This window comes from Magnolia sinica, chromosome 18, assembly GCF_029962835.1.
Source record: "Magnolia sinica isolate HGM2019 chromosome 18, MsV1, whole genome shotgun sequence".
In the NCBI taxonomy this organism is placed as follows: domain Eukaryota; kingdom Viridiplantae; phylum Streptophyta; class Magnoliopsida; order Magnoliales; family Magnoliaceae; genus Magnolia; species Magnolia sinica.
The window spans coordinates 9,850,345-9,911,292 of record NC_080590.1 but is presented as its reverse complement, the minus strand read 5'-3'; the positions used below and the strand labels follow the sequence as shown (position 1 = coordinate 9,911,292).

At 40.2% G+C, this 60,948-nt stretch overlaps 3 protein-coding genes across 7 annotated transcripts in view; 1 reads left to right on the top strand and 2 right to left on the bottom strand.

The window, feature by feature from the left end:
• Positions 1 to 2,031: 2,031 nt before the first annotated feature.
• LOC131232861 (protein Brevis radix-like 4) lies at positions 2,032 to 8,485 on the top strand. 3 transcript variants are annotated; one of them, XM_058229362.1, is made up of 7 exons: positions 2,037 to 2,225; positions 2,316 to 2,539; positions 3,247 to 3,349; positions 5,850 to 5,906; positions 6,152 to 6,429; positions 7,626 to 7,682; positions 7,857 to 8,485. In XM_058229362.1, the coding sequence occupies exons 1-7, from the start codon at positions 2,166 to 2,168 to the stop codon at positions 7,864 to 7,866; spliced, it is 789 nt and encodes a 262-aa protein (XP_058085345.1). In that variant the 5' UTR covers positions 2,037 to 2,165; the 3' UTR covers positions 7,867 to 8,485. The 3 variants fall into 3 exon arrangements, with proteins under 3 accessions (XP_058085343.1, XP_058085345.1, XP_058085344.1); XM_058229361.1 differs by lacking the exon at positions 7,857 to 8,485 and having other exon boundaries at positions 2,039 to 2,225; positions 7,626 to 7,806; XM_058229360.1 differs by lacking the exons at positions 7,626 to 7,682; positions 7,857 to 8,485 and having other exon boundaries at positions 2,032 to 2,225; positions 6,152 to 6,839.
• Positions 8,486 to 8,824: 339 nt separating this feature from the next.
• LOC131233478 (plasma membrane ATPase 1-like) lies at positions 8,825 to 26,762 on the bottom strand. Of its 3 annotated transcripts, XM_058230193.1 has the most exons (22): positions 26,430 to 26,762; positions 24,865 to 24,966; positions 24,183 to 24,302; positions 22,123 to 22,221; positions 21,325 to 21,462; positions 21,088 to 21,222; positions 18,614 to 18,793; positions 18,174 to 18,380; positions 17,909 to 18,028; positions 17,405 to 17,524; positions 16,391 to 16,513; positions 15,278 to 15,382; positions 15,028 to 15,172; positions 13,090 to 13,254; positions 12,776 to 13,014; positions 12,117 to 12,149; positions 11,849 to 11,930; positions 11,558 to 11,718; positions 10,706 to 10,909; positions 10,101 to 10,283; positions 9,766 to 9,944; positions 8,832 to 9,382 (listed from the first exon to the last, which is right to left on the bottom strand). In XM_058230193.1, the coding sequence occupies exons 2-22, from the start codon at positions 24,928 to 24,930 to the stop codon at positions 9,286 to 9,288; spliced, it is 2,901 nt and encodes a 966-aa protein (XP_058086176.1). In that variant the 5' UTR covers positions 24,931 to 24,966; positions 26,430 to 26,762; the 3' UTR covers positions 8,832 to 9,285. The 3 variants fall into 3 exon arrangements, with proteins under 3 accessions (XP_058086175.1, XP_058086177.1, XP_058086176.1); XM_058230192.1 differs by having other exon boundaries at positions 8,825 to 9,382; positions 12,776 to 13,254; XM_058230194.1 differs by lacking the exon at positions 10,706 to 10,909 and having other exon boundaries at positions 8,828 to 9,382.
• Positions 26,763 to 60,805: 34,043 nt separating this feature from the next.
• LOC131233101 (ethylene-responsive transcription factor 5-like) overlaps positions 60,806 to 60,948 on the bottom strand; it is a 1,200-nt gene continuing 1,057 nt past the window's right edge. Inside the window, exon 1 of the mRNA XM_058229702.1 lies at positions 60,806 to 60,948. This exon is cut by the window's right edge and continues 1,057 nt beyond it. The gene's annotated coding sequence lies outside the window, so the exon portion shown is untranslated.

The window sequence follows — 60,948 nt, the reverse complement described above, 5'->3', positions numbered from 1 at the left end:
CACTTGATAGTTATATTTGTCTTAATATTCGTCTAAGCCTTGGGATCAGCCTGCCAAATGAATATACAGTTTGGATATAACAAATGACTCGTGATCAGACCTACGGAACTTGCTATCGTCAATACACGGGCTAGTTGGCGTGAGGTACACCAGCCAATCCGTTTCCGTACGCTACAGCGCTATTCGGGCCGTATTTACAGGGAACGGATTGGCTACTCCCCCTGATACCAGCCCACACTCCCCCTGACACCAGCCCTGGGGCTGGTGGTCGGTGCTCTGTGGGCCCCACTATAATGTATGTGTTTCATCCATTATGTTCATTCATTTTTAAAGATCATTTTAGGGATTTATCCCAAAAATGAGAGGTATATAAAACTCAAGTGGACCACACCACATGAAAACAATAGTGATTGGATATCCACCATTAAAATCCTCCTAAGGCCCACTGTACTATTTATTTGACATCCAATCTGTTTATTAGGTCATACATACCCAGATTAAGGGAAAAAAAAATCAGCTTCATCCAAAACTTTTATGGGCCCCAAAATATTTTTAATGGTCAAAACTCATTCAATACTCTTTCCTGTAATGTGGTCCAATTGAGATTGGGATATGCCTCATTTGTGGTCTCATACAGTAAAATGATCTGTAAAAATATATGGACGGAATGGATGAAACACATACATCATGGTGGGCCCCACAGAGCACCGACCACCAGCCATTGGCTGGTGTCAGGGGGAGTAGCCAATCCGTTTCCGTATTTACAGGTGTCTAATCAGTGTAGCCTGGCAATCCATTTTCCGTTAAGGTTCGAGAACAACGTCAATACTCTGCCAGAGTATGATGGATGATACACAGGCACTTAGAAATATATCAGCGGAACAAGTTTAATTCAATTTAAACCGCCCATACAGTGCCTGCCCTTTTAGATGATTTAAAAAACATCATTGTTACTGAAATGATACCTCAACCGATAGATTATTTGATATCTGTTGGATAGTTGGCTTGAAAATAATCAAAGGTTGAAATTCGACAAACAAATTTTCCTACGTCAGAGATTCCAGTTATGAGATTAATAATATTTTAGGCTTATAATCTATCATTATTGGTTTCCATGATTTTGCACTGTTTTATTTGATTTGTATAAACGCCACGCCTACAGATGCGAGTGCCTGCGTATCATCCAGTGTCCTCTACCAGAGTATCAAAGGAGGTTTGTTGCCCCAGAGGTATCTCTATACGTGCGGACATACGTGTAAACCGAACTCATGTTGGGTTCATCCGAGCCGTTCAAACGTTGGGAAAACCATCAAGATGATCTGGGAAAAAAAACTGAGGCCTTAAAATATGCAGATAGGCCACCTATTTACTGAAAATGACGGTATAGATAATTTGCAGGTATTTATATTGTCCAAAAATTTCAAACAAGACTGTCCTACCTGATGGATGAACATCCTAATCTTTTAGAAGAGCGGCACACACATCCGATCCACATCATACACGGCTGGGATGTCATACGCCCATGCGCGGTTGGCAAGTGTCTCTGCGTGTAGAGACATCTTAATCATTTCGCTTCACCTGCGTCGTGCATGTAAACAACAATGTTTGTCGCTCTATGGTGGGCCTCTCATAAAGAGATTTTCCAGTGATCTGAATCGTCCATCATCTGGGCGCTATTCGAATGACATACTAATGTCGAACCTAAGCACTTATTTTTGCAGTAAATCTGAACCATTGAAAATTTCATTTCAACTACCTACATTTCATCCGTATGTAAATTTCATTTCAACTACCTACATTTCATCCGTATGTAACTAATATTTGTACCATCTGATAGTTTAATAGTTTTTTTATTACAGCTTTTGAAGAAAGGAACTATATAAAGAACAGTTTAGATCATCGGATCGCATCTAAATTTGGGCCAAATGAGGCAACACATGAATGTTATCCTCAGTCGCGATGTGGCCAAAACGAACTCTTTTTAGTCCGTAGCGTTGACGAATCACGAACGCAAGTTAGGGAAGCGTTTCTGTTTTTTTCTTTCAAAATTTCAAAAAGCAATCTTTCAACTGTTTCTCTTCCCTCATTCGTATAAATCTCATCCTTCCTCGAGAGAATACACACCAGTAGAAGAGAATCACGTGATATCTTCCACTAAAGAAAAGATGGTCACGTGCATGGCTCGTTCAAGCTCCAAACGAGCCATCAAAGAGCTCTCTACTCATGTATCCCCATCTCACAAAAACATCTTTCTTTATTTTTTTTTTACTAAGAATTTATTTTTTTAATCTTTGATTCTTTTGTTTGAGGAGTAGATCAAGTACCTGATCGATCGGTGTTTCAATCCGTTTTCGATCTGGACCGTCCACAAGAAGGTTGCCATAATCGATCAGCCAACGGTGACAATGAACGGTCGCGATGGAGAGGTTACAGTGGATGAAGTTCCAATGCAATGGGAAGTAGAGGTGGAAGATGGTGTTATTGCAACATTCGTTTCTCAGCCAGGTGGAAGCAATCTCTTGAAGAAAATACGTTTTAGGTTATCTTCATTTCTCTATCTTCTAATTTCTTCTATGTTCTCATCTTCACCGTTCATCGAGGTCTGTTAGTCCACATGATTAACTAGCTAAACGGCCCCACGAAGATTTTAATTGTGGGCTCCACATCCCCACTCTTCCCTTTGGTGTTGTCCACTTGAGTTTTGGATCGGCCTGAATTTTGGGCTCACATCCTAAAATGATATCCACTTAAGTGGGCCACTTTTGTGGGCCCTATTTGAGTGGATGTCACACACATCACAGTGGGCCCAATGTGTAGATGCAATCCCGGAGGGCTTGCCTAATGGTAGGATTGGATCTTGCACGTGGGAAATATTGGCACATGTGGAAACAAAGGACACGGTGGGGAATTGTGAAATCGGAGCCTCTCATCAGGCAACCCAATGTGTAGATGCAATCCCCAAAAGACCAGTTTCGATGGGTCTGATTACCAAGTGGGCCACACATGTAGATCTTTTTTGGACTGTTGGTGAATTTCTCTTTACTATTTATTTGTTTTCTACACGTGTGTCTCACTTGATGACAAGATGATCCTGATTTTTTTAGTGTATCTACACAATGGGGATTGCTTGATGAGTGGCCTCACTATTGCACACGTGTGCCCAATCCCAAGTGTGACGTGAGTTCCCTTATAAAGTGCACTCGACGTATTCAGTTTTTATGTTGAATTTGAACTGTACCATTTCAGCGAAGAGCTGTTTAACCCACGAGAAGCCAAGACGTGGTGGACACAAAACTCGGACAAGCTAATGGAACTCTACACCGTACAAAGATCTTGTCTCCCAAATCAGGTAATCTTGAATTTATTATGAAATCTTAACCAAACATCAAGCTATGGACGACATTCAAAATCTCACACCGATGGGATAATCATAGCAATTGGATTATCCTTTAGGAAACAAATGGACAGTCGAGATAACTTTGTGTTTTTTTTTGTTCCTTCTTTAATAATGATCTATATTTTCGCTCAGCAAGTCCTCGATTAGAGATATTTAGGGCCTATTTGGAATGCGAGTTAACTGGTATTGAATTGCATGAGCTAGAATTAACCCCATTATTATATAATAATTATGTGTTTGGAAATACCATGGTTTTCTAATGGTAAAATTTCATATTTGGGATCGAATCCTTAATTCCTTTGAGAAAAACATTATTTTAAATGAAATGCATGTTTGGCGGATCATGAAATCTTAATCAATGGACCTCATTTTATAATTAATGACAGTACCTATATGCATATGCCACTTGATTGTCACATATAAAAGTTGCATATGGATGGACATTGCCGATAAAACACATGCATCACATGTACCCCATAGATGTACTTAGATTTTGAAATCCACTAAAAATCCCCATCACATGCCATCTAGCCTCCTTGCGATAACACTCATAAAAATAAAAATAAAACTAAATAAACATATAAGCTTGACCTAAAACTTGTTAGCTCAGAAAGTTCTCTATATCGAGCGTTCAATCTCCAACACAGCGGTTTGGAAATTTTAGAACGTATTCTTAATAAATATAGTACGACTCATTGCCAGGCATAAATAAAGCAATCCAGACCGTTGGTCTGATTTGTCCCACCATGTAAGGACCGTCTTTAATACTCATTTTAGATTGTGAGACCCAGTTTTTATTTTTTTTATTTTATATTTTTTTTTAACCCTTTTACCCATGGCTTAGTTGTACAGTAATCTAAACCGTCCAAATCTGTAATCAAGATCTTTGGCTAGAAATTGCACTGAGAGGACAATATAGCCATCTGATTTTCCTTTTATATTTGGCGCACTCACGATTTTACTTTTAACCTTCCAGCTGATAGTCATAAGTCGGTTGTTGGGATTAATTGCCAAGAAAGAGTATGGGACCCACAATTTGGATAGTGTGGATAGCTGTACGTTGGTCCCGCGTGATAGTCATAAATGAATTGTTGGATTTAATTTACCAAACTAAGTACAAACATATGGTCCACCTACAATTTGGATGGTCTGAATAGCCGTACTGTGGTGCCACGTGTGAGAGGATGACTTTCCACCAATTTTCTAATGGTCCAAAACTAACATATAAAAAGTCTGTGACATGGTGTCACGGAAATCCTGTGTAACCCCAAGTTCTATAGGGCCCACTGTAACGTGTGTGTTATATCCATTCTGTCTATCTATTTCTCCAGTTCATTTTAGGACATGAGACCACACCTGAGGCAGATCCAAAATTCAAGAGGGCCACACCACACCACAGGAAAACAGTGGCGAATGAACACCCACCATTAAATATTTCCTAAAGCCCAATGTATTATTTATTTCCCAAGAATGAACACCCACCATTAAATATTTCCTAAAGCCCACTGTATTATTTATTTCCCATCTAGCTTGTTGATAGGCTACACAGACCTGGATGAAGGGAAAACACAAATATCAGCTTGATCAAAAACTTAAGTACCCGGATAAGTTTTTAATGGTGGGTGTTCAATTGTCATTATTTTACCCACCTGAGATTTGGAATTATCTCATTTTTTACTTAGTGTTATAAAATAAGCTGGAAAAATGGATGGACAGAACGGGTAAGACACATTAATTATTTTGGGGCCCACAGCACCGACCTCTGTATTGGAGAGGTCACACCGAATCCGAGTCCGTACCGGTATTGAGTTGTTGCAATCTAGCCTTACCTAACGAGATAATGAATATGACATGTGTGGCCCACTTGAATCTATTTGGTCTCTCTATTAGTTTCATATTACTATTGCAGGATTCTGTGCCTTTGAATCAGGTCACCACATGCCAATATGGATATGTGGAGCAGATGGATGAGATAGAACCGGCCACATTCCAATTTCCAATGATGAATGTATTATGTACAGCTATAGATGCATATCCCATAATCTAACCGTCCAATCAAAGCGAGATGTGGTTACGGGTCAATCCATGGCTGGGCCCATACGATGCTCGGTTGGGATGGTCATAAACTTGCCCACATGGGTAGTGAACGATTGAGGAGGCTTGAAATGAGTGGCCCACTCTCACTATTTGGATACGATTGAAAGATCACATTGACGATCCTGATCTTGTGAGAATAGGTATTTTTTTTTTATTACCATCTATTAAAAGACTATGGATTGGACGGTTGGTATCATCAGGCAGTGTTTCCTTAGAATCTTAAACAGAAGTGTGTGTGTGGCCATTGTTTCCCATATGAAGTCGATTTTCTTGGACTTATGTTTCTTTGTTCTGATTTCGGCACTCGTTGTTTCTACAAGCTATTGATTGAATGGTTAAGATTGTTTGATTGTAGGATGGTGTAGTACGAGGACCTTGCCGCGCTGGGGATTCTCTGTGGGGCCCACCTTATGTATGTGTTTTATCTATTCTGTCCATCTGTTTTTCTAGCTTATTTTAGAGCATGAGCCTAAAATTGAATCATATCCAAAGCACAAGTGGACCACACCATTAATCAATTGGGTCCGTTGATGTACCATGGCTGTTTTTGTGGCCCGTTTGTACAAACTGATAATATGCATCCATTGATTTAATTAAACTGTTAAAAGTAAGAGAGATCATGCAATTACCTGTAAATTTTTTTTTTTCTTGATCTAGAGCGACGTCGTTTTAGCTAATGAAAGCCCGGTTACATCCTCGAGCATGCCTGAACATGAGGTGGACCAAGATCATGACTCGGACGACTCCATGCACACGTCGAGGATGAAACTTTCTAGCACGACCGACGACACGTCATCAACTACAGAAGCTTCTAAGTCGAGCACTGAGAGCGACGATGGCATCGATGAATGGGAAGAACAAGATGAACCTGGCGTCTCTGTGACTATAAGGTCGTATCCGGATGGCACTAGGGAGATCAGACACGTCAACCTCAGGTGGGCCCCACATTCAGAAATAACGTCATCCGTCGAAGTTACGTTAGTCCCATGTGGATTGATGCCGGGCCGGGCCGGGCCATCATATCCAAGGCAGGGGGATCTTTCAGATTGGACGGCCTGCATGTGCATTAAATCTGAGCAGTTCAAACAGTGGGGCCAGCTGAGGATGAATTATGATCCAAAGGTTGCAAAGAAAGTATGATCATAACTGGCAGATTGGATGGTCAAGATGAGAAGCAGTAGACTGTTCCAGTTCAACAAATAATGTCTATTAATCAATTTGATTATGGGCAATGATCACATATGTTCAAAGTGTGTGGAGCCCACATGTGATGTGTATGTCCAATCCAAACCGTACATCTGATGCGCCTTCTCATCATGTCCACTGCACATTCCAAGAATCATCTCAATCCGTACACACCACAGGGATCAATGTACGATCACTCCTAAAACCTATATATATATATATATATATATATATATATATATATATATATATATATTATATATATATATATATATATATATATATATATATTCACTTGTTGTGGCCCACTTGAGTATTCGAATGGCCTGGATTTCGATGTGTCCCTTTGTCCTTGTGGTTATCTGAAAGTTTCTATGGCAGACTTCCCCCTTCCAATGTCCCCCAATTGTTCCTTTTTGGTTTTTGGTCCACCTGAGTCATTGATCACCCTACATTTTGGTATCTAGGCCTGACATGGGAGGAAGCATCTAATGCCTTGTTGGATGGCACTCACACACCAATGTGGACAACACATAGCTGGAACATATGGTAATCACCATAAGTTTGAACGTATATGATCATTCCCCATATGACCAAGAGGTACCTGACCAACCTACTGTGGGGATCCACTATTTGGTTGGCTTGAGATTGAGCTGAGCTGCACGCAACAAGTACAAGTACATGAGGTGAACAATATCACACAAGGTTTGTATGTTCCTAGCTGCTGATTAGAAATCATGACGGTTGATTGAGCTTTTCTCTGAATGGGCCAATCAGATCTTTAGATCATTCAACCACTGATTTTCTATGGCAGCACCCCACTTTTTATATATAAAAAAAGAAAAACAATTTTTGGGTCGTCCAATTAACTGTTTTACCTTCCAGATTTGCACATGCAATTATCATTACAAATAGCTTAGAGCTAACCGGTTCAACAACGTTGCAGCCGGGAAAGGTTCGATGAGGCCACAGCGAGGGCATGGTGGGCAGATAACAAAGCCAGGTTGCACGATCGATATGTAGTCTTCTTTGTATTTTGATTTCTATATTTTTCTCTCTTTCAAATTTTCTGTATTTTCTTGTCTTTTGTTGTTTTGAAGGCAATGTTACATGCATTTTTGTGTTTTCCCCTTCTTTTTATTATTATTATTATTATAGTGTATATTGCATGATGTAGGATGAGATGAGCACGAAAGGATGGATCATCGGGTCCCTGAATGCCACAATGCGTGTATACCATAAGACTGCATAAGGGTCACACACCATGAGCAATGCCAGGTTTGCTTTCTCTAATGTGCGGGAAACAACTTAACGTGCATGAAACCCAGACCGTCCATCAGGTATACCATCCTTTGTTTGGCGTAGATGTCAAGAATCAGGCTGATTCAGCACTCAGGTGGGCCACGCCAATCATACCTAAAACTTCTACATTCATGAGGTACAGCACACCTGTGTTTGTTAACTGTGATTTTTGGGTAGTTCTTTCGTCCTAATGAGGCAAATCAGATGAACGAATTCCATGGGCCCAATACAAAACTGATGGTGGGCATCCCATCCCAACTGTTTCCTATGGTGGCTCACACCTTTGTGGGATCATCATGATTTGGGTTCCATGGTGAAAACGTACCTGATGGATAGGTGGGTCTTATGAAAATTCCACCCACGTGGCTCTTGGTCAGTGAAAGACATCTAGCAAGTAATCTGTACACTGGTGCCGATCTTCACATATAATGTAAGCAAAGAGAAAAACTTCATTACTCTGGCAGAATGCCATGGATGGTGAGTAGCCACTGAGAAATAGTACACATGGCATAAAAATAACTCAAGTTGAACTGTCCAAATTGTGGGCTCCAATTAGATCAATAATAAAAGGTAATTTGCATTGATTTGGTGGACAGCAGCAGTAGAAAAGATCCAATGGTCCTAATTCAGCTAACTTCCATGCGTCCAACAGCAGGATTGCTCTACAAATTTGATTTTGGGATGGTGATCTATCTATAGTTCTGCAATTTAGATTTATGTATGCACATGAAACATCACGCTGCCAGAGTATCAAATAACTCTCCATAAACATCAAATATATTCTTGCTTCCATGCATGGTACAAGATGCTAAACAGATTTTGAGCGAGGAGATTGCATTGAATCACAACACAAGATCCAATATGGCACGTGTGAGATCCAGCCATCGAATCAGGTGGGACTCTCCATGAACATGCCTAGTCCCAAATTCAGGCTGATCTACTCATCAGGTGAGCCAAACATGTGCACTGATATGATAGACCATTGGTTGTTTGTAACCCTGCTGTTTATCAAAGTTTAGCCCATCTGATGAGTGGAATGCCATATTTATGGCATACACAAGCTTTCAGGTTACTGGCAAATCATGGAATCTGCAACTGAGCTTCTTCTTTTTCTTTTTCTTTTTTTCCCATTTCCAACTATAAATAAATGCCACATAGAACAGTAATTATACATATGAAGCTTATTGGTCTACAGAGCAATTGTCAGGTCTATAATCATGTCCACAAGATTAGAATTAAATATTAGGAAAATAATGATATGATTGGAAGGAAGGGCATGAGAAAGGAAGAGCTCTGGTACACTTCTAGACAGTGTAGTGCTGGTTGATGGCATCGATGTCCAATCCTTTAAGCTTTGCAAACGATTCCACGCGGCCTTTGAGAGTGTGAAGCTCCCTCAGCCTAAGAAACAACAATATCAATGATGATGATGGTGACAAATGGTTCATCCACTATTGAAATGAAAAAGAACGGTAATTTTCATTTTTTTTTCCAGCCATTAGAAAGGGCCTGTTTGGATTGTGAGAATAGAAAAAAACAGAAAGGTGTAATGATTATCTAGTGATGGATTCTCATGGATTTCAGGAGCACTATTGAAATAGGAATTCCCATTTAGGGTCTTGTTTGGATAAGAAATCTCATATTCCTCTCACAATGGTCACCTCGCATCTTGTTCATGAGAATTTGACTATGGAAAAGGCTAATGATTGCTATTTTATGGTTTTCAGATGCATGCTTATCCTGCGGGTGTATGCATTAAGAGAAACAAAGTTTTCATGGCTAACCTTGCAATTTCTGCACGCCTTTTAGCATCCTCAGCCATCAGGTTAACGTCTCTGAACGTGATGCGTTCAGTAAACATCTTTGTCTCAATTGACTGGAGGCCATGCAGCGTCCGCTGCTCACGCGCCCATGCAGCCTCCCGAGCTTCCCTACCAAAGTCTTTTTGGTTTGTGAAAGCCGTCTGTTGAACATAGAAAGGCAACAAAGAGAGATGAAGAATGCCCACAGAAAAACAGAAACAGAAGGATGAAAATGGCAAAACGAAAACAAGAAGTATTTAGTAGGGAAAACCATTGACTAAGGCAAATTGAATGCAGTGAAGTTTAAATTTACTAACCCTCTGGCTCAAAACCAGTCCCCAAGCTTTTCCACTCAGTGAATATCGGACACAGAATTTGATTGGATCAAGCAGCATGTAAGTTACAATATTGAAGAGCCAGATAACTCCTGTCCAACCCCAACCAATCTCTCTTATACCGGCAAAACCCCAGGTTGCCTTGGCAGATATCACAGTAGCAATCTTCAACAGAGAACAGCTATTCTTTAAATCTACTATCAAAAGAACTTATGGAGCACTATTGGTAACATTACACGCACAGCTACATGTATGCAAATCCAGATATGAATCGGTAGAATATGCAAATTACCTTGCCTCTGATCATATTATCAACTGCAGAGGGCAACGTATCATTTACAACAGGAAAATATGCATGCATATCCTCTTGAACCCAAAATGAACATGCATGTATTTTCACATGTATATGCTACGTAAAAAGGAAAATGATGACTACTCCAATTTCAAAGGAAAATTGGGTGTAGCTGGTCTTACTCGCTAACCAACTGGGAAACATTCCTCTGAAATGTTTGTTAATTACTACCGTTATATTTTTATCTTGAACAATCTGGAGAAAGCAGAATCACAGCAAGTCTCAAAGTCAATACCAATTGGGCAATGATGAAGGCGATAACAAGCAGAAGTCCAGGTCTTTCCATGAAAGACCAGCCTCTAGAGCGCGTCACGAATATTAATGCCTGGCTAATGGTGCTTACTTGAAGATACACAGCAGATGCCAACATTTTACTGTTCATTTCCTTATCTTCATCAGCGATCTTATGTTTGTTGAAAGTTTTTACTTTGAAATGGTCCTGAAAAAAAAGTAGAGATAAAAATGAATGTTTCTATTTGTGCAAGCATGCGAACAAATGAATGGATGCATGTTTCTATTTTCATGTATGTGGTGGTACTTGTGAAGGTAATAATATGTGGTGGTGGCCTATAAGAGGTGGTTGTTTGGCCAGCAAAGTGCACCTATATTGAATAACGACAACCATGAGCATAGCTGAAATACCAGACACCCTCGTGGGGGTTACAGAAACTGGGTACAGTTGCAGGTTACTAAAATTACCAACCTAAGTAAGAGAACACCTACAAAAGACCACCAAGCCATTGAAAAAAATGAAGAAGAAAAGAAACAAACACAGTTTTTAAGACGACAAAAGCACATGGTTACTGACTCCCGGGCATCAAGTTTTTCAAAAGTAGCCAAGCCACAGTAGCGCAAGCAGAAGGGCCCGACATGGACATGCCCAATTAAAAGAAATCGAGACCTGCTCCTATCAATGCTAGGATTTTTGGAAAATACTTCCAATGTATTTTGTCAATTTCCATAAAAATCAAGTCATCTTTTGTTCTTACCCACAAGACAAAAGTACCTTCTGTTTTGTGGGAAGTATTAAAGAAGTCATGAATTGTGAAGTACTATTTACAACATTGAGGAACAAAGAAGTATTTACCGCAAAAAAATTAGTCTCGTAAGCTAAATAAAAGAATGCAACAGTCATGAGAGCAAGATACGTTCCAATGACTACTCCAGTTGCAAAAATTTCACTGAGTTTCCAGCTGTCAGGAAGCGGAGAAGGCTTGACTCTGTCCTTGGAGATTGTCATGATAGTACCTGGAAACAAGTGCACAAATTAGAAAAGGGAAATTTTCAAGGGAAAAATAAGAAAAGGATCACGACAATCCCATAACAGAACACAGATGAAAACAATTTCAACAACATTCGATCCAAGAGAGTTTCTAACCATCGTTAAGAATCGCAATGACAAGAACCATGAAAGGAGGGAAGTCGAATTTCCAGAACAGAGCCAGCAACATAAAGCCTAGCTGTTCCATAGTAACACGGTGTCAAAAGGAAGTGATTGTTCTATGATGAAACACTCGTTGCATTTCACAGGTATTTCCTCATAGATATATTCAGAAGATCCATAGACAGTAAGGATACCTGCTTCACATTATTTTGGAACAGCGAAACGGTAGAGGGAAAAAAAGATGGCATAGTTGACAACTTACCACAATACGGATAGTGATAGACACGGCATATATCTGAATGACAAAAAAAAACAAAAAAAAACAGTAAAAGTTGTCAACGTCTGGACATACACTTCTGTTTCTCACAAACACATTTTTACCTCTGTAGGGTAAATCTAGATGAAGGGCTTGAAATAACATTGAATATTATTTTATGCAGAAGAAAAACAGCATAACAGATTGTCAAAAGCAGATGTGGAAATAGGAGTATTAGTGCTTTCCTCCCATGGTCACAAGAATTGTCCGTGTTCATATAAAACTGATTATGGCATGAATCGCTAACATGTATGAGGACAAAAATTAGGTTCTTCATGTGCATATATGCATTTAGTTGATTCAGATTTTGGCCACATATATGCTACACTGACTTCTAATGCAGCTACCTTGTTCACTTGAAAACCAACCAGTACAACAAAGCTGTTGATTCATGAAATATTTTGGACCATTGACAATTTTAAGGTACATTGACATGTTTGCTTTTCCCAACACTTGTGGTCCCTTCGTATGGTGTGAACTAAGCACTTGCCCCAATCAAGCCATCCCAAACAGATCCATGTCATGGTAAATATCAAGAGTGGAGAAGGTCAGCAGCACATGCACAGTCCCTTTCTGTAATATAGCAAATGAAAGCATGAGACTACCGTATAGTTCTTCATTCTCTGAAAAATTGCACGGCTTGTTAAAACGGCACTAATGATTACACTCAGTCCAGGCTCTGTTAGAACTATGTCAGAAGCACTTCGAGCAGCATCTGTTGCATCTGCCACTGCAATTCCTATGTCTGCCTTCTTTAATGCAGGTGCATCATTGACCCCATCACCCGTCATTCCACAGATATGGTTTCTAGCTTGGAGTTTCTTCACAATCTCATACTTGTGCTCTGTGGAAGAAAACACAGTATAAGAAATGGCATAAGAAAAATTAATAGGACCAACAGAATATGTGAAAATTTTACCAGGAAAGACCCCAGCAAAACCATCAGCTTTCTCAATAAGTTCATCCACAGGTAGAGCCGAAACTGATTCATCCTTGCTGTCCCCCAGCAGAGATGAAGATGGGTACATGTTTGTACCCATTCCCAGCCGACGCCCAGTTTCCTTAGCAATTGCCAATTGATCACCTGCAATGGTTTCCATGGGGGACACATTAGTGGAAACATATTTAGTGATAGCAGCACTGACTGGCAGTGCGATAGTACCAAGAAAACCAGTTCAAACTTGAAAAGAATGATTTTGACAACAAAAGCACTAGGAACAACAAAACAAGGTAAGCATATTTTTCTTTGGAAAAATATATTGATATTGGAAATCAATGAAGATTCTAAGAGTAACCAGTTCAAATTTGAAAAGCAGGATTTGAAAAAAAAACAAAAACATTGATGAGAAATCGAGCTAAAAGCCTAAAACATAAATCGTCATTGACATTGTTGGCAGTGGCAGTGGCTGCATCATCATTATCATCATAACATTGTAATGAAGCATAGAGACAGAATTGAATGCATAGATCAGATTACATGCCATTTATTTATATGACTGATTCCAACTCTAAATGCTCCAATACATCTCCAATTGATCCAATCGCAGCAAGAAATTAAGAAATGATAGGAAATAAAGATAACGATGCGAAGCTGCCCCACAAAAGGTCCTAATGAGTCACTTCCAGAGGGTTCTAGAAGAATCACTCTTCCAGGGTTTTGAATCCCATCGAAAGGAATAAGGAATCTAATTTTATTCAACCAAAATATCATCAACCTCTCCCATAATCCATATATGGCTTTAAATAACCATAGATGAAGTACAACTTCCTACCACCAATCACAGAACTCAATATTAAAACCCTATTTGCTCAAACATAAAATATCTCAACTACTACGAATCTGGTAACAAATTTAGAAAGCTATTAAATAAGGGAACTAGACCTAAGAAGACTCCAAACACTCTTTGAACTGTTCACACAACCATGTAGCTCTCTTTAGGGCTGTACAGTTGCACAAAAGCCCCCCTTTTTTATGTATACAATCTATAAACTCCAAATTACCCAGACAGTTCAATCGATCATTGTTTTGGCCATCTGATTTATCATGTTGGTCCCACAGGTCAATCGGACCATTGGTTGGTACATCTCGTTGGACCTGTGCGTCCCATAGGCCAATTGGAACACAAATAATAGCCTCATCTTCTTCAAGCAGGACCAGATTGATGATCCAACCATCTGTCCTGCATCACTTTGTAACAGCTATTTGATGTTGGCTTGATGGACCCTGTATGGTCAATCATATTTGAAATAGGAATTCTCATGGTTACTTGAAAATTTTTCTGTGACGGGCTGCCCACCTAGCATCTCCCTTACTCCCCCCGGTCTTGGGCACGCCTAGTGCAAAGCTTCCAGGTAAAGTTACCAAGGTAAAACATAATAGTCTTTAGAATATTATTATGTTTTTCAGCTTCAGAAAATATATTGATATTTGAAAACGAGGTACTTGATAAAATGTATAGAGAAGGTCAAGAGATGAACTACAGAATAAAGGCCAGTCCAATCTGTTTTTCGACTCAACCACTAAGCGATACAGTTTTTGACCAGGCTATTTATGACATGTGCACATATTTTATATTCAACTGCTGTATAATGGTCACATGAAGAAACGCGCATGTGCACACACATACATACAATATAGCAGATGTCTTGTCCAACAAGGTAAAGTAAACACTTGACCTGCCATCATCACCTGGCAACATGATATATGATTCACTTCTACATATTTAGATGCACCGGCTGATATTTTAAGCATTGTTTAGAAATCTTCAGTTCCATCACAGCAATATGGAATTGCAAATTCCTGTTGCAGGTTAGGGAAAAAATAAGACATTATTGGCAGTGAAAGTGAGATACACACCTGTTATCATCTTGACGCTTACTCCAAGATCAAGAGCTCTGCTAATTGTTTCAGCACTGTCATGGCGAGGAGGATCAAACAGAGGGAGAAGGCCAACAAATTCCCAGGGCCCTCCAGGACTTTCCTTATTACCAGTAGGTACTTCCTAAATAAGAGCACATTCCAATCACTTAACAAATGCTACAGACTAAAAATATAAATATATGAGGACATGATAAGAAGCCTAGGTAAAAAGTCAAAGCTGAATTACCTGGCGGGCAACTGCAAGAGATCGAAGCCCTCGGTCTGCAAATTTATCAATTATTGCATGTACCCGGCGTTCAATATCTGACTTGTTTGATGCCAGATTAAGAATCTGCATAGGATGAAAGCAGAAGAATTCAACAGTTTCATACTCTTTTTTTTTGGTATATAATGGTTAATTATGTTGATGGGATAGGCTGTTTTAGGGGTCTTGTAACTTATCATTTACAACCATGAGAAATAGAAATATTAAACTTTAGATTCAGTTAAGAAAATTACTAAACATGTCCCGGCATTCAATATCTGACGTGTTCAATGCCAAATTAAGAATATACAGAGGACAAGAACAGAAGTATTCAGCAGTTTCATACAGTTTGCGGTGCAATGCTCAATTATGTTGATGTACAATAGGCTGTTAGATGCCTTTTAACTTCATAGTAAAACCCTTGTGCATTAGAATGATTAAACCTCAGTTTCAGTTAAGCAGATGCATTTATTAAAAAAAGAAAAAAAAAAAATGCTACAAAACAAAAGACACCAGGCAGAAAGGACCCCTTAATTAATAGAAAGGATATTCATATGTATGTAAGTCCACTCTATGAACCCCATGGTTTGTCATATCTGATGGAGAGGAGAATTTGCAGTCTCTATTTATGTGGGAGATTTTTTGGATGATGAAACCATACAAGAAGTCGGGTATTTTGTTGAAATGGTCTGCCAGTGAGAGATTTACGACTGATTCGACCATCCAATGCCATTAGCAAGTCCACACCTGTCTTCTTTTTTTTTTTGTACTCTCTCTCTCTCTCTCTCTTTCTCTCTCTCTCACACACACACACACACCACACACACACACACACACACACACAAAAACAGATCTTGAACTGCCTTGCATCAAGAATGAAGCTGAAAAAGAGTAAACCACTTGAGCACTTCCATTCAAAATTTTGATCTTTAATTTATTATTTGAATGCCAACCAAAAAATTTATATTATTTGTGAATATCCAATTGCTCATCTCCACAACTGTGCTGAAAAACCCACGTGGTGATTATTCTAGTCAAGTAGTTCAATCATTTCAGATATTAAATCCCAAAGCATGAGCATGAAAATTTCTATACCTGCTCTGGTGCTCCTTTGCTCACTCTATGCATTTTACCAGCACTATCTAAGTATGTGAGTGCTGTTCTTTTGTCAGTTGGGTTGAAGGGAAGGAAGTGAACCTCTCGAATGCCTGCTCGTGCCTTTCAATAATCAGCAAAACATTTTGTAAGATTTGGGAAGAAAAGCAAGTCTGAAGATGAAAAGACAGGAAAAAAAAAAAAGAAAAAAAAGAAAAAAAGCAGAATAATATCACAATACATCATTAGCAAAAAATCAGATTAACAAAAATAAGTAGATGAACTCAATCCAATGGAGAATGTTGAGATGGATTAGTGGCAAGACAAGGAAGGATAGAATAAGAAATGAATGCATTCAAGGGAATTTATGAGTAGCACAAATAGATAATAAGATGGGGGAAAGTAGACTTGGGTGGTTTGGCCATGTGCAACAAAGATTAAGAACTGCGCCGGGTATGACTTCGTAGTGAGTTGGTACAAGTTGAAGGTTCTAAAAGGGCAAGGGGAAGGCCCAAAGGACTTAGGTGGAGATGGTAAGAAAGGACTTGATGACCCATGGTCTAATTAAAGTTATGGCCTCATATAACCAAACCCCAATTAGTTGGGATAAGGCTTAGATGATGATGATAGTGGTGAGGTAAGCTGGGCTCCAACCTAAGACCTCAATGTTGAAACACGCCCAGTCAACCATTGAGCTACAGGCTTGAACCCAACCAACGGAGATAAATAAGTCCACAACCCGCAAGTCTTGAGGATCCTCTATCATAAAATAAATTAAAATAAAACTTCACCTATTGGAATTTGGAATGATTCTATAAAAAAAAATAATAATAATAAAAAATAAAATCTAATGTATATGGTACATCAAACAACATTCGCAATAGAGGAAACTTGGCACCAATATTCTATATGCTAGCCTTCAGTTAATCAAAGGATGAAAGGAAGAAGTGAGAAAAATTGCCAACTCTTCAGGCAATTTGCTTGTATCCTGAAAAATCATTCAATGTCAGTTACCTCCTTGGGGTCGGACAACATGGAAACAATGGCAGCATCAATAGCATCCTGATTTTCCAATCGTGAAGCTCTTGCAGCCATCAATACAACAGAATCCTTGTCAACATCTTTAGTGAAAACCTGCAGTGACAAGGATGGGATTGGCTCACTCACCAACTACTCAACAAACTGTTTATCATTTTCTCATTATTTACACAACTATATTCTCTCACAAGCCCATCAATCTTTCCAATCCCTGGAAGATATTGGAGAATAGAACTCTAAGCTGTTTCTCATTAATTTCACTTAACATGTAAAATGGCATTTTCCGACCCGATAAGGCTTGGATGATGATGACTTAACAATGTTGTTTGGTTTGCATTTAATGTTTGAAAATTTTCATCCATATCTTCAATTTAGAAAAAAAAAAGGACTAGGAAATTCATTTTATTTTCTAGACAGTTATTGACAGACTATGCAATGCAATGGAAATGCAGAAAAACAATATGAGAACACAATTTTAACCTCAATCATATTCTTATCCACAGTAAGCTTGTTAAGGGTTAATGTTCCTGTTTTGTCACTACACAGCACATCCATGCCTGCCATTTCCTCAATAGCTGTCATCCTTTTTGTTATTGCACCCTGCATAATGAGAGGATACAAATCATTTTCATACCTTTCATGAATAGAAAACATGTATCCATTTATGTGGAAACTGCAGGTGTGGTTGTAATTATTTATTAATCAAGCAATACCAAAGCAGTGCTACCTATATCCATTAACAAACCTGTTGAGATAAGCGGTGTGATCCAATGGCCATTGTAACAGAAAGAACAGTCGGCATTGCGATTGGGATCCCACCAATGAGCAGCACAAGAAGATTATCAATACCTATGCGATACTTCCTCTCTTGAATTCCATATATGACAATAATTTCAATGATCATTCCAATCGCAATTGAGCAAATGCAGAAGTTCCCAATTGCAGTTAAAACCTGAAAACAATCCAATAAAATTATTATCAATAGATGAATGACTAAAATTCTTCTTTGAGTTAAAGATGGCTCCACCTGTCATTGAAATTGTCACCATAATCCTGGTTGCAATACTGGTGTGTTGGAAGTGCTCAGACGTGCTTTGGAGTCTTCTCAAACTCCTTGTAATGCAATTAGTGTCTGCTTTAACTTCACAAACAATAAAAGAATTCCTGATTTCATGAAAAACTGACCTTTTGAAAATGCCCAACATGTGTAGTAGTGTCCACAAGATGAGCTGCTTTCCCAAAGAAGGTGTGAACTCCTGTGGCAATGACAACAGCTTCAATCTCACCTTGCTTACACGTAGAACCTGAGTACACTCCATCACCAGGATTCTTGGTCACTGGCAGTGATTCTCCAGTAAGAGCAGACTGAGAAAGTCACATTAAGATATGTCAAACCGGGGGGCCTTCAAATGTCCATTACACCTTACATAAGAAATTGTTTCCCAAACCATTGCCAACTCCATGCACTGTTAACAATGGGGATAGTTCCATTATCATCATGATCAAATTGGTGAATATACAGGACATTAACTGGTTGTTGGGAGTGTGCAATCAGTGGTAGTTGGTGAAATCACAGCAAAACTATGTTATTCCATTTCACGTAGATTCCAATTACCACTGATTCGCAAGTCACAGTCCTCTCTCTCACTCTCTCTCCACCAATGCATTCCAAACATAGGCTGCCAAACACATTCACATGGATACTAGTCGATTCCGATCACACACTGCCAAACACAACTAGTGATTCTAATTTACATGGATTCAGTGGTAATTGCTAATGCATATCAAATACACGCTCCCAAACGAGGCCTAATAATAGGAATCTGCATAAGCTCAAGAAAAATTTCTATATATATATATATATATATATAAACGCCCTTTTACTTCAATCCAGCACTCCCTCAACATTCTATTTTAAATCAAACAACATTCTCAGTTGTAATCGAACTGCTGTTTGGACACTATGAGCGATTAGATATTGGATCAACTTGTTGCCTATGCAAGTCAAAGGTGCCAGTTGGATGGTATGGTGTGTGTGATTTTTCGAAATGAAGTGATGAAGCATTCACAACATTTGCATTTAAATTGAATTGGAACAAAACAAATACAAGAGATGCCAGCAGAGTTCTCCTAAGCTTTACTTGTCAATTCCTATCATATCCAGTGTGGGAAGACTTGACCCCCTCATAATACATGTTCCTTGTGGGCATACATGATAATGGTGCAAATCATGCACACATGTTCAAAGTGGCTTCACCTGATGAACAGCCTGACGCTAGACGTGTGCAGCAAGGCTCTCTATCCATCTGATGTGCACACTCCATTCACACTAACAGAGTCAACTACAAGGTGGAAATTCTTTGCAGTTCCTTCCTAACCATAGACTTGGAAAACATGTTTAATGATTGGGACAATTAATATAGTAGGCTTTTGGTGCCAAAGTTGGGGTGACCTTAACCCTATAGCTCCATGTGGGCCCCACAATATGCATACGTAAGCGTACACCCCACCACAACGTGAGCCCCACCGTAGAAGACTGGGTACCACCGAGCATGCCACAAGCTTGTAACCAAAATTTAAGTGTCAACTTGTCTTTGAGAATGATTCATCCCTAAAATTATTGGTTACATGGGCCAAAAATCAGATGGGTTATCAGCCAAAAATTACAACTCCAATCCTCTAGTTTTTGCGAGTTTCACTGGTTTAATGTGGATCAAGTGGTTGGACAAAAATTTGACTATTTGCTTCTGAACTATCCTATTTTCAGGCTACTAGTTGGGTGGCTACTATAGTCATATCTCCTCAACATTTGGGATATGGCCATCCAACTATCCAAGTAGCGTAACAGCAAGATTGATAATCTATGCCACCATACAATTGTGCCACTTGTACAATAGAAATGTTTTGGTTGTGGCATCATGAAACCTAATGACACAGCATAGTAGATTCCCTCAACAGATAAAAACCGTTTGCATTTAGTTGCTTAGCATAAAAAAGTGTAACCTGAGCTTATAATGAAATTTCCCTTGTTAATGACTCAAGTTATAGGGGTAAACTGAAGGCCCAAGTCAATGGAAACAGGTTTAACCCATGCTCATTCATTCCCTGAAAATTGGGAATGACTTGGTGGGGTTTTTATATGACCCTCGACTCAGCCAAGTCACCAAAAACAGCTGATCAATTCAAGTGTGTGCATATGCCTAGTTTGTACATTGCATCGATCTTATAAGTGGTCTTTCTGGGTTGACTCTGCCAAGTCAGAAGGTCACCCTGTTGAGCTTTCCAACAGTGATCTTATGACCAAAATAATAATAATAATAATAATCAGAAGCTAATTGTCATTAGATTTCATAACTAAAGTAGGAATCAATACTGTGCCCAACATAATATACTCTTTAAGGTTTTATTTATTGCATTTCAAAATCTGATTGTTTGTTTCATAACTTGTTTACTTATCTAGTATCTGTGCTCTCCTACTTCATCGAGTTTAATCTTTTGTGCTTGTAATGTCAAACTCTCACTCTTCAGACACATGACACCAACCAACACCCAACCTTCCCATAATAACCTTCTGCATACTAGTCAATTTTACAATTTACTTTTAAATGTTAAAAAATATTTATATTACAGCAGAATACTCAATTTAACTAACCAGATACCTGATCGATTTTTAGAGGATCTCCTTCAAGAAGGCGTGCATCCGCAGGAATGATGTCTCCAAGCTTAATACTGACAATGTCACCTGGAACCAAGATGGAAGCATCTTCCTCGCTCCATCTCCCATCTCGTAGGACCTGATAAAAAACAGTTGTGGACCAACAGATACATTGAACTCAAATCAAACACAAACTGGAACTGATTTGTCTCAGGACAAATGAAGCTACAATTATGGATACCTTGGCTTTTGGAGCCAGCCGAGCCATAAGTGCGGCAGCTGCATTGCCAGCGTTATTTTCTTCTATAAAGCTAATTGTAGAGTTGATAATAAGTAACAGCAAGATGCCAGCAAAATCATGGAAATCTGAACCCTTATCCTGCAAGTAAAAAGTTTTTCCAACATAGAATCAGGTAGTAAGCTTCAGCTAATTCATCACTTGCCATAAGATAAATCAGTGTTTTTGGTAGCGCTTGTAGCATGGCATAGCTAAAATGCAATGTAGCGTAAGCTATAGGGCATGTAGCGTAGCGTAGAGTATAGTGCAGGTAGCATACACTACCTGAAATCTACTTTTTTTTAGTATTTCTTCTATGTTAGTTCGACACCTATTTTGAAATGGTGGTGACTCATCCCCATCACATGTGGCACTATATTAGATCAATCTGGACCATCCAAATTCTAGTCCATATCGTGAATAGAGCACTTAGATCAATCCGGACCATCCAAATTCTGGTCCATAATATGAATTTGTGATGTTTCAATAAATAAATAAATAAGGTCACACTTAGAGATGTTTGAAGGCAAAGGGACAGATTTTGCAAGGAAATATGTGGTTGACGATCTAGATTCGCAATCAAGAACTCATAGGAATTATGCATTTTGTAAATTTTATCATATTTTTCTATTATTTTAATTAAAAATATTAAGTATCGTGTAGCTTACGCTACATGCTATAGAAGGCCAAATGCTACGCTACACACTATTAAAAACATTATGATAAATATATTGGACAAATCAGATGGAACTCCAAGTTTACCCCTCCATGTGCAAGGGCAATGGCCATGATGGCTGCAGCTTCCATCACCCATGATAGAGGATTCCACATAAACCCTAGAAACTTCAATAATTTGCTTTCCTGCAGAAGTCATTATAGAAATAGAAATAAAAAAAGAGTTAAGATTAGTACTATCCCATAAAGAGAACAATACATGCTGCACTGTACTATCAGGTAATTCAAATGTTATAATTATAGACACCTTGCCCAATAGCAAAATAGTCAATCATACCTCATTGGAGGGATCACTTCTCACAAGTAATCCCAAAACTACAAACCCCTATCTAAGTTCTTATAAGTTCACCCCAGAACACTCCCAACCCAATTTGAATCAGCCTAGAGCCTAATCTAAGCCATCCGAACTGCAAAATAAGGCCAAATTGACCTCCAAGTGATAGCAAAAGTTCAAAATCCATTAGCACCCTTTTGTATGCAGAAGTTGCTAGCTGCCTCATAATCAATAGCCAATCAATCAAATGTTGGGATTCGAATCAAAGATAAGCATCGGGAATCCAATTTCCTCATCTTTTCTTCTCTGAAGGCTGCCAACTATCTCTGCAATCAATATCAAGGTGTTCCGTAACAGTAACGGTGGCCGTAACGGCCACCACCGTTACCTTTCCAATGCGGGGCATAACGGCTGTTACGGCCCCGTAACGACCTTTACGGACTCTCTCTTTTATTTTATTTTATTTATTGAAAATCCCCTCAAAAAAACTGTATCTGCCCCGTAGTGTTGATTAAAAAGTATGAAAAACCTGTATTTGTCCCGTAATATACCATTATGGGGCTATTATGGCCTTTATAGGGGACGTAGCGTGCCGTTAACGGCAATTACGGGTCATTTTTTCCCATAACGGTTGTTACTGCCGTTACAACCCCATAACGTGTAATGGTTGCCACCGTTACGTTTACATAACGGCCTTTATGTCCCCGTAACGGCCTTTACGGCACACTAGTCAATCAATCAGATATCAAGATTTGGCGTAAGATTACTTGCGGAAATTGGCTTTTCACTTTTAATGATGACCCAACGATGACATTATTTCCTCTATTTTCTTAAGTCCCTATCATCCCACCTTATCATAAGCCATTTTCGATCCTACTTACCAAAAATCCTTAAAAGAAAATCATTTAACCCTCTTACTCCTAACCTTCACCCAATTTGCCAAGCCAACCACCCCAACCAACCAATGAGAAGATTTCATGTGTCCTTAGAGCTTCCAAGAGCTAGTCACAAGCCATGTGATTTTTTGCCCCTCACTTAACCATTAATTACCAAATACCATAACATCCAACTATAAATATCCCTCAACCCTCTCATTTCCAACAAACTTCAACACAACACAACTAACTACTATCACACCAAGCCTTGAAGACTAGGGAGGAAGTCTTGGAGTAGGGCTCGGATTGAAGAGCCCCATTTATTTTCTCTAACTGAGAATTCTAGCATTCTTCCTTCCTTACTTACATCTCCAAACAAGGTCCACCATCGTGAGATCTAAAATTTCATAAAGTAGAGTTAGAGATTTAAGAGCTTAGATCATTTTCTCACTCAAAAGGAGTGTTGAAGTTCTTTCCTTTCCACTCACATCTCTCTAGACCTTCAGTTAATCTGAGCAGTTCATTTAGTGTTTTCCTTTTTTACATTACTTTTTGTTTACCATGTGGCTACATTTCCCTTCTCACATACCCCTTACTATAGATTTGCTTTATTTCTTTCTTTATATTTGCTTATTTACAAGCTAGAATCTCAATAATCCCAAATCTTGTAAAGTAGAGACCGTACATTTACATGGCTAAGAAGGGTGTTTAACACTTCTCCGTAACTGAAGCCCTTACAAAGAATCTACGGACATAGACTACGCAGAGTCGTTTAAATCCGAACCATTCATCTTGACCCCCGGGTCATCGTGGTTCTACCAAGTCTAGCCTACTGTAGATTCTGAGATTTTGGTCAATTACAACTCCATAAAACATTTTTTTTATCTCCCCCTACCACATCTGGTGTGCTCATCCCAGTCTGTTCCCCAATAACTCACCTTTTTCTCTTCGAGTTTATTGTATCCAAACACTGCCAACCGTTCTTGAACTGCATCAGTGCTTAGACCTTCTCGTGTGCATTTAAGATTTTCAAAAACTTCTTCAAGGGGGATGTTTTCCTGCAAGGATCAAGTTATACATTTAGGAAACAATGTGCAGATATTCACATGTGTGATGACTTCATACAAATGCAAGCATGGAAAGAAACAAGACCTCACAGTTCTGAGTTACAGAAGGACATTTATTTTTAAGGATGCTAAGCATATATCGGAACTACTGGCATTATCCTTGTCATCTTTGATGAGCCAAAAGACTTGGTACGTTTACCATTTCAATTACCACACTTTCTCATGTATCGAAGCATAGGCATGTGAATAGAAGAAGCAAAAGGATTTATGCACTACCAGCAGCTCTGCTCAAAACTAGAAAGAGCTCAGTCATGTTCCACAAGAATATGAGTTCCAAAAAACATCATAGATATTTAAGAAGTGACTCTAACAGTAGTATAGGTTAAACTGAATCAAGTCGTGGACAAGGAACAGATGCAACAGCTCCCCTGACCAGAAATGATGAGCAGAAAGAACAAACTGCCAGTCAAACTTTTAGCACTTCTACAAGTTTCAGCAGCCTGGTTGGGGCAAACAGGTGCTAAAACAAGGATGACAGTTCCAAACTATATACCAGATCAACAGCTTCCTTGTTAATAGCTTCAAGGGCAACTGAATTGTCATCCATATTTTCCCTCATTTAGCTTCAACCACTCAAAACCTGTGAAAAGAGATTCTGCAGAGAGGAAAGCTTATAGTCAGTATCATATTTCTCTGTTGCAAATACAGGACCTAGTACGTACAGCAATATTGTGATGAAACCAAAAGAAATACTGAACCAAGTACAGGCATGTTTCCTTAATTGACTAAATGAGTATTTCAATTAAGTTCAGACTAATGATAGTGTTAAGTCCTGCATCGTATGGCATAACTTAGACTTCTAGACAAAATCATTGCAATTAACCAGATAATCATGAAAAGTATGCATCTTATGTAAGTTCGAACAAAGAATGACCTCCTGAGGCTCCCTATTCCACACAAGCAAGGTCATGGTTCAGTGGTCTAGACCATTGATCAGAGGGCCCTACTGTGGATAGGTGATGCCCCAAAAAAATCCCAGATTGGAAGATATCAGCCCTTCGATTTTTTGCCTTCTTTCTGTTGCTTGCAAACCATTGCTGTTTTTATTTCTTAACCATCTAGTTGTAAGCCATGGAAGGGTTAAGATCTTCCAGTCAAGATCAGCAGATTATGGGCCTGAAACACGGAATCCGGCACCTCAGAAAACCTAAACATTTGCCAAAGCTCAGGGCCCAATAATTCTGCAGTTCTAGGAGTTCCATAAAAGCCTAGTTTCTAAGTAACAGAATTGCATAACCCCCACAATTCAGCTACTACAGTTCAAATTTGAGGGTTTCGCTAAGCCCCGCATTTAGAGCTCTGAGCAGCCACATGCATGAACACGTTAATATGGGACATGCGTGTGAGGCCTGAGGATTCCATCAGATGGGCTTCACGGTTTAGATCTCCTGGCCTTAATCATGCTGTTTCACTCCTCAAGTGGACAACGATGTACAAAACAAAATGGATTGCTAGAAAGAAAGAAAAAAATTAGTTACAGCCATCCGTTTGTTTTGTAACTTCAGCCCACCTGAGGCGTGAAAGGGCATGACTTTTAGGCCAGAAGATCTAAACATTGTGGCCCACCTGATGGAAGGCTCGAGCCTCGCACATTCAAATAGGCACGGACGATTGCATGGATAGGCAGAGTTTTATACGCTGTGGGCTTGGAAAATCTCCAAAATTTGAATATAAATTCTCACCACTGGGAGCAACAGTATGACTGTCAACAGAAAGAAGTAAGAACATAAAAGCTACTCCTAAAATCAACTCCTTGACATTGCTACTCCTCAAAAAAAAAAACAAGCCAATCGGAAATGCTTTCACGGTTACACACGACTACCATAATCCCAAATAAAAAATAAAAATGGAACAGGAAAGGAAGAAAACCGCTTGAACTAGCAATCTGAATCTTAAAAGAAGATCAATTATAAGAATCATATTACTACCAATATGCGATCTAATTCATTGAATCAAACGAATTTACAAGAGAAGAAGATTGGAGCAATTCATCAAGAGACGATTCACCGAACAATTTCTGATAGTTTGCCGATCAGACAAGGAAAAATCCATTCATACCTCAAGAAACTCAGATACTCTCCGTCGTCCTCCAAAACCCTAGATTATCTGTATCTGAGAGACGAAATACTCCAAGCATTCCACCAAAACCCCTAGAAATGAGGGTGGAAGAGGAGGAAGAAAGAGATGTCTGTTCCTCGAAGAAAACTATCGAGGCGAGAGAAGCTCGAGACAAGGATATATAATCGAGTGAAGAAGAATACAAGGGAAGGGATAAAAAACAGAAGATTGAAAGGGAGGAATCCATGGCCGAAAGCTCCACCTGCAAGAGGACGAGACCCTGCTTCAGTAGCTCCGCCCGGCCCGCGAACTCCGTAGAAGAGACGTTCAAATGCCTTCTGTTACCGCCAAACGGCACAATGGTATGTCTGCTTTAATATGGTGAGGTGATTCGCGCGAAGATGATTTGAGAGGCGATTGGCGTGCACGTGCCGACGTGGCATGTTTGCATTCTACCACAGAATTGATTTGGGGCCACGCTTGAGAAAAGGAATGGACTGATATGAAGAGGTCTGCTTTAGACGTTCCAATTGTTGTAATTTTGTTGTTTCAAAATAAATAAATAAAATGATTTGAGAATTTTTTTATTTTTATAAAAAAATATTTTTCTCAAGGTGGTATGGATTTTAGTCTCATGTCAGATAAAGCAAGAAGAAAATTTTTAATTTGTAAGAAGAAATTTTTTTATAGAGTTTAGTCCTCCTTTCATGAGCATGTGACTTACGTCAAGGTATGGAATTGGCACGAATCTATGCCATGAACTATACAAGCGTGTGCCGGGCGTAGGTTGGGTTACCCCATATAGCTATGAGGTGCTGGGCTTCCAAAGAATCGGGTGTGGATTGGGTACTACCACCACGACATAGTTAGATACCAGCGACCCTATTAGGGGCTCTATGAGGTGCAATGTGGTAAATGTGTTTTATCCATGCCTTCCATCCATTTTGACAAATTATTTTAGGTTATGATTCTAAAATTGAGGTGGATCGAATGCTTAATTGGACCACACTATAGAAAGTAGTGGAGATTGAACGCCTAGCATGAAAAGCTTTTAGAGGGCCATAGAAGTTTTGGATCGAGCTCATTCATTTTTTCCCTTGATCTAAGTCTATGTGACCTTACGGTTAGTCTGAATGACATATAAACATAATGATAGATTCTAAGAAGGTTTAAACCGTAGAGGATGTTGTCACAATTGCTTACTATAGTTAGGTCTACTCAAGCCTATGATTTACTTACTTTTTGAGCTCATGCCTTAAAATAATTTATAACAATAGATGGACAACTTAGATAAAACACATATATTATAGTGGGCCATATGGAGCCCTTGAGAGGACCGTTATTGAGAGGACCGTTAGTCTCTAACTAGGTCCTAATTCTAGGTGGGGTAGTACTTAGACGATCTTGTTAGGAGTTTTATAGGGCCCGCCTTTATGTATATGTTTTATCCAAGTTGTCTATTTTGAAATATTATCTTCAAACATGGCTCAAAAAGGAGATTGATTAAAAGCTTAAGTAAACTATACTATTGAAAGCAGTCATGGTTGAAGGACTAGTGTTGAAATTTTAAGGGGACATAGAAGTTTTAGATTAAGTTGATATGTATATTTCCCCTTTATTCATGTCTATGTAACATTAAGCTCAAGTTGGATAGTAAATAAACATCAAGGTGAACCTTAAGAAGTTTTAAATAATAGAGGTTCAATGGCACTGTTTCTCATGGTGTGGTCCACTTCTCTTCTACCTGGCTCTTTTTTAGGGTAACGCTTTAAAATAATCTATCTACAAAATAGATATCCAAAGCCAGCATGGATAAAAGGTAAACATGGCGGTGGACCCCACACCGTACGTACGTCTCTAGCTAGGTCATGGTCGGGTGGTTACCAATCGGTGCCCACGAATCACTCGCTTTGGCATTTCTTGGTATGCTTTGGGAGGAAGTGGATTGCGTACTGAGTAACTCAGTACCCTTAGCGTACTGAGTAAACTGTGTGGGGCCTACTGTTATATATTTATTTTATCTACTCCATTAATACATGTTAAAAGATAATTTTAGGACTAGATCCCAAAAATGAAGCAAATTAAATTCTCAAGTGGACCACACTAAGGAAACAGTTTGAACCTCTACCATTGAAAATTTTTTCGAGGCCAAAGAAGTTTTAAATCAAGCTGATGTTTGTGGTTTCTCTTCATCCATGTCTTTGTGATCTTATGAACAGGTTGGATGGCAAATAAAAATTAATTTGGACCCTAGGAAGGTTTCAACGGCAGAAATCATTATTCCACACTGTTTCCGGTGTAATGGTCCGCTTGAGATTTGGATTCACTTCAATTTTGTTATCAACCCCTAAAATTATTAGTAAAAATGGATGGACGGTGTGGATAAATCGCATAGATTAACAGTAGTCCCAGCTAAATTTACTCAGTACGATAGAAGCGCACTGAGTAACTCAGCACGCAATTCGATTTCGCTTTGGGAAGCGGATTACGTACTGAGTAAACTGTGTGGGGGCTTACTGTTATATATTTATTTTATCTACTCTATTAATCCATGTTAAAAGATAATTTTAGGACTAGATCCCAAAAATGAAGCAAATTAAATTCTCAAGTGGACCACACTACAGGAAACAGTTTGAACCTCTACCATTGAAAATTTTTTCGAGGCCAAAGAAGTTTTGAATCAAGCTGATGTTTGTGGTTTCTCTTCATCCATGTCTTTGTGATCTTATGAACAGGTTAGATGGCAAATAAAAATTAATTTGGACCCTAGGAAGGTTTCAACGGGGGAAATCATTATTCCACACTGTTTCCAGTGTAATGGTCCGCTTGAGAATTGGATTCACTTCAATTTTGTTATCAACCCTTAAAATTATCAGTAAAAATGGATGGACGGTGTGGATAAATCGCATACATTAACAGTAGTCACAACTAAGTTTACTCAGTACGATAGAAGCGTACTGGGTAACTCAGTACGCAATCCGATTTCGCTTTGGGAACGGCTCCGTAATCCGTACAAGGTTATCTTTTTGTGGACGAGGAAAATCTTCATCCTCCGGCAATGCTGCCCACGTGGCGTTATGACCCACCATGTTTGGATTTCATTTCTAACCGTCGGATAATCAAAGAAGCTTAATTTGTGCTAATGGCCCATCTAAACTGGTAAACATGGTTTGAACGGTTTAATTTGAATTTACTTATAAGACAAATTTAAAACTTTAATTTCTAAGTGCCTGTGTATCATCCATCACATTTGTTCAGAGTATCAAAGTTTTCCTCAACGGTATAACCTCCAAATTGTCAAATGTGGGTCCCACTATAGATAGGACACAACCATCAGCAGGCACGAGTATTACCGACCGATCACCACAGATCCATATCCCGGAGGAAAACATGCCGCCGCAGCACACAAAATAAGAAAATAATCCGTTGGATAACCATACTCTAATTATAAACTCAATCACAAACCATATAACCAGTCAAATCGGTCCACACGAACATCGATCCAAACCGTCCAATTAATGCTTACCCTTGAGATGTCCCATAGCATAATTTTTTTTTGAGGAAAATACGATCCTAACCACCCAATCAATAGTTTTCTTTGATGAGTTTGCTTTGCACCGTTAATAAAAGTCATGACCAGCAGTCCCACCAAAGAAATGTTACAAGCCATCCAAGATGTGGCCCATGAATTGGAAAGTCTAGATTGATCGATTGTCATATTCACTTTCCAAAATATATATATTTTTTCCTTTGTTTTTTTGGTCTCCGAAGGTAGTAGATACCTCCTAAGAATTCCCCATATTCGGTTTTTAGACCTTTTTGTTTCCACTTGTATGGAAAAGTCCAAGTAAGAACAGACCAGATCACCTAGCTGTGGTGCTGTATCATCTCTCATAAGTGGGCCAGATTTGTTTGTGAGTCCAGATCGTTGGTTGTGCATTGATTTCAATGGCGTGGTCCATCTGTTGAGTTGGGCCAGCCTGTTTTTTTGTGACTTGGTGATTTTCTTGGTGGGGCCTACAAAAGTAGCACATCAGCATGAAAGATATTACAGCAGAAGAAGTGGTGCTGGCCGTTGGCTGTAATTGATCAGTTCTCATATAAAATTGGAGTTGCCGTCCGCTACTAAGTTGATAGCTGTACTGCTCAAAAGTACTGAAAATTAGATAATTGAACATCCGACTGTCCAAAGTACACGGCTGGAGGGCATTTGTTCTTTAAGAGTAAGACATTTTCCAACGAGGTGATTGGCCGGTTCGCAGCTGGGTCCTGTTGGCCAGGACAAGGATTGCCTGGTGACACAACACCACTTGATTATGTGATGTCATGACTCTTTGGGGCTCACTGTGATGTATGTGTTTTATCCATGCCGTCCATCTGTTTTTTCATCTCATTTTATAATAGAAGCCTCAAATTGAAGCATTTTCAAGGCTAAAGTAGACCACACCACATGAATTAGTGGGGCTAATCCAACGTTGAAACCTTACTTGGCCCAAAGTGATGTTTCATTTTCATCCAATCCGTTCATAAGGTCACAAAGACATGGATGAAGGGAAAAACACGAATATCAGCTTGATTCAAAACTTTTGTGGCTCTCATAAAGTTTTCAACCGTGGATGACGTCATTATCCTCGCTGTTTGCTGTGGTATGGTCCACTTGAGATTTGGATATGCTTCACTGTTGGGCTCGTATGCTTACAATGAGTTGGAAAAACGGATGGACGGCGTGGATAAAACACATACGTCACAACGGGCCCCACAGAGTGTTGACACCACGTAGTGTTGGAGTGACCAGCGTCCACCACCCTTACACAAAAAGCGTGGATCGCAAAGGAAGAGCTGGAAACAGGACAGGGATTGCCTATATCCCGGAGTGTAGGAATTTTCCTCAACCCCAATCTGTGTCGGCCACAAATATGTTTATGATATATCCACACCGTCCATCCATTTCACCATTTCACCAGTTCACCATAGGACAAGATCCGGGAGATCCAAAATTCGAGTGGGCCACACCACAAGAAACCGTGGAGATGGAAAGTAAAGTTTCAATGGCTCAAATTCAAAGCCAAGAGTCAAAGGTCAAGATCATCAATGAAGCATGGTTATAAAGTTACACCTTCTATAAGGATGAAAATAATAATAATAATAAATACATAAAATAAAATTAACGGTTAAGATCATCATCTAAGATGCCGAGGAAAGACCCATCTAAGTTCAACCAGAACTCAAGCACTTGGTGCACCTAGTCTAAGTTCTACTATTGAAGATTCCTACTCGGACTACTCATCCTACACAAGGCACTTCGTGCATGTAGATCAAATAGGAGCTGCAGATTGAACACAAAGATATATATTCAACGGCGCTGGAGACGTCACAAGAGCAACATAACTCCAACCAGAACCCAAGCATGTGATATAATTCGGCACCCCTTGAAATGGCGTAATTCAGCACACCCATGTGGGCAGCAAAGGAATGCATCACTGGCTCGCAGATACTGGGCTCAAAGGCCAATGCCACCAGACCCCTAGTCTAAAACGGTCCCGCACCACACATCGTCCCTCATAGTGAAATTGGAGGTTGGGACTGGAATAATCCAGGTATCTGTGACTGTGATCCTCTCAAGGTCCACATAGTACCATGACAGGCAAGCTGGGTAATGGATGAGTGGGGAGTGTTACGATCGGCCCTTAAGGGATGAGTTCTTTGCAGTAGAGGGCTTGATCACCTACGAGGAGTTTGCTGGCTTTGTTTTCATCTGAGTCATAATGGGTGGGTTTTGTGAGGCATTGAGCGTACCTAGTGACCCCTAATTGGGTGATAAGCGGGTAGGGCCCAAGGCCCACAATGCCTCTTCTGTCCAAATTGATCACACCTCAATTTGTACACAAAGAGGCATTGTTTTATCCACTTTCTTTTTTTCTTTTTCTTTTTTCTAGCATGCATATACCATGACAAAAACCCTTCACTCCATGTCAAGGAGAAGATTTTCGTATGCCGGATAGAAAAGAGAGAGAAGAAATAATAATAATTATTTTTTTCCAGTCATAGTTGCTGTGTTGTGCTATGTCAGACACCCAAGCTACAACCCTGGTGTGGTCCACCTGACATTTGAATATGCTTAATTTTTAGGCTCATGCCTTTAAGTGAGCTCGCAAAATGAATGGGAAGGGATAAAATGCGTACATCATTGTAGAGTTCATGGAGCTTTTTGAGCACTAGCTAATATCCATGCTGAGTAGTGCTGGGCACGGGATGACCCGACTCGACTAACTTGACTCGTCCGACTCATTTGGACCCGACTCGAATCGAATTGAATAGGTGAGTCGGTCCGAACCGAGTAGGCTTCGTCCAATCTGAACTTAAACTGAGTCGAGTCCGAGTTACTCAGTAACTTGACCCGACTCAACCTGAAACTTGATCCGTTTAGACTCGACTCGATCCAAAACCCGACTCGACTCGGATTCGGGTATATATATAATCCTATTTTTTAAGTATTTCTAAACCTACCGGATGCGAACCCAAACTCTCTTTCCCTCCCTCATCCTTCTCCTCTTTTAAATCCGGCAGCCACGCACCACCATCACCTCTCTCTCTCTCTCTCTCTCTCTCTCTCTCTCTCTATATATATATATATATATCCGACTTGTGCTGACTTGACTTGGTGCTTTTGACCGGTTCGGACTCGGTCCAGATCAGTCCAGGGCATACTGGACTTGGATTGGGTAAAGCATGCTGGACTCAGTATCGAGTCCAGTTGAGTTCGGGTCAGGCATAATTCAAAACGGGAGTCCAGTTGAGTTCGGGTCAGGCATATTTCAAAACGGGATCAAATCAGGTCAGTCCTAGCTAGGTCCGACTCAACTCGATCCCCAGCTCTACAGCTTAGTGATGTGTGCTCCAGTACGCAATCTGAGTCCCCCACGGGTAGCTGAGCATGCCAGCCGCATTATGCCACGTGGCATTAAAAAGGCATTTCGATGTTTTTTTAGTTTTGAGTGGAGGAGCGGATTCCGGACGCGGAGCCTCTAGCAGGAAGTTCCTGCGCTGGAGAACTGGGTGGGGCCCAACGTGATGTTTTGAATAAATCCACTCCGTACATCCGTTTTCTGACCTCATTTTAGTACGTGAGACCAAAATTGAGAAGAACTCAAGCTCAAGTGGGCCGTACTAGAGTAAAAGGTGGGTAGGAAAATTCCCACCGTTGAAAACTTTCTGGGGTAGAAAGTGATGTTTACATGATATCCATACCGTTAATAACGTCATTCCTACTTGGATGAACTGAAAACACAAATATTAGCCTGATTCAAAACTTCTGTGGCCCACAAATATTTCAACTGTGTACCTTCAATAATCACATTTTAGGTCCACTTGAGTACTGGATACGGTTCATTTTTCGTCTCTTATTATAAAATTATCTCGGAAAATGGATGGACGGGGTGGATTTCTCAAAAACATCACGTTGGGCCCCACCCAGGTTTCCAGCGCAGGAAATCCGCGGATTCCCTAGTGACCCTGCCACCGAGGATGTCCTTGGTCGCAGGCGCTGTGGGGCCCACATGTCCATCTATTTCACCAGCTATTTTAGAGCTTAGCACAAACATGAAACACACCCCAGCACACCATATGAAAATACCATTGAAACCTCTTAAAAGTTTTTAATGGTTCGCATTCAATCGCCATGTTTTCGGTGGTGTACCTGGTTCACCCAAAAATGAGCTAGCAAAATGGACGAAAGGCCAAGATGGTAGCAGGTACACCTATATTGAACTAGATCATCAATTAACATATGCCATGTGGCATATAAAATGCACTTTTCATTCTTTTTATTTTTTTCATAAAATGTCTGCTCTACCTTTCCAAGTTACTCCACCTCCTGTGCCGTTTCCTAAGCATGAGGGCCGCAAATTTAGACCGCATTAAGTGTTTTTCAACCCTAACCTGACTTGCTCAACCAACCCAACCCAACCCAGCCCAAACTCAGGTTGGGTCAATCAGGATGGGATTGACCTAAAACAAGTTGCAGCTCGACCTCAAATAAATGATGTGTTCGGAGACCACAACCATGTGGAGAACTGCTAGGCCAAGGACTGCAACTTAGCAGCACCGGCTGCACCATTTTTTATGCGATTATGCATCTTATGCAGGACATCCTTACAGTGAAAATAATAGGCCCCAGAACAGAGAACATCCTTCTCAAAAAATAAGGATGATCCAGTCACAAGGTAAGCCACACCTGTATGTTGAGTTAGATCATCCGTTGTCCATTAACTGACGGTGTGACACATCAGATGAGGGGAACCACTTACTTCTGTGCCAAATGAGCATCATAGTGGGAACTACACACTTTATTCACAACTTCTATCTTGATTTCTCGTTAGATTGTAGGTTTAGAGTAATTTTTTATTTATTTAAGACCCATCCAAAGTGGGGCCCACAAGTTGGACAGTTTAACCTGACTTAGGTGGCATATATATGTCACACCAGAAGTATAATTGGGTCGGTCTCAAGTTGAACGTAACTCACCTGTTATGGGTAAAATTGGGTTGACCAAACAACTAAAATGAGATAGAGGTAACTCGAAAGAAAAGGTCGGATAATAGCTCAATCTTGACTACCGATCATAACATCTGCTACCAACCTGAGCACCAACTATTAGCGATGGCTTTAGTTGCTTATTCAACATCTCACTATTGCCACCAAGAAATGACTATAAATACTGACCTAACCCTAATTGGAGGCCCTATCCTCGAAGATTGGCTCCAGCCACGATCGAGAATTAAACTTGGTTTATAGAACATTGGCCCTATTGACCACAACCTCTTCGGATGCCGAGCACTGGGAGATCTTCTTCGTATACGAGAGGGATTACCTCGCTGAGGTCTTTGCTAAAAATCGCACCAAAAATAATGCCATGTATCTTGGCGAAAATCCCTTGCATGAGGTCCCATTGTTATTTAATTTTTCATATACACGACGGTCTAGCAAGGACAACCAGATCTCAACATCAACACCACCCATGTTGATTTTTAATGGGCTGGGCCGGATAACCCACCCTGGCCAAGCCAACTCTCCAAACAAAGTATAATAAACGATATTGTATGCACACACTGATTGAGCATGGCTGCTGCACTTTTAGGCCCGTATTCCATTCTTAAAACCTGGTCATGCCAGGTTAGGTTGGATCAATCGAGCCCAACCCAATTATAATTAAATGGGTCAGGTCAGACTTGGGCTTGATGAATTTTCAGTGGGTCAGGTCAGGCCATAGGAAATGAGTGATCGGTCCCGTTCAGGCAAGAATTCTTGGTGGGATTTGGTGGCAATAGTGAATAGGTCGGGGCGTGGTCTGACTCAACCTGACCCGAACCCGAACCATTGCCATTCATATAGTGCCCGGCCGTGTGTGCTCGGTTTTGTTCTCTCGCTTGTGAGCCTGGACCGCAAACATACATCCGCATCAAAACTCCAAGTCAAAACTATCTAGTTACGCCGTCATTTCCGCTATTCTCCATCTTTTTAACATTTTTCATTGTAAAAGTTATTTGATACTCGGAAGAGTGCCATGCTCTATACTCATGCATGCAGACTTTGCACACTTCCCATACAAGTACCTGAACTATAAAACCACCAAGTGAGACCTGATGGACATGGGTCATGCCTCCAAAACAATTTTAATGAGATGATTTGGATCTCTGATCAATGACCTTTTGTTTGTTTCTTTGATAGTCAACTAATTTCTTAATCCGTCCATTTTCCCTCCATACGACGACACATCCAATGCAAGTTGTCGTTCACGAGTCTCGACCCAACTATAGCGGGTCCATTATCATGCCACGTATACCGTTTTTTGTGCATGCACGCAAAAGATCACACTTAATTACAAGAGTATTCGAGTTTTTCTTTTATTTTGACCGTTTAAACTAACGGGTCAATTTTTTGCCGTTTGAAAAATGAGCGTGATTCGTTTTCTTCGCATGTGGCATTGAATTTCAACTATCTAAAACATGATGGTGACTTTTTCTCATCATTCCATAAAAACGTGTTTTGAAATATTCAAATAAAGTATAATTTGTGAACGCTTTCACGTACAATGCTTTTACTCTTCCAACTTGTCATATTTTTGTAACATCTAAGCCACGAGAATGGTGGGCCACACCATGAAGATCGTCTTGACATAAATCAAATCAATTCAACTATTGGATAGGCTAAACTGTTAATGACAATCATAGTGCTCTATCACCTTGTTGCTTAAAAAATAGAAAGAATTACAACCTTTTTTTGGGTGGGTTCTTTCATACTCCATCTTAAACCGCTAGTTTTGATTGGAATGCCATTGCTGTAGGCTTGATAAGTAGTCTTTTACATTTTATACCCTTTAAAGAAGCATTGGAAGGGAGAAATAACTTCTATCCTATGTAGGCTTTGGTTAGGCACTACTCTTTATATAGTTTATAAGGATGAGAAGTTTGAAATCCATTAAAATTTTCTTTGTACAAATTTATCAAATCTAATCCAACTAGAACACCGTGCATATGACATAGCGCATCACCCATTACATGATTTTAGATGAATCATAATTAAGTGGGGTCCACTGATATACCTAATCATATTATCCAACCCTTTAGGTGATCCAGACCGTTGATCAATAAGGCCAACCTTGTAGAATTCTTACAACTCCATCTTGAACCGCTAGTTTTGATTAACTCCTTATTGAGAGCAGGCTCAAACATTGGATTCTCCCAAAGACTCTAAGATCTCTATAAATAAAGAAGATTTAATTTATTTAAAAAAAAAAAAAAAAACCATGTATTGTTGAACCTTAGGATATTATTTTACTTTATTTTTATTTTTAAGGAAGAGTGTCACTGGGTTTAGAGCCATCAATGGTGATTTTCGAAGCTTGATATGTCAGATTTTTTATTATTATATTTCTTTCATACTTTCTTTATAGAGATATTGTACAAATATATAGGGAGATTAGCAACCTTATTTTTGACTATACATATATATATATTGTATAATCACGAATATAATCTTTCTGATTTTCTTTTAATTGACAACTCATTAATTGATTTGACAACTTATGCCAACACTCCCCTTCAAGTGGAAGTATCCAAATGTTCAATGCGCAACTTGTTTAGTGAGTTGTAGAAATCCTTGCTTGATACGGCCTTTGTAAGAATATCCGCCAGTTGGTCTTCGGGCTTCACGAATGGAAACCAAATTATTTTAGCTTCGAGATTTTCTTTGATAAAGTGTCTGTCAACCTCCACGTGTTTGGTACGATCATGCTGGATCGGATCATGAGTAATGGCGATAGTTGCCTTGTTATTACAAAAGAGGTCCATCTCGGATGTAAGAGCAAACCTAATTTCAGTTAGAAGTCTTTTGAGCCACAAGAGTTCACAAAGTCCTTTAGCCATTCCACGGAACTCTACTTCAGCACTTGATAATGCCACTACTTTTTGCTTCTTACTTCTCCATGTAACAAGATTTCCTTCAACAAACATGAAGTATCCTGAGGTGGATCTTCTGTCTGTGGTATTCCCCACCCAATCTACATTTGTATAACCATTAACTCTAAGATGGTTATTTTTTAAAAACATAAGCCCTTTTCCTGGAGAGGATTTTAAGTATCATAAAATCCAGATCACCGCCTCTATGTGATCCTTACTAGGTTGATGCATGAATTGACTTACTACACTCATTGCGTAGGCAATATCTGGACGAGTATGAGAGAGGTAAATAAGTTTACCAACTAATCTCTGGTACCTTCCTTTGTCTATTGGCATTTGACTTGGATATTCTCCGAGCTTGTAGTTCTGAATGATTGGAGTGTCTGTTGGCTTACAATCCAATATTTCAACCTCACATAGTAAGTCTAATATATATTTTCGCTGAGAAAGAAATATACCTCACCTTGATCTAGCAGCCTCTATTCCCATGAAATATTTAAGTCATCCTAGATTTTTCATCTTGAACTCGGCAGCCAATTGTTTCTGAAACTTAGCGATTTCCTCCTTATCATCCCCTGTGATGATCATATCATCAACATATACAATTAAAGTTGTTACCTTGCCCCGTTGGTGGTTCAGAAATAATGTATGATCTAAATTACTTTGGTGGAAGCTATACTGCTTCATTGCCAGACTGAACCTCCCAAACGATGCTCGAGGTGATTGTTTTAATCCATACAGTGCTCGCTGCAATTTGCATACAACTTCAACTTTTGAAGATGTTGTGTAGTTTGGAGGAGTATCCATATAGACTTCCTCTTCAAGATCACCATGGAGAAATGCGTTCTTTACATTAAACTGGTGCAATGGTCAATCCAAGTTGGCTGCGAGAAATAACAGGACCCTTACTGTATTTAACTTTGCTACCGGCGAAAAAGTTTCTTGATAATCTACGCCATATGTCTGAGTGTATCCCTTTGTGACTAGCCTTGCCTTGTATCGTTCTATAGATCCATCTGCCTTGTGTTTAAAAGAGAAGACCCATTTGTACCCGACTGTTTTTTTTTCCTTTGGGCAATGGAACCAAGGTCCATGTTTGATTCTTTAGTAGTGCTCACATTTCTTCCTTTATTGCCAGTGTTGACTTGGGATCAACTAAAACTTCCTGAACTGTAGTGGGAACATGACATGTGAACAGCTCATGTGAGAACGTCTTGAGAGGTCCAGATAACTTTTCGGTGGAAACATAGTTGGCAATTGGATACCTCGACCTTTTTTCCTCAATGTCTGGAGAGTATTTGTTTGGTGGCTTACCACGGTTATGCCTAAAAGGTAAGGTATACCCAGCAAACATATCTATATTATTCATAAATGAGGGTGTTGTGAAATTGCTTACCTCAGGAATATTCTCAGGAGATAGGTTTGCAGGCACTGAGAGATGGGGGGATTCGGGTTCTTCTCCTGATGATGTGAGCTCAGTTACCGAAGGCCCTCTAGATTCAGTGGATATGTTAAGCCTTGAAGATGTATTTGTTGATTCCTCGCCAATTATTGGTGTGTCATTCTGATCTTCAAGCCAGTCAAAACTCAGCCAATTCAACTCTTCATCTAGTGTCTCCCCCTGAAGAGAAGAAGTGGATGCCGAAGAAGGATAGAACGGTTCGAATTCCAGAAAGGTGACATCCATAGTCACATAGGTATGCTTGGTAGTAGGATCATCGCAACGGTAGCCTTTTTGATGCGTAGCATAGCCCAAGAAGAGGCACTGAAAGGCACATGGGTTAAGTTTGGTGCGTTGGTTCTTAGGGAGGTGCACATACACTACACACCCAAATATGCGAGGAGGGAGCATTAGGGCCGTAGGTAGAGAGACCGAGGCTAACAGAGACTGTAATGGGGTCTTAAAATTTAATATTTTGGAAGGAAGTCGATTGATTAAATGTACGGCAGTGATAATAGCATCGGGCCAATGTCGTGTGGGAACATGAGCGCCTAGAAGGAGAGCCCAGGTAGTCTTAAGAATATATATGCTGATTCTTCCGTTCAACGACTCCATTTTACTTAGTGGTCTGAGGACATGAGGTCTTGTGAATAAGATCATGTTGTTGAAAATAGGAATGAGGTGGTGATTAACATATTCACCACCATTGTCAGAGCGGAGAATCCTAATATGAGTGGAAAACTGGGTCTGAACCATAACATGAAATGATTGAAAGATACGAAACACTTCATCCTTATATTTCATCAAATATAGTCAAGTCATCCGAGTGCAATCATCAATAAATATTACAAACCACCGTACACCAGACATAATAGATAAAGGAGAGGGTCCCCATACATCAGAATGAATTAAAGCAAAAGGTGTATCACTTTTATTCATACTTAATGGATAAATAACACGATGACTTTTGGCTAAAATATAAATATCACAATGAAATTCAGAAGTCTCTACATTAGAGAGTAAATTAGGAAATAAATGCCGTAAATACCTAAATGATGGATGTCTCAAACGACGATGCCACAACCAAATCTGTCAAGCCTTGGAACCAAGTGTAGAAGATACGTGATGGGCACAACTTAAACTGAAATCTTCCATATAGTATAATTCCCCCCTCTTAGTACCACGCCTAATTATCTCCTTGGTGAGATTATTCCGAATAAGAAAAAAATTGAAAAATATTAGCACTACACAATTTAGATCTGTAGTAACCTGGCTAATAGATAATAGTTTGTGAGATAAAGAAGGAATAAGCAGAGTGTTGGATAAATGAAGAGAGGGTGATAGGGTTACAAATCCGGCTCCTGTGACAGGTGAGGTCACACCATTAGCATTCGCAATGCTGGTGCACCTTGGAGGTGAGTGATGGGAGAAATCTGTGGGATCAAACATCATATGATTCGTGGCCCCAGAATTGAAGAGCCAATCACTACTATCCACATCATGACGACGACTAAGCAAGGCATGCTAGATGTTACCTGGATTCGCAGAAGAGAAGTCCGACTTAGGTGAGGCAGTGGGCGGGATGGGAGAGAGATAAGGTTCGGCTGCTGCCGCAGCAGCCTTTCCCACGCCTTCAGCCGTACCGTCTCGTTTTTTCTGGCTTGAAGCTCATGACACTAATTGGGGTACCCATGCAACTAGAAGCAGTTTTCACGTGTATGCTTCGTATTGCCACAATGAGAGCATTTGACACCATCGGATGAGGTACGGGCTTTAGAGGAAGATTTCCCAGTATGCTGAAAAATCGATCCAGACAGTCCAAGCTTTAGGCCTTTCGAAGCAAGCACTGCCCCTGGAGGTGGTTCGTGGTTGCCAGCATTCATCAACACCCGGCAAAGAGCCTCCCTGCAGACATGAGCATACGCTTGCTCCACGGTGGAAAACGGGTGCATCTGCAATATGTCGCTGCGAATATTGTCCAATCTGTCATCAAGACCATCCAAGAATACATAGACCCGATCTTCCTGGAGAAGATTATTATCACGTTCAATATCGGCAGGGCACTCCATCGGATTGAGACATCGAAAATCAATCTCACGCCATAGGCCTTGCAAATCGGTGTAATATTTTTTCAGGGAGCCACCAGCTTGGCGGAGACGTGAGACGCGCCACCGGAGATTATAGACTTGAGAGGTATCGCCATCATCAAAATAGGTGGTAGCAACTAAATCCCAAACTATTTGGCTGTGGGAAATCAAATGAAATTGCCGATTAATACCGGATCCATGGCGTTCATCAGCCATCCTTTGACAATGGCGTTGTCAGTACGCCATTTGTAGAAGGACAGATCGGTGGGGATGGTGGAGGTAACTCCCCATTGATGTTGCCCAACTTGTCTTTGCCGGAGATGTACATCTCGACAACTTGGGACCATAAAGCATAGTTGGAACCATCCAACTTGATGTCGATCGGGACAGCCGCAGGTTTAGAAAGCACAGTCAATGCGTGAGCTTTGGACAAAGCTTTGGCCATTTTTGTGGTGATATGTCAGAGAGGAGCGTATTATGGTCAATGGAAGAGTCATCAGACTTCATCGGGGTTTTGGTGTCTCCCATATGTAACGGTGGCAGCGAAAGGAGGCTATGAATAAGGATTAGACATAAACCAAGAGCCAGAAATCAACTAGAACTGATACCATGTCAAATATTCTATTATCTTATTTCTTTCATACTTTCTTTACAGGGATATTGTACAAATATATAGGAAAATTAACAACCATATTCTTGGCTATACATAGATATTGTACAATTACGAATATAATCTTTCTGATTTTCTCTTAATAAATAACTCATTGATTGATTTGACAACTCACGCCAACATGATATGCTACTGTGGGGCTAATTGTAGATAATTTATAATGATCTAGACACTTTATATGGATTGGATTAGTAGCTAGTGATGTTTTACCTATCAACAACTATAATTTACCACCAGCGTATGAGGTAAAACGTCCGCCAAAAGAGTAGTGATGTTTTATCTATCAACAAGTATAATTTACCACCAGCATATGACGTAAAACGTCCGCGAAAAGAGTAAACTGTAGTATATGGTGCACTTGCTTTTATGGTACTCACGTGCCGTCAAAGCTGAGCAGATAAGAGCAAATGAGTTCATGGCCCACCACCCTTGATGGGTTTACCTTTCAATTGGATACCTCTACAGTGGTCGTCAACGGTCAACGGTGGATGCTATCATTTTAGATGATTGACAAGAGTCGTCGCTACCATCCAAGTTCCACTGTCCCCAGTATCAACCACACAATATAACATCTAAATATATCGAGCCCTGAGCATTTGCAAATCTACAGGCCACCATACGTGTAAATATAGCACACGGGTGTGAGATCCAAGCCGTTTATCAGGTGTGTTACACCAGGGAGATGTCCTGTTCTAGAAATCAGATGAATGAATAGATGAGGTGGGCCATAGTTTATGAAACATCAAACGAGTATATGGTTGAAAACAACTTAGCCAATAAGCTATTCATTGTTTCCAGCAATAAGGCCTACTGCATGGATTTCTATGATTTTTGGGACTCTGTATATTACATGGTCGGACCTACCTGATGGACAACTTGGATCATGCATTCATGTGCCACGTCGGCACATTTGGTGACCTGTACGAGTTGCCTCACGTAGGCACGTGTGATTAGGGATCCTCGTATGACGTCTGCTAGCAAGGCTCTCACAATCTGCAAGCCCCTTCCACCCTGCCACGTGATGATCCAAGCTGTTCATCTAGAAGCTACCACAATATATAGCTTCATGGAAAAACAATATAATAGATTGGAGATCATCGCCGTTCAGATGAAGGTAAGCCAGAACTGGTTTCTAGACCGTTGTTTTAAAGTCACTACGCATGGACGAAATCAACGGTTGAATTCAAAAGGCAGTGAAGAGTCAGAAGGTAATGCAGGCAAAAGTAGATTATATCTAATGGCGACTCATGGCCTCTTCTGAGCCAGACCGAGTAACCATGTAGCTTGGCCCTAACCCAGCTGGAATCAGGTGGGACCAACAACTGACCCATGGGCTGACCTGACCCCATTGCCACCCCTAGTTGAATTATTGGATCCGTCCATCTGCTTGGTGCTGCGGGCAGGCCACATTCCAATTTGATAAGGGAATCCAGACCATTCACTGCGGGAGTCGAACGTGGATTGTTGGTTAATTGCATTTCCAACTGTTACCAATCAATGGTCAGGAGCATCAGTCTCCAGCTCTATTTATGGTGGCCCAACCATGACAGCACGTAGCAGTCGATGGTTACGATGATCTGGTCATCTCTTCGAGTGAGCGTCGTGGGGCCCACTTGCTGAAATGGTCTGATGATAAGAATCGTTCATCTTCCTGGTGCCCAGCTATGGTTCAATAATCACGCTTCAATGTTATCCTGAGCTTGATTTTGGGAGTTGAATGTGAACTGTTGAAATTGTTCTTTCTAATTTCAACATTCAATTACACATGGTGACGGTCAGAATCATCCGTTGACACATCGTTTCTCATGGTGTTCCATCGGATGGACGGTTTAGATGGAACAAGACACCATGGGAAACTGCATACAGCTCCAACCGCACAGAGCTCGCATTAGATGCAGACCGAAATTGTGTGCACATCATACTAGCAGCTCTAATAAAATTGCCCAAATAGTGGGACCCACTCTCGATGGCCTCGATTGGATGAAGAGGGCCCACTTAAAGTAATCCTGACCTTTGATTGGTGGAGATTTGTTCTTCAATTAGAACCACTGATTAGTTTTTATCTTGACCATTACTTTGACGTCCACTTACCAGCCAGTTAGAATAATGTCTTCCGTGTGATATCTGGGTTATGCCCCATCTGTAGCGGGGTCCACTATTTTGTGGCTTTGCTAGGAGTATATAGATGCCATATGCATAAATTCTATGCTCATGTGTATGGAGGATCATGCTCTGCCAGAGTATCACAGTTTTTCTCGTGGTAAGGTTTTCAAAGATCCTTGAAACTTGGTGGAGAGAGAAAAGTACTCACAGCCAAGTCACACTTTGAACACTGACGGATTTTGTGATCCTCTTGCCGAGGATATGCACCGAATACTCGGGTTTGTAGTTTGTACAAGTGGGTCCATTATCTAGTGATCCGGACCATTTATCTGTTGGCGCCCACTGGCGATGGACCATGCCTCAAAGGTATTCCAGATTAGAGTACCCTAGCCACAATTCCGAGGACTTCTTTCAGCTTCCTAACCTTTTCTTTTCTTGCCACTTGTGGAAAGGATAAGATGAAAATGATTGAAATTTTCAGGGCATGGTTTTAAGACTCACGTCAGAGTTGACTCGAACTGTCCAAACTGAGAGCGGATTAGGTGAGATCGCTGCCTCACCCAAGACAGTGCGGTCCTTACCGTGGGGCCCACGTTGATGTATGTACTATATATCGACGCCGTCCATCTGTTTTTACATATCATTTTAGTGCATTATTTGCAAATGAAGCAGATCCAATATTATCAGATGGACCATACCATAAGAAACAATGGTGATTGATCATTAATGGGCCACAAAAGTTTTGGATCCATCTGATATTTGTTTTTCCCTTCATTCAGTATTATGTTACGTTATCAACAGATTGGATGGTAAATAAACACTACGGAAACATTAGGGTGCGCCCTAAGAAGTTTTTAATGGTAGGACAGTCAATCACTACTGTTTCTTATGGTATGGTCCACCTGATAAGTGGATCTGCTTCATTTCTATCATAATCTACTAAAATGATCTGGAAAAACGGATGGACAGCGTGGATACATAGTACATACATCAAAGTGGGCCCCACAGTAATCCCACGGTAAGGGCCGCACCGTCTTGATTGAGTCCTGGGTCTCACCGAATCCGCTCAAACTAATCCGATACGATACCATGAGTCACGCTACTCGGTTTAGTTGGGCCGATTCACCCCGACTCCAGTTGAGTCTCGATTCAACTTGAGAAAAGGTGAGTCGGCCCAAGTCATTGAGTCTTTTTACTATGCCGGTGCGGAAATCTAGGTGGAAGGTCCGGATGAAAAATGCAGCTGTGCCTATCATGGATGAGCAGAAAATGGGCCATCAAATGTAGGGATGCGAATGGATAATGTCAGCTTGGTTGAAGGGGAGTTCCTGGACATTACTGTGCCACCAGCGGCCCACAAGGATATTGTATTTGTTTTATCCGTACTGTACGTTTTTGCCTAATCACTAAAGGGCATGAGCCCAAAAATGATTCAGATCAAAGCTCAAGTTATCCACACCAGGCCTAATCATCCTAGGGCATGAGTCTAAAAATAATGCAATTCCAAAGCTCAAGTGAACCACACCACAGAAAATGCCCACGGTTGAAAATTTCATGAGTTTATAAAAGCTTTGGATCAAGCTTGTATTTGTGTTTTCCCTTCATTTAGGTCTTAACTTGTGACCTTATGAAGATGTTGGATGGCAAATAAATTTTCACAACCCACTTTTTTCTATGGTGTAGTCCACCTCAACTTTGGATTTGCATTATTTTTGGGCTCATGCCATTATTTTTGGGCTCATGGCATATGGGCATGTTTGAATGGAGGGAAATCACTGTAATGGGTGGTAAACACACCATCATAACTTTGAAAGGCAATCTGAGTTCCTCATTAATTAGATGAGTTTATATCTTAGTCCTACATCCAATTAGCTGAAGCTTGGAACCAATACAAGTCAAAATAAGCAAGCCGTTTACTCAATAGGGCATGTGCTATTGTTCCCTACAGTGAAGCCTAATTTACAGTGGCCCACATGCATGCACATGTATATACAGACATTCATATTGACTTTTTGGTTTTTGAAAAATTTAAGCCCTTAGTTTTAAAGCTTGATTATAAAATAAAAGTTTACATGAAAGCCAGTTAATATGTGCAAGGAAGGAGAGTACATGTAAGACTTAGTTTTTTATAATGGGATGCTCTTGGCCCAATCCATCTAACTTAAAAAACGTACAGGTTTACCCATCTTTATTTTGCGCAGCACGCCAACAATGCTAGTGAACCGAGATCAAATCTCCGGTCTCACCCACAACACGATAAACATGAAAAAAAAATAATCTAAAAGCAGAATCCAAGCATACCAACAAACCACAAGACATAATATACGTGGAAAAATTCCAACAAGGGTAAAAAACCACGGGTGCAAACTTCTACCATGAAGAAAACAAAGTTACATTCAATATAGACGTATAGAAAACCCTTAGCCTTACTTTAGAAAATCTTTTTTCATACCCTAAAATAACCCTATGACCCCTATTTATAGTTTAGGCAACTCCCTTTCGCACATTGGCGAAAATCGCCGCAAATTTACGCAGTCCGCACCAACTCCATACTAGGATCTGCGAAACCTCAACTAGTCGAGAGAGGTCCTTGACTGGTCGAGCAGACCACTCGACCGGTTGAGCATGGGGCCTCGACTGGTCGAGCACCAAGGATACCAAAAATTGCAGCACGGACTTTGAGTCGAGCAAGCCATTGACTGGTCGAGAAGCCTACTCGACTGGTCGAACAGCCCACTCGACTAGTCGAGCAATACGTCCAGATTGGCTCCCCACCCAACAATCTCCCAGTTGGAGACACATCGCCATAATCCTTCGTCTTCTACGTCCGGAGTGTACCACCTCCCCGTATTCAAGCGTGAAGACCAATCAAAATTGAACAGAGCTTCAACTTCTCCCTTGCAACCACTTTGGTCAGCATATCCACAGGGTTCTCACTTGTATAGATCTTCTCTAGAGCAATCGATCCATCTTCCAGTAACGAACGTATGAAATGATATCTAATGTTAATATGCTTGTTCCTTGAATGAAAGACTGAATTCTTAGCCAAGTGTATTGCACTCTAACTGTCACTATACAGCTTGCAATCTGCTTGCTTCTTTTTCAACTCTTCCTTGAAACCTTGCATCCACACCATCTCCTTGCATGCTTCTGTAGCTGCAACATATTCTATTTTCGTTGTACTGATGGATACTATCTTCTGTAATTGAGAGACCCAACTGACTGCAGCACTTCCCAGAGTAAAGACATACCCTGTAGTGCTTCTTCTGCTGTCAATATCTCCTGCTAAATCTGAATCTACGTAGCCTTGTAGCTTGATTTTTAATCCTCCATAACACAGCCTTATATCCGCAGTACCTACCAAGTATCTAAGGATCTACTTTACAGCTTCCCAATGTTCCTTCCTGGGGTTGTTCATGAACTTGCTAACAATTCCCACTGCTTAGGCAATATCTGGTCTTGTTGTCACCATAACATACATGAGACTTCCAATAGCCGACGCGTATTAGACTTTAACTATGTAGTCTCGTTCTTCCTGCGTCTTCGCACTTTTCTCCTTAGAAAGCTTGAAATGGTTGGTTAATGGAGTGTTAACCAGCTTAGCACCTTCCATACTGAATAGATCAAGTACCTAGGCTATGTACTCTACCTGTGACAAAACTAGTTTCTTATTTTCTCTATCATAACAAAACCTTTTCATACCTAGGTTTTGTTTTACAGCTCCTAAATCCTTCATGGCAAATTCTCTAGACAGTTGTCTTTTGAGATTTAAGATGTCCTTCATGTTTGATCCGGCCATAAGCATATCATCAACGTACATAAGAAAGATGATGTACGACGTATCAAACTTTTTCAAATAGCAACAGTGGTCTGCATGACATCCTAAAACCATTTCCCGACATGAAACTGTCGAACTTCTTATACCACTGCCTCGGGGCCTGCTCCAGGCCAAATAAACTCTTCTTCAGTCTACACACATTGTTCTCATTTCTTGGTGTCACGTATCCTGTCGACTAATGCATGTATATCTCTTCTTCAAGATCCCCATGAAGAAAAGTTGTCTTAACATCTAACTGCTCTAGATGTAAGTCCTCTGTAGCCACTGTACTCAAAACTATGCGAATTGTAGACATTTTCACCATTGGTGAAAATATTTCAGTGAAGTCGATACCTGTCTTTTGTTAGAATCCTTTCACAACTAATCTGGCCTTATACCATTTCGAACCATCGTGCTTCTCCTTTAGTCTGTAAACTCACTTGTTATGAAGAGCTTTCTTATCCTTAGGTAAAGTGACTAGCTCCTACGTACAATTGGAATCAAGAGAGTCCATCTCATCATCCATCGCTTACTCCCACTTAACCCGTGTATCTAACTGTAATGCCTATTCAAAACACTCTGGTTCATCATTACCCGTCAACAGTAGGTAATGTAAGGAGGGTAAGTATCGGACCTTAGGTCTCCTCTTCCGAGTAGACCTTCTCACAACCGTTGTCTGCGACTTTGCCTCATTATGCTCCTGTGCTTGCTCATCCTATGGCAATGTAACATCCGTGTCCGGTAACTCTTCCAACTCTACGAATTCTTTCTCATCGGCCTTATTTTGTTGCATATTGTCCTTATACATCACTTTTTCATTGAAGACTACATCTTTGCTTCTGATGATTTTTCGGTTCTCTGTATTCTAAAACCTGTAGCCAAAATCATGCTGCCCGTATCATATAAATGTGCACTTCTTAGACTTCACATCCAGTTTGTTTATGTGCTCTACATCAATGTGAACATATGAAGTGCAACTGAATACTTTGAGATGTGTAAGGTTCACTTCTTTTCCAGTTCACGTTTCTTCTGGTAGCCTATCATCCAATGGTGCTGAGGGACTTCTATTTATGAGATATGCGGCAGTATTCACAGCATCTGCCCAAAACGTCTTAGGCAACCCTGCATGTAACCCCATACTCCTGTCACGCTCAAGGATAGTCCTGTTAATGTGCTCAGCCATACCGTTCTGTTGCGGTGTCCCTGGAATCATTTTCTGATGTTTGATTTCATTTGCTGCACAATACTCCTCAAACCTCTTATCATAATACTCTCCCCCATTATCTAATTTGAGACATTTTACTATTTTACTTGTCTCATTTTCTATCATTACTTTCCATTTCTTAAATACATCAAATGCATCAAATTTATGCTTTAGGAAATAGACCTATAGTTTTCTACTAGCATCATCAATAAAAGAAACAAAATAACGTGAACCACCAAGAGATGATACCTGTGCCGGTCCCCACACATCAGTGTGTACAAGCTCCAATAGATGCATCTTTGGAGTGCGTCTTGTTTTCTTGAAGCTTACCCTCTTTTGCTTGTCATACACGTAGTCCTCGCAGAATTTCAAGTCGATAGACTTTAGCCCTGGTAGCTTCCCTTTTGACAATAGCACTTTCATCCCTTTCTCACTCATATGTCCTAACCTCTGATGTCATAACTGCCCATTCACTCCAGTTGATGCGACTGCGAGTGAACTATATGATCCTAGAATTATGTACAAAGTACCTTCCTTCTTGCCTCGAGATATCACCAAGGCACCTTTTGTGATATTCCAGGAATCAGTAGTAAATGTCGTCACATATCCGGTATCGGCCAACTGCCCCACTGAGATCAAATTCTGTCTCAAACTCGGTACATGTCTGACATCCTTCAATTTTAAAATTGTTTCGTCTTTCTAACTTATATGAACGTCTCCCTTTCCAACAATACTACACGACTCATCATCACTCAGGTAGACTCTCCCGAAGTCACCTGACATATAATCACGCAGAACTTCTTTACACGAAGTGGCATGAAACGAAGCACCCGAGTCTATAACCCAAGACTCATTCCTCACATCAAGAGACAAGATCAATACTTCTGTGTCACTCTCTTCAGATAGATTCACTGAATCCTTCCTGCCTTAAGAGCTTCATTCTTGTTTCTTAAGCGCATTGCAATCGCGTTTCATGTGTCCCTTCTTCCCGCAATGCCAACACCCGTCTTTATCTTTTGGTCCCTTTGACTTCTTCCTCGACTTAGAACGTTCATATTTATTACCTCATTTGTTCAGTGATCTTCCTCTTCCTTCAACGTTTAGAGCATTCCCCGAATCCCTTGAAACTCCTAATGTCTTTCTTCTAGATTCTTCGCTGAGAATTAGACCGGCCATATCATCGAATTTCAACTTTGTCAACCCTGAAGAATTGCTTACGGCAATCACCAAACCATCCCAACTGTCTGGCAAGATGGACTAGATCAATAACCCCTTGACCTCATCCTCAAAAGTGATGCCAACGGATTCTAATTGGCTCGTGACTGTATTGAACTCGTTTAGATGTTCAGTCACGCTCCCACCATCTGATCTTCATGTTGAATAGTCATTTCATAAGATGAACCTTGTTGGAAGTTGAGAGTTTCTCATACATCATAGCTAGAGCCTGCATTAATTCTTTTGTGGTCTTCACCTCGGATCGTTCCTAAAGCCTTCCGATCTAATAAGTTATTCATCATCTGTCATCTTTTTTAGTTTCTTCTCTTTTCCTTTTAGAGGAATATAGAGGTCATTCTGATACAAATAATCCTCCATCTGCACTTTCCAGAAGGTAAAGTTTGAACCATCAAACTTTTCAATTTTAGTCTTCCCTTCTTCCATAATCGCTCCCACTTGAAATAAACCAATAGCTCTGATACCAGTTGTTGCGCAGCACGCCAACAACGCTAGTGAACCGAAATCCAATCTCCAGTCTCACCCACAAAATGATAAACATGAAGAAAAATAATCTAGAAGTAGAATCCAAGTATACCAATAAACCACAAGACAAAATATATGAGGAAAAACCCCAACAAGGGTAAAAAAAGAAAAGAAAAAAACCACAGGTGCAAACTTCTACTATGAAGAAAACGAAGTTACAATCAATATACTAACCTTGGACGTATAGAAAACCCTTAACCTTGCTTTAGAAAACTCTTTTTCATACCCTAGAATAACCCTAGGAGCCATATTTATAGTTTAGGCAACTCCCTTCCGCACCTTGGTGAAAACCACCTTAAATTTATGCAATCCGTACCAAATCCGAACTAGGATCTGCATAGCCTCGACTAGTCGAGAGAGGTCCTCGACTGGTCGAGCAGACCACTCGACCAGTCGAGCACCATGGACACCAAAAATTGCAGCACGTTGGACTTTGAGTTGAGTAAGCCTTCGACGGGTCGAGTAGGCCACTTGACCGGTCGAGCAGCACGTCCAGATTGGCTCCACACCCAACACTTTAAGCATATACTTGAGGCGGAATTCAAGAGAAGTTGAGCCCGAGTGTCTACCACACAAGTATGAATGAGCGATGATTAGAGTTGTTCATCATCAAGTTCAATTGCTTAGAAAACTTAATCTTGGAGTTTCAAAGCTTAATTATAAAATAAAACTTTACATTAATGCTAGGTAACATATGCAAGGAAAGAAAGTCTATGAGGGGGTGTTTCATGTAGGGTATTAGATGGGATAGAATTGCATTTAGTCCCATGCAATTGCACCCAACATTTAAAGAGGATGGGAAAGGTTGGGATTAAGTGGGATGGAATTGCATTTGGTCCTGTGCATGAATTTGGTCCCTTGATTACAATTCCATGGTCCACTAAACACGATTTTTGCTTAATCCAGTGTTTTCTGTAGCAAAAATTTTATCCCAAACATGGGATTGGATGGCTACAATACCATGGTATTTCCAGACATGCAATCATTGTGCAGTAACGATGTTAATCCCATCTAATGCAATTCAATACCATTCAATTCCATGGACCAAACACACCCTGAAGGACTTTGTTTTTATGATGGGATGCACTTTGCCCACTCCATTCAAACTAGAAAAATGTGTGGGTTTACCCATGTCTAAGCATATACTTCAGGGCAAAATTTGAGAGATGTTGTGCTTAGATATCTATCATGCAACGATGATCGATTGATGATTCATGCCATTCATCGTCAAGTTCAACTACTAAGAGCAGTGTTGCGCGCATCATTAATTTGGCATATGGCTTAAGTTATGTAGTCAATCCTACTTCTAATTATGTGTGTGTGTGTGTGTGTGTGTGTGTGTGTGTGTGTATTTCAGGTCGTAGTCATGAAATCATAATTGTCAATTTGATTCCATGAAAAGTAAACATTTGCTACTCACACAACGTATATACTCTAAATGCAAATTCTTTAAGATTGAACTTTGACACTTTTTTTCATTGCTTGATATCATAATTATAAAACCGTACATTCTAATATTTAACATTAAACTTATATTAAAAATTAGCTGGTAAACATTAGAATAAGTAATTTACCCTCATGTGAAGTTTGGCATCATTAAAATTTTAGTCTATCATAGGCATCGTCATCATAACCTTGTCCCAGCTATTTCGAGTTAACTTATGAATCCTACTCTGTAGATCATTCATCAATCCTAATTGACTTATCAATCCTACTCCCTAGGTCATTCATGTAAAGACCCCATCAATTCCATACCATTTTTCATGCATATGTGCATGATGATCGATGCCCTTAGCTAGACCTGGGTTGGCCGTTCATAGTACATACCCGACTGACTGGAACCCCAAGACCTCGCAACCTATCTCATATTGACCGCCCTGTCACCGCGATAGTGAAGGTACCACCTGTACGTCGGTATGATATTCCGTTAGTGAAATACGCCATGAAGAATAATAAGTGTATCATGTGCGCATGGCACCATGTATTTCATTCCACACATGTGCACAACACATGTCATGCACACATGTACATGCCACACATGGGTGAGAGAATCTTTACCCATGTGTGTGATGTCACACACCCATACCTCTTCTCTCTCATGTTCATGAAAAGTTAACTCTCTTCCATGCCACACCTCATGTATAACATCATCACACCATGCCATCACATGTCCCTTTAATCCACCATTAATTACAAAGCATATATTAATTACCATGATCCTAGCCTAAGCTAATTTAACCAAAAATTTATCCATTTCTTTATAAATACCCCTCTATCCCTTAGCATTTCACCATTTTCCATGGAGAGGGAGAGAGAGATAGAGAGAGAGGAGTGATTTTGGTAGGCCATCAACACCATCAATTCCATCCCTTCCATCCATCTCAACAATCCATGTAATTCATTAAGGTGAGTACACCCCCTCCACTCTTATGGTTTATTCCCTTTTCAATTTTTTTGATGATTAATAGTGGTTATGATTTGATGATAATCATGTGATCAACGGTGTGAATATATAGGTAAATACATATAAAAAGATGATTTAATAGTTGTGATGATATGATGATAATAATGTAATTAATGGTGTGGATGCATAGACGAAAATATATATATGTATATATCAAATAAAATTATTCTAGAATTCTTGTGGACCCATTGATAGTGGGCCTCACCAAAATATTTGTATGTCATCCAAACTGTGCAAGAATAACCCTTTTGGGCTGGTTAAACTCTCACACACTCACACCTTGCACACGTGCACACTACACCGTAAAATAATAATAATAATAATAGTAAATGATAATAATAATATAAATAAATAAATAAAATGAAATGAAATGGGGAGTGGACGCTGCTGCCAGCGTCGAGAAGACGCTGCAGCAAGCAGCGTCATTTTGCTCAAGTGTAAAGGGGTTGGGACTATGGGCCCACAACAGGCCCCACCCATGATGTATATGTTTAATCCACGCCGTCCATTCAATTTTTTAGATCATCTTAGGCGTTGAGTTGAAAAATCAGAGTAATCCAAATCTCTAGTAGGCCACACCATAAAAAGGATTATTTTTAATAATGATAGACTGTTATGGCCCACTATGATATTTCTGTGTGTCAAATTGAATATAGGCTTATTCGACCCATCACGAGCCAGGGAACCCGGCAGACGGAATGGATCATCTTGATGTAGGCCTCGCCTAAAAAAACAAACAAACAAACAAACAAACAAACGAACAAACAACCCTGACGCTGTTGCTGTCAGCGTCTGACGCTGCAGCAAGTAGCTCTGCTGCTGACGCTGGAAGAAAGTGGGCCCCACCACAGGCCCCACCTTGATGTATGTCGAACATCGGTACCATGCATTTGATAGGTCCCCTTTAAAAATGGGCCACCCCCAAATTTTAGCCATACACGGAACTCAAGTGGCCCACACCATCAAAAATCATGTAAAGACATGCTAAGACATATAGAAGTACTCTCTGGGGCCCACCTGAAACTTTGATGCATCTGAAACTTGGACTGACCCCTCCACTAAGTGGGACACACATAATGGATGGACTGGATCTCCCAAGTGACCACCTTGATGAGAAAATATACAAATAATAATAATAATAATATATCAAAATAAAATAATGGTGTAAGGAAGTGACGTCCTCACTGGACGTCCACATTTGGGATAAAATTTTGTGGGCCGATCATGGCCACAACATGATGTATGTGCTAAATCCACACGATTCATCCATTTTACTAGCACCATTTATTGTATGGTCCCAAAAATCAGGCCGATTAGAAGTTCATGTAGGCCATGCCACTTGGACAGTGGAAATTGTACACAAAATACTTAGATTTTTTTGGGGCCCACCTTGGTGATGAAAGGTATATCTGGGCCATTCATTCACTCCATCAGACCATTTTAAGTCATGAGTAAAGGAATGAGGCAGATCCACAACTTAGGTGGACCACACTATAAGAAACAGTGGGAATAAAATTCCCTACTGTTAAATCATTTGAGTTCTACTGTGATGTGTGACTGCCACCAAAGTTGGGTCAGCCATTAGATCGTGGAGCCAAGTCGTTACATGTATTTTACATCCCAGTCGTCCATCATTTAAACCATCCATGTGTTATAAGTCCCACTCGACATATGTACCTTATATCCATGTCATTCATCTAGTGGGTGATATCAGCTATGATGTTGCTTGTTATATGAATTGTTCATGGGGTGAACCCCACCATGTCAATGGGACCCATAATTATACAAAATATAATAATAATAATAATAAGGAAAGGGAATTGCATACGTACCAATGAAAGCTTCCCTGGACATAATGTGATGCATGTGAAGCCCACCTAGGTGCATGTGTTGTATACCCACACTGCCTGTATATTTTTCAGTCACTTGGGAAGTGAGCCCACCTCCTGCTCGTGGACACAAGATGAAGTAGAACTCAATTTTAGGTGGGTCAGGCCATGCTACAAGTAGAAATAATGTAATAACCATTGGAAATTCTTAGGCTCTAGTGTGCCTATATATGCTGATATGCTTCCTTGACCATGGACTCCACTTGTAGTATGATGTAGATCTATGCCTTTCATCGGTTTATTCTCATCATTTTAGGGTATGGTTCCATAGACTAGTCAGATCCAAATCTCATGCCACGGGAGTAATATTGATCACTTGTCCGCCGTTAAATATTTCCTAGAGTTGCAATAATGTTTGTGAGAAATCTATCCATCTATTCCTTTTAACCGATCATGGACCACCTAATATACATGTTTTACCAGCCATTCATCTATTTTGATTAGATTATTTTAGAGTGTGGGGCTTCCTATATATTTACTGCAATTTAAGTTGTTTTCATGGTGCCTATTGTAATAGTTATTCCTCATTTAGTCCGCCAGTTGGTAGGAATCATGTGGATCACTACACTATAGGAATTTGGGATCTTGGGTGGCCCAACTAGTAGTGTGGGTTGGTGGAAGTTGTGTGGACCACCACATGTGAGTGCTTGATTTTTATAACCCACCTAACTGTATGAAAATTGGGGCAATCGTGTGACTACTTGTTTAAGTAGATTTATGATTGTTGTGGCCATTAACCAAATGATCACTGACGAGATGAATGATAACTAGATTTGACAAGATGGTGCTGAATATGTAGCTCATAAATCTTGTGATCCTGCGTGACGTGGATAGCCGTAAATCATGTAAGTATGTGGGGAAGGTGTAGCCCAACCATATGATCAAGTAGTGCTTTGGTGACTACTAAACTATGTGAAATTGTGGTACTGGCCGCCCGGCTACGTGAAAATTTAGTAAAGTGGTTGCCCCATTATACAAAATATGGTATAATAATAATAATAATAAGTAACCATCTCACCTTAAGTCCCTTATTATGACAAGTAGAGTGACATTTGTGTGGCCACTCAACCATACGGACTTCTGATAATGGAGTGGCCATAAGACCATGTGGGCATATGAGAAATTGTGTAATTACTCAGACTCATGGACTATGCTGATGGTGTAACTTCATAAGTACATGAACTTAGGACTTGTGATAGGTTGATCATAGGCCCATTGAGATATATTTTCGGGTCATTTGATGAGGCTCATTGTGATGTATTTCCTGCCCATGTGATGTAGCCCATAGTGATGTGTATTAGGCCCAGGTATGTGGCCTACTTGTGAAATAGATTTAAGGCCACTTGCAATGTATTCGAGGCCCATGGGTGAAGCCTAATGTGATGTATTTAAGACCCATGGGCGTGGCTCATTGAGATGTATTTTAGGCCCATGGGTTGTGGCTCATCGTGATGTATTTGAGGCCCATGTGTAGGGCCCACCTATTGTGTATTTGAAGCCCATGGGTCATGAAGCCTAATATGGTGTATTCATGGCCCATGTGTCGAGGCCCATAACAATGTGTAAGGCCCATATGATACGACCCAATGTGATGTATATGCGGCCTCATGAGTGAGGCCTAATACGATGAATGTATGGCCCTTGTGAGAGACCCAAAGCGATGTATATGAGGACCGATGTGATGTGTAATTTCGCCATAATGTATGTATTGATGTTTATGTAAGTCACTCCTTGTGAGTAATGTTGGTTAAATGTCCACATTGACGGGCAATGATGGTTGAATGTCCATATTGTGACCTTCCCTTAGGCCTTGTGAGGCCCATTCTCACCGATTCTGATTAACAATGCCGATTATGAGTACATGATAGCATAACATCATGATACATGCTCATACGCATCATCTGCATATTTGTTATGAGATTTGGTTGATCATTGCATATGTCATTGAGCATATTGCTGTGAGACTCCCTGATAGGCGGTGGTTATCTCACATGAGTGTACAATATGTGCAGGATTGATGCATGACTGGATTGTATGACTCATGCATCTTGCATTGTGTGCCCTAGCAACATCAGGGCCGTAGCCTCCACAGACATATAGTGGATGGCCAGATGGGACACCGAAAATATTTGGTTCTAGCATACGGGCACCATAGATGTCCCTGGGTGAAAATTTCTAAACCTCTGAGGCCAGGAGACGCCCCAACGTCGAGACCGAGTGGATACATGAGCGCCCGAGTGTCGAATTCCAGGAGGCTGCGTCTCCCATTGTGTCGTGGTCGGTTGGGAGGGGGTGTGGCCTTACCCGCCTAAGGGTAGGGGGCATTACTAGGCTGAGTTTGACTAGCTCGTAAATGGGTCCGCTATCAACGTGCCAGATAGGTACTGACAGACTATTGACCAGGCGGATAGTGAGGTTTCTTACGCTCACTTGGACTGTGCTGCTAGGAGAGAGACAGTGCCATTTGGAGTGTACTAAACCCCAGTGATGATCCCAGAGATGAACTGTACTGATATGTAGACTTATTGAGCAAAAGTTGCATACTCATTTATTCATTCATTCACGATCTACTCGGGCTGGTGGTGCGCAATTATTTGTTACGTGTACCTTCGCAATGGCCAGGATTTCGGTTGGGGCGCGCGAATAACCTGAAATCAAGAGTTTACCACATTGGGTCTGACTATCCAAATTAGGTATGAGACTAGTTTGGATAGAAGTCCTTTGTGATAGACCCCATAGTCTGCGATACTACGTACTATCCTCCCGACTTCACTCCAGCATAGTCATTTCATTCGCACCACATATTGCATTGCATTAGTAACATTTAGCATTTCAGGTTACTATGTTTCAGTATTTAGATGCGGCTGACGGTATTCGTGAACTCATCTGGAACTGTATTTTGCATTGCATCCTCGACATCTGATATTTAGCTCTTTATAACTCTTCATTTGCATAACTGATTTATATTGCGTACTCTGATTTGTATGACTCATGGACTTGTCAGTATTTTCGATATTGTATAATTATGGCATGACAATATGATGATGATGATGTGATTACGGATGCATATAATATGGTTATGGCTGTGGTATGATTTCCTTATAGCATATTTATCTTACTTGCATGTAGGACTCATTGCACACACGTGTGTACTCACTAGGCTTTTTGCATAAGCCTCTTATTTTTCATTTTTTTCAGGGCTGGAGTAACTTAGAAGACTTAGCTTTCTCAATGCATTGTATCTATTTTTTTTATTTGGCAATGTTGACGTCGTGTACCCTTGGAAAGCATGGTACTTGTAACCATCAAGATTTATAATGGAGAGTCTTGTTTAGTATTTGATCATGGATCTTCATGCTCAGGTATTACTATGTATATAAAATAAAAAAAAAAATATTAGTAAAAAAAATCTTCCTTGTGGTGCGCCGAACTCGGGACTTGGTGAATGGAAGTCGAGTGCCGAATTCGGGGCATCACGGAAGCTGTCCGTCCCTGGGTTTGGGGCGTGAATCCAAAGCTTTAAAGTATTGTATGAGATTGGAGCTGTTGAGGTCAAAATTTGGACCACCCTCCACTCAATGCTGCGAACTTGAAACGAACCCTGGTCATGCACAGGAAGGTGAGCAAAGGAGACCCTAACTTAAACAGGGAACCCTCTGATGCCTAAATCAGGCTAGGAAATTTGTGTCTAAGTTGCATAATGTAGAGAGAAGGGGCGAGATATTGCATACCTGTTGCAATGGGGTCCCCTGGTATTTATACTTGTGGGTCGGGCAGATCGTGTCCGTCAATCTCGGCTTGATCTACTCAATCAAGCAAATATTGCAATCGTGAAGATACTCCACAATCTTTGGATCGTGTAGCGCATCGTGTCTCAATGGAGCGTATCTCCAGGTGTGATCTTCGGCCACGTCTACATTCGAACTGGTTTCCCAACTCGGTACTCAGAGTATCTTCATCCAAGCTCGGACTTCATCCTATCCAAGTCCACGGCTGAGCACTAGTAGTCGGGATTCATAGCTGAGTCATTGGGGTTGGAGTTTGTTGAATGAATACAAGGACGAGGGCGAGAGCTCGACTCGGTCAACCTTCTTCGAATGAGGATGAGGATGAGGACGAGAGCTCAACTCGGCCAACCTTCTTCGGATGAGGATGAGGACAAGGGCGAGGTTGAGAGCTCGACTCGGCCTATTTCTTTGAATGAGGATGATGACGAGGGCGAGGATGAGAGCTCAACTCGGCCAACTTTCTTCGGATGAGGATGAAGATGAGGACAAGAGCTCATCTTTGCCGGCCTAGGGTCGTAGTTTAGAGGCCTGCTCGCGGCTGACATGATGTTCTCCTTCCAAGGCCTTCCTTCCAACCTCCGAGCTTTCACTAATTGGTCTGACTTCTTCGGGTCGGATTTCCCCATAACAGGACCCTATATGTCATTCCACATGTATCAATTTGTTTATGAAGATACAATTGTATCTGTCCATATTAACCTAAAACAAACAGTATTTGGTGATACAAACCCATATCATTGGTGAATGATACATTTTCCTCTGAAATCGATTTTTTTTTTTTTATTTCATTGTTTCATTTTTCTTGGCACACTCAATCCTAGCATTTGTCAACCTTAACAAAGTTCCCCTAATTAGCTTCAATCTTACTCACATGCGCTCATCATCAATTTATCTTAATATCTTCCCCGCTGCCAAATCTCCTCTTCCAACTCATCTTAGCAAGCTATAGATGACTTCATCTATCTTAACATCCTTATTTTCCCAATGCAAAATATTTATTTTTGGTTTCACTAACCTCTTCCAACCAATTCTAGCATGCGACGGATCCATCTTAACATCGCTATCTTTTCAATGCAAAACATTTACTCTTAGTTTCACCAATGTTACCCCCCTCATGCAAATGTTAGCAAACTTTTAAAATGACATGGGATGCCCAATCATCAATGATATCAGGATGGTTCTTTCAACAGTACTGCCGGAAGCAAGCCATGGTGCAATAATCACTTTGGTTGGATGACTCTAATCCTTTGGGCAATTTGTTGCAATCATTTTCTATTTATGAGCCATAAATCACATGGGAAGAATCTTCTACCAAAGCGTTACTTTGGAATTGTAAGTGATGCAAAATAGATCAAAGTATATATTTCAAAATGATGATCGGACCTATCTGGTTACTTTGGTCAATTTTGACTGTCCATTTTCCATACTATATATGGTTATATATGGTATGTTTAGGATCTTTCCATCGGCGTGCTTTTTGCACCTAGGCTTGTTTATGATTGCAATAATGTTTATATGATTGTATGGATAAATAAACAGTTCCGATGGATGATGCGTCAACCCATGCATGTGCCACTTTAATTTTATAGATTAATTAGATTAGTCAGGAGAAGGACAGCCACCTTCTGAAAATTTCAAAAGTAAATAAAATAATAAAAAGATGAAAAATAATAATAATAAATAAACAAAATTTCAAGGCTTCTCTAGAACAAAGTTCCAGTCCAGGGACTTCTCTAGCAACTTTTAATATTATAAAAAGAATAAAGAAATTTAATATACATAAATACGACATTATACGACCGTATATGTACACTTTCCTACGTCTCCCGTAATCTCACACAC

Excerpts from the sequence above, each read along its gene's own strand:
- LOC131233478 (XM_058230192.1), bottom strand. The coding sequence starts at position 24,930 with ATGAGGGAAAATATGGATGACAATTCAGTTGCCCTTGAAGCTATTAAC. Across the intron at positions 18,794-21,087 it reads ATCCTCTAAAAATCGATCAG|TCTGCTCTTACTGGAGAATC; the intron begins GTATCTGGTTAG and ends TGACTTTCTCAG. Across the intron at positions 12,150-12,775 it reads AGAGAATGAAGAACTATACG|ATATATGCCGTGTCTATCAC; the intron begins GTAGTCTCATGC and ends TTTGTCATTCAG.
- LOC131232861 (XM_058229360.1), top strand. The coding sequence starts at position 2,166 with ATGGTCACGTGCATGGCTCGTTCAAGCTCCAAACGAGCCATCAAAGAG. Across the intron at positions 2,226-2,315 it reads TCAAAGAGCTCTCTACTCAT|ATCAAGTACCTGATCGATCG; the intron begins GTATCCCCATCT and ends TTTGAGGAGTAG. Across the intron at positions 5,907-6,151 it reads CTCTGTGGGGCCCACCTTAT|AGCGACGTCGTTTTAGCTAA; the intron begins GTATGTGTTTTA and ends TTCTTGATCTAG.